The sequence below is a fragment of the Vigna angularis genome, chromosome 1 (genome assembly GCF_016808095.1).
Source record: "Vigna angularis cultivar LongXiaoDou No.4 chromosome 1, ASM1680809v1, whole genome shotgun sequence".
Classification (NCBI taxonomy): Eukaryota; Viridiplantae; Streptophyta; class Magnoliopsida; order Fabales; family Fabaceae; genus Vigna; species Vigna angularis.
In genome coordinates this window covers 51580085-51651685 of record NC_068970.1, presented here as the reverse complement: position 1 = coordinate 51651685, position 71601 = coordinate 51580085, and the positions used below count along the sequence as shown (strand labels likewise).

General features: G+C 34.9%; 5 protein-coding genes across 10 annotated transcripts; 1 reads left to right on the top strand and 4 right to left on the bottom strand.

Annotated features, from left to right (window-relative positions):
• Window positions 1-6731: 6731 nt before the first annotated feature.
• LOC108338349 ((3S,6E)-nerolidol synthase 1) lies at window positions 6732-10671 on the bottom strand. The gene is made up of 7 exons (XM_017575166.2): window positions 10456-10671; window positions 10039-10309; window positions 9325-9697; window positions 9024-9242; window positions 8804-8942; window positions 8309-8557; window positions 6732-7108 (listed from the first exon to the last, which is right to left on the bottom strand). Exons 1-7 carry the CDS (start codon window positions 10621-10623, stop codon window positions 6821-6823), a joined length of 1707 nt encoding a protein of 568 aa, XP_017430655.1. The 5' UTR covers window positions 10624-10671; the 3' UTR covers window positions 6732-6820.
• An 18561-nt stretch (window positions 10672-29232) lies between these two features.
• Window positions 29233-32391, bottom strand: LOC108338184 ((3S,6E)-nerolidol synthase 1). The gene is made up of 7 exons (XM_017574934.2): window positions 32168-32391; window positions 31729-31999; window positions 30836-31208; window positions 30535-30753; window positions 30315-30453; window positions 29820-30068; window positions 29233-29723 (listed from the first exon to the last, which is right to left on the bottom strand). The coding sequence occupies exons 1-7, from the start codon at window positions 32333-32335 to the stop codon at window positions 29436-29438; spliced, it is 1707 nt and encodes a 568-aa protein (XP_017430423.1). The 5' UTR covers window positions 32336-32391; the 3' UTR covers window positions 29233-29435.
• A 10620-nt stretch (window positions 32392-43011) lies between these two features.
• Window positions 43012-48598, bottom strand: LOC108346491 (uncharacterized). 2 transcript variants are annotated; one of them, XM_052876845.1, is made up of 4 exons: window positions 48277-48598; window positions 47348-47510; window positions 44467-46893; window positions 43012-44355 (listed from the first exon to the last, which is right to left on the bottom strand). In XM_052876845.1, the coding sequence occupies exons 1-4, from the start codon at window positions 48388-48390 to the stop codon at window positions 43310-43312; spliced, it is 3750 nt and encodes a 1249-aa protein (XP_052732805.1). In that variant the 5' UTR covers window positions 48391-48598; the 3' UTR covers window positions 43012-43309. The 2 variants fall into 2 exon arrangements, with proteins under 2 accessions (XP_052732805.1, XP_017441061.2); XM_017585572.2 differs by having other exon boundaries at window positions 43012-46893; window positions 48277-48584.
• A 3903-nt stretch (window positions 48599-52501) lies between these two features.
• On the bottom strand, window positions 52502-57608 carry LOC108346596 (uncharacterized). Of its 3 annotated transcripts, none has more exons than XM_052876838.1 (6): window positions 57236-57608; window positions 55938-56943; window positions 55612-55799; window positions 53742-53778; window positions 53447-53529; window positions 52502-53337 (listed from the first exon to the last, which is right to left on the bottom strand). In XM_052876838.1, exons 1-6 carry the CDS (start codon window positions 57331-57333, stop codon window positions 52854-52856), a joined length of 1896 nt encoding a protein of 631 aa, XP_052732798.1. In that variant the 5' UTR covers window positions 57334-57608; the 3' UTR covers window positions 52502-52853. The 3 variants fall into 3 exon arrangements, with proteins under 3 accessions (XP_052732798.1, XP_017441155.1, XP_052732800.1); XM_017585666.2 differs by having other exon boundaries at window positions 53447-53514; XM_052876840.1 differs by having other exon boundaries at window positions 55612-55724.
• A 6987-nt stretch (window positions 57609-64595) lies between these two features.
• Window positions 64596-71326, top strand: LOC108321862 (iron-sulfur cluster co-chaperone protein HscB homolog). 3 transcript variants are annotated; one of them, XR_008248523.1, is made up of 8 exons: window positions 64596-65338; window positions 66152-66248; window positions 66408-66497; window positions 66689-66754; window positions 67389-67457; window positions 67584-70028; window positions 70163-70307; window positions 71056-71326. XR_008248523.1 is itself a non-coding variant. In XM_017553756.2 (7 exons), the coding sequence occupies exons 1-6, from the start codon at window positions 64998-65000 to the stop codon at window positions 67719-67721; spliced, it is 801 nt and encodes a 266-aa protein (XP_017409245.1). In that variant the 5' UTR covers window positions 64596-64997; the 3' UTR covers window positions 67722-67726; window positions 71056-71326. The 3 variants fall into 3 exon arrangements, 1 of the variants encoding a protein (XP_017409245.1); XR_008248522.1 differs by having other exon boundaries at window positions 70115-70307; XM_017553756.2 differs by lacking the exon at window positions 70163-70307 and having other exon boundaries at window positions 67584-67726.
• The last annotated feature ends 275 nt before the right edge of the window (window positions 71327-71601 follow it).

Genomic DNA, 71601 nt, shown 5'->3' with positions numbered 1-71601 from the left:
TTATTGATAGTAAGAAATTAGATCAATTAGAAAATGAGGTTGTGGTTATATTGTGTCAGTTAAAGTGTACTTTCCTCCATCATTCTTTGATATTATGGTCTACTTGGTTATTCATTTAGTTGAAGAAGTTAAAATTTGTGGTCTAGTATTTTTAAGATGAACTACCCTATTGAACGATAAATGAAGATATTAAAAAGGTATGTGAACCAATATCGTCTTGAAACATCAATTGTTGAAAGATATATTACAGAGGGAGGTATTGAGTTATGTACAAACTACTTATCATAAGTTGAAGCTATAGGGGAACTTAAGTCTTGTTACCATGGAAAAGGTGTTGGTAACGATATTCGAAGTGCAAAAGTTATGATTTTACATAGAGATGAAATTCTCCAAGCACATTTATATATTGAATGACACTGAAGAAGTCATCCTCTCTTGAGTGCTTGTAAATATATTATAAAGAGAAATAAAATAATCCATAAAAGGTCTCAAGAATGGGTCATTGATGAGCACAACATAACTTCTTGAAGTGGTTCAAACAACAAGTTCAAAATGACAATACAACTCTGATACATTAAACTAGCTACCAAGTGAGCTAAACTTTAATGTCATATGTTGGAATGAGTATAATATAAACAATTATATATTTCATACAAAAGTCAAATTTAAAAAGAACCATGCAAAATAATGGAGTAATAATGATGACCGAATCAATTCATTTCTCGAGTTCAAAGGATAAATATCTGATTATGGACTCATTGTGCTACTTTGGTGTGATTGAAGATATTTGGGTGATAGATTACATAAGTTTCAAAGTATCTATTTTTATATGTAAATGGGTTGACAATAATATTGGTAATACTAGCGTCAAGACTGATGATCTAGGTTTTTACCTAGAAAAAATAGGTTATACTGAAGAGCCATTCATCACGACATCTCAGGCAAATCATGTGTTTTATGTCAATGATCTCGTTAACAAGAGATGGTCAATGGTTCTCCAGCACAAAACCATGCATGGTACTGATGGGAATGATGAATTGATACTTTATATTAGTAAAACTCCATCTTTCTCATTAAATATGCCAATCTTAAATGGAATTAAGGAAGTAAATGACATTCATGTCATACATGATGACCACCACGAAGGATTGTGAGAGACCGCTCCAACTTGATAATGTATAAATTCAAATCTTATGTTTATATTATCTATTAATTTTTACTAACAATTAATTATTTGAACATGGATATGTTTGGTGACACACCATTTGGTGACTTCCCACCTTACAAGGTGGGGATGAGATTTAGAAGTCTACCTAAAAAAAATTTGTGGGACTAGGTTGAGAAAGTTGATAGTCAACTACAATGCTAGTAAGAGATTTCTCATCCAGTTTCATATGCATACTAATAAAGCTTTGGGAGATAACTTCATCAAATTTCCTAATTATGTGGCTTTGCTAATACAACTTTGGGAGATAAAGTCATCCATTCTTATACATTTGATATTTAATATATATAATTAATTCTTGTACAAGTTACATATGTCGTCCCAAATAGTAATTTGTTGAGGACAAAATGAATTTCATATGTTGGAGAACGATGGAAGGGTTTAAAGACGAACCATACAAGTCATTATATTTATGGTTCATTAAGTAATAAAAATCCCTGTGAGAAGTATCAATTCCTTGATGAACACACATGGCAAACTTTCAAAGAGACGGGGTTAGAACTTTATAGGTAAATTCATATAATATGTAGATTCTCTCTCATCTTAGACTTGTAATCCCCCTCAAGAGGCTTCTCCTATTTGTATAAGCACAAAAAGGAATTGTGATGTTCCCCTTTAAGAGGCTTCTTCAACTGTTGATGTAGACTAAGAACTATTCATTGATGATCTCTTCGAGTGCTTGGTGACGTTAGGTAATATGTCCAATTATATTGTTTTGCATGTACTTGTTTTAACTTAATTATATTGTTTGATTTATTTTAAAAATATTATTTGGTTACTTTAGGTAAAATGTATACATTGAGGGAACCCATATACCATGAAACCATTACAAATAATATGTAGACATTTGACATGCTACTACTCAAGTCCCTATAGAGCAGACCCTTGGACATTTTATCTTTAGGCCAATTAGATTAGCAAAAAACAATAGTAAACGAGGTAATTGTCCTTATTTGTTTCAATTATGCATTTTCCTTTTTATATTGGTGTATACTAATGTTATTTAATTCTTTAAATTTGTATAGTAGGTTGGACTACAAGAAAATAATATGTGAATGAATCATCCTCAGAATCAATAATTCTAGAATGACTTGGTGAAATGATAGTGACTATCACAGTGCAACCTATAGTGCTATAAATGCCTCCCGAAGTCACAAACATCCCTTTTTTTATATGTCAAATGAATGTTTTTAAAGTTTTCTGTATGTTATGCATATGAATAATATAAATTTAGTTTATATAAGTGAATTTTAATTATTTTTTTAATATATTCAACACATTATTCTAACATTATTTATTCTCAATATTTAAGGTATTTTCATCATGCATGCACTAGTGTTCATATACAAGGATTTATTGATCTTGTTACCACTCAAAGAGGAGGTGAAATGCATACATATTTATTAAAGACATTTTAAAAGGGACACAAAGAAATGTCTTAAGCAGTTTACTTGCATCATTAAGTATGCATTTTATAAATTAAAGCATATATATGTAAAACTTAATTTATCTAATATCATTTGAATCAACAAGGATCAGTAGAAGATGCTAATAATTATTCCTCAAAAGTCTCTTACGGTTCTCTTATGTTCACTACAAGAATAATTGATATTACCGACGATCGTAGTTCATCGGTAATGTATCAAATTCATCGGTAATTGTCGTTTACCGACGGCTTACCGACGATCAAAATACCGCCGGTAACCTTTACCGACGGATATTTCAGCCGTCGGTAAGTACCGAAGGCTTTTGTCCTTCGGTAAAGTCATCGGTAATTACCGAAGGCTTATGGCCTTCAGTAAATATGTCGGTAATTATCGCAAACTGGTTCATCATCTTCTTCTTCCTTCCTCCCTCTGTGTCATTTTTTTTTTCGTTTTCATGAACTCTGCCACCAAAAAAGCATCACGCCAGTAACAAACTAATTTTCAAAGAATCAAACAACCAATTTATTTTCAATAGTTAAATTCATAGGGAATCATGGAGAGTTTCTCTGCAATTCTCAGATTTGTAAGAGAAATGTTCCTAATCGCAAAAATGTGATGGAGAGAAGCGATGGTGGAGAGCAGCTGTGGTGGAGGGCAGCAGTGGTGGAGGGCAGCGGCGGTGGAGAGCGGCGGTGGAGAGCGACGGTGGTGGAGAGCGGCGATGGAGAGCAGCGGTGGTAGAGAGCAGCGGTGGTGGAGAGCAGTGGCGGTGGAGAGCAGCGATAGGAAGAAGTATTACACTGAGATGGAGAGAAATGAGAGGAGAAATGAGTGTTTGCCACATATATTGGCACTAGATGCGAAGCTAGCGCCGAAAAATTTTCGTTCTTTTACCGACGGTCACAAGCTTTCGGTAAATCTGTCGGTAATGTCGTCAAGCGAAATAATGGGTGGGAAAATTCCTGCTCTTTTTACCGACGGCCAAAAGCTTTCGGTAAATCCGTTGGTAATGTGCGTGTCACTTATCGACGGTCGAAAGCCTTTGGTAAATCCGTCGGTAATGTGCATGTCACTTACCGACGGCCAAAAGCCTTCGGTAAATCCGTCGGTAATGTGCATGTCACTTACCGACGGCCTTACCGAAGACTTTTGACCGTCGGTAAAAAAGATTAAAAACGCTGTCGGTAATTCCGTCGGAAATTAAAATATATCGACGAATATTTATCCGTCGGTAAACGTCCGTCGGTAATATTAATATTTTTTGTAGTGGTTCAATATAAAAAAACCAAACACTTTACTAAGTACATTAGTTGCTAATAATTATTCATTTGTTTTTTGTGTTATTTAATTTATTTTTAATAAGTTTCATACTTAATACAATTTCAATATACATTCTTTTACAGAGCGATTGAGTCTCATTTAAGGTTATGGGTCATTAAATTGGTTTTGAAAAAAAGTTGCAATACAATAGACCAATTTTAAGTAATTAGTTGGGAGAATATTAAAATAAAATTATCAAATATATGATGTTCTATGAATTTATCACGTAGTTTTCACGTTAAATAGGGAGTTATAAGTGTGGATATTGACTGATGAGACACATGGATAGAATCATATCCGCAAACATTATTGGCTCATGGGATCTAGTAGTATGTAGAATTTATAACTCACATCTTAAGTATTATTTACTAAAAGATTGTTAACTCAAACTATAAATTATGTAAATTTTTTATGACGTGTCTCCAATGGAGCAAGGAGTCTTATACGAAATTTGTTAGCACTACGCTTCATTTCTTGTGAATGTTTATAGAAAATGATGTTTAAGTATTTTATGAGTTTACATGTAAATATTATATGTATAGCCATTAGGTTAAGATTGTATTATATTATTAGTACTTTGAATGGAAATTTGTATTGGTTGGCTATTTTGGGTCATTATATTCAGGGATTTAATACGGTAGGGAGCATAAACGAATTTCTAATAAAAACATCACTTTTTGTACTGGTTAAGGCCACAACTAGTATAAAAAAATCACTTTTGTTACATAATTTTTCTTTTCAAGTAGACTTTGTGACACCCGGGCACGGAGACGAGGGCGGGGAGTGACGCCGGTGCAAGAGGCATGGTGCAGGGGGCACAGACAAGGAGCGGCTCCTGGCAGCTTCGGGTGGAAGGGGTACATGGACGAATCGAACATACACCAGAATGAGAGGGATCTGGAGACTGTGTAGGTATGGGACTATACAGTTGAAGGATAGCTTAAAGGAATTGATTTGACTACTCATATCACCAAAATGCATTTGCTTTTCGGTAGCCTGACTCATAAGAACTCCATAGTTAAGCGTGCTTAGCTTGGAGTAATTCTGGGATGGGTGACCTTCTGGGAAGTTTTCCCAGAAAGTGTGTGAGTGAGGACAAAGCACATTGGAAAGCCTGGTGGTGGTCTGTGGGGGCAGTCGATGGTCCCTGTGAGTTGCCGGGGCGTTACAGACTTTCTATAGTGGGTCTAAAACAGACATAAAATATGGTCTTTTTGTGCTGGAATAAACATATAAGTCTTTTTTAATTGGTGTAAAATGATTTTCATGTAGTAGTGTAGAAAAAGAATAGGAGAAAGAAGACCATATCGTGGTATATACTAATGAATTTTGATTGTCAATAATTATCGAGAATCACGATGATAATAACTAATGGATTGAAAAATCCGTTAATAAAATTTATCGACTAGCATCTTTCTAACAATTTTTTTGTTATTGGTAAGTTGTCAATAATTTTGATTTACTAACAAATTCTTATGTTTATCGACGAATTTTATTCATCGATAAACTTTTTCTTCTTGTATTGGGTGAAAACATACAAAACATTGACATATAAAAAAAGAAATATTATTATTAACTATGACTTTAAGAGACATATCATGAAGTATAGGTACGCTATAAAAAGAGATATTGAGTAAAGTACGAAACATTTTTACTAAAGCACATAATGATCTAATAGAAGTCCTCTAAAGAGCAAGAATGACATAATAGAGACCATCTAATGCCCAAGAATGACAGAGAGTTTATAATTCACCCTTAACTCTCATTATACATCATTTTATTCTTCAAACAATTATTAAAAAGTTAGTTACAATCTGATTATACAAGTCATTCTTGGCTATTACAAATACACAAGATTATTCCATTCTTTACAAGTCAATCTTTTCATGATTTTTGTTATAATTATGAAGATATAATTTTTTAATCCTGCTAAACAACTTTATTGATTTAGCTTCGGCACATTGGACTTAATATAAAAGGAAAATAATGAGGAATATTGTTTTCCTTTTTAGCTAGGTAAGTGTTATTAGTAATTCATACAAATTATGTCCATATATCAGACAAATAGTCATTGTGCAAAATAATACCAATATTATTGGTATATTAATATGCACATGGAATCTTTGAATCGATTGATTAGAATGATTAATACAATTATCATTAATGATTGATTTTATAAATACAAAATCAGTTAATTATTTTACTTATGAATTATTTTATTATAATGTTATAAACTAGATGTTCTAGTATTTTATTATTGAATGAATTACTTACAAAAGTGTTGTTCTGTGATTAACAAATATAAATGTATAATCACATAAACACGTGTAGAAAAATATTATAGTGGAACATAATTAGTTCAATGTTATATTATTATATATCATCAACACTTCTAATACAGGTACTCAGATTTAGGAATATGTTATTAAATGGGTACTACATTATTTTGACAACCAAGAAACTTAAATGCATTTTACATTTATTATTTTAGCTTTTAATTTTTTTCTTCTTATACAAATACAAAGATTATTTTTTTTAATGACCAAAATATCTTTCAATTGGTGTAAGTAGTGTAAAAAAAATTCTATTTGAATCGTAGTATATCTAATTCTATTGGTTTTCTCGAAAGATTTTGTCATTGCACTAAGCTGTTGAAGAATTGGTTACGGTTATGAAAAAATGCAACTTCGTTTTTGTTTATACAAGTATTACATGCATTTATAAAAATTTAAATAGCATTAGTTTAATTAATTATAACATGTAAAAAAGACCAATATATAATTAAAGTTAAAAACATTATCCACACAGCAATCACTTATACAGAGATATGGACTGGGAGTGCTATAAATTAAAGAAAAGTATCATAAAGCAAAGAACTGAATTGGTCCTCTAGTCCTGGAAGGGACTGTTTGTCGTCGTAACTATACATCAATGGTACAATCCTTGCGAGATTGAGTGAAGCCTTAGTGAATGTTGGATGGAAATGTTTATGAAACAAGCACTCTTGGTTGAGGTTCTTCCATGCATCACTCATCTTACTCATCACTCTTTCTCTTGCTACTTCTCTCGTGTATTCTGGGTTTTCATTCATCAGATAGTTCACGTACGATCCATCATTGCCTTTTTGATTCTCATCCTTTACAACAATATCAGTGCTATCACTAATTTATAATATTAGACTCCTACGTAATCTAGAGTCAACTTAATTCATTTCACTTCTAATCCATCTTTTGAAAAAACTCTATTTTTAGTAGGTCTTTTTAAGTGAGGTAAAAAAAAGCATCGGTTTCCAAAACTCCATTTTAAATAATTTAATATGAGTTTGATCTTATTAAAATATTTTAATTAATTCTTAAAAATATATATTATGTTATTAAATAAAATATATAACATATAAATTAATAGAGTTATTGACTCTATTTACTAATTTTATTAATATTTAAGAGAATAAATTTATAACATTTAATAAATATTGTGATAAAGTCTCAAGTATGATAGAAGAAATATAAAGTCTAACAAAAATGTGAAAATATTAGATTATAATTTTAATAAAATTCACACTAAATATTTTTATAATTATTATATATTGATTATTAAAGAAAAATAAATAATTGGTAGAATTTAAGTATAAATTTCAGTCATATAAGAAAAAAATTAATATAATAAAAAAACTAATAAATTTATTATTCAAAACTTGATTATTTTAAACTTTCAAATTTAGATGTCTTACTTAATTTTGATTCAAATCTAAATGAATTATTGCATAACAAAATTAAATAACTATTTTATATACTTTAAAACTACGTTTAATCAATAAAAAAAATTTAAACATATTTAATCAGTTAAAAGTTTCAACTTCTTATATTATTATGTAATTTTTTTATATATACAAATAACTAAATTTATCAAAATCATACAAAATTTATGTTAAACTGAATAAAATATTTATATTCTAAACAAATATTAAAAAAAAAATTATGAGCTTGTTCTGGTCTACAAGACTTTTATGATATTTTAACATGTGAATTTTTTTTATAAAATGTTTTTGACTCTCTAACCCACGAGTTAAAGTAAAAGTCATATGCGAGGAGTCAAAAAGATCTTGATAGAGGAACCAAATTTACACGGATAACAATACCAAAATAATAAGATCGGTAATAACTTCTTTTAATAATTTTTTCATAATAAATTAGGTGTTATTATTTTATTTATTTAAAATAAACTATCACAAAGATATTATAAAAGAATTGTAAAATTTATTTTCAAAAAGAGACATTTTCCAGATAATAATTTACAACCTTTATGTTAACTCTATGATCACATAAAATCTGTTTACCTGTGCATTTCCCAAGTCATCCCAGAGTCGAAGAATTGTTCCCGGGGAGGAAATGATATCAGGGTTTCTGTCTATGATCTCAACATTTTCCTCAGTTAATCCCTCACCCAAAAGAAAGAAAGTGTTAACCAACATAATTTGCACTCCAGAGCTTACTGTCCCATTCTTTAAGTATTCTCTTGCACTTGCCAACTTCCCAGACCCAAACCATTTTGCTTCAACTAGGAAGGCTTTGCACAAACTCTTCCACTGCACAAAAATCACCATCTCTTTTACATTCTATATGATCATCAACATGTAAAGGTTCAATTCTCATCAAATTCTCAATATATAGATATAAACCAAATTTCTTGCATATGCGTGACCAAAAATCTCCATCTTCTATTTTCTGTGTAAATGCTTATAAGTTCGAGGAAAAAAAGCTCACATAAATCTTTTTCAACTAAGTCTTTACTGTTGAATATAAAAATAATGCATATGTGGGTATTCTTTTACCGCATTTTGTAGTGAGTGTATGGGGTTCCAGCCGTGCTTCTGATAGACCTTGGAGCTGATTTCATTTGTGAGATTATAGAGGACACTGAAACATGTCTTCATGTAATCTGGAAGTTGTTCAACGGCTGTAATATCCCATCTGCATTGGTTTTTAATGATCTCTGTCTGTAATTTGATCTATGAAACCTTTTATAGTGAATAAGTGGTTTCATTTACCCACCTGCAAACAGCTTCTGTGAACAGAGTTAACTCATCCAGAGTCCCATAAACATCGAAAATGTCATCTATTATGTATATCAAAGATATTGGTTTTGTGAGCTCAATCCTTTCCTCTGAGAAATTACGATCTGCGAAGCATGCCAACGACCAAATGTACCATTTAAGGGGTTGGTTTCTCGCATACACTAACTCGTTGGCTAAACCAAGCTCGGTCCACCATCTGCAAAAATGATTGAACTGTAAGGACTGATCATCATAACAAGATAGCTTAGTTCATCAATTGAATTAAACATCCATCATACTTCGTAATTTGACCAATCTCTCGATGGTATGAGCACTGTAGCAAACTGAAATCCATTTTTGCAATCTCTCGAAAGGAACTTAGCCATAGATTCTTGCCATGAAAATCGCCCAAGAACTTTCTAGAGGTAAACAAGGGCAAGCATTTGTGAAAAGGGTATTCTAAGGTTCTCTTTACAAACTGATCTCCATGACTGTCGATGCAATCTACCTTTTCCTTTAGGACCTTGCCACTAAATATTTCTGCTTCAGCAAGTATATCTTCCCCTGCTACGGCTAACTGTGAAGCTTCATATATGTCTACCATTCCCTTTATATTTTCACTAAGTTCTGGCCTGATTTTTCTCTCTTTGTTAGTCAACTTTTCAAACACGTCTGTGATGTTTCCAATGAACAAACATTTTAGCCTTCAAATAATACCAAAAGGGAAAGAAACCATGTTTGTTTCAGTAGCATGGAAGAGAAAGAAGCAAAAAATAAATAAATAAATACTGTGCCCTTGGTTTTGCAGGATTAGAAAATTTCTCATTAATTAGTCGAGTGTTACTATTTTCAAAATCTTTTGGACTAAAATAAAATTTTCATTAAATATCGATACATATAATAATTTCTTGCCGCACATTTATGTGGGTTTTAGCATATAAGTGTCAGTGTAGTATAGGAGTGAGTGGATGAACATGTAGACACGTGGAAGTATAAATTTTGGTAGAACCAACCTGCCGGCGCAAAGTAACCATGTTGTCTGAATAGCCTGAATCGAAGTGCAATCTCATGAATATGATTACCATAACCACTCCCAACACTACTGTAATTCGCATATTGCTTCTCTAGGAATGTTTCGATTTCGTCTTGGAAGTGGTAATCAATATTTAAGCGCTGCATTACATCAATCATGTACAAACCTTCGAATGAGCGTTCATCCACAGTTTTCCAAACTTCATTCTTCACCACCTCCACTTTCTCTGAGAGATTCGTGCTCAGATCTCCCTGCCATGGAAACGACATAATCACTTCAACCCTTCATGCATGGAATATATATGATTGTGTTTTTTTTTTTTGTGTGTGTGATCGATCTGGTTATCATTTTCAGGTTCCAAACAAGAAGGTTAGCAAAACATGAAATTTTGACCTACCGTTTTATATACTTCTAAGCTAGACCTTTCCTCTGGAACAAAGATCCATTTGTTGGCAATGTGAAGAGCATCAAGTTTGGAAGGGTTGAAATATTCAGAATGTTGAGCCTTTGCTGCAACAGTTGGAGGTCTGGAAGCAAAAATGCAGGACACGAAATGCAGTGCCATGGCCAAAACAAAACAAATATGGTTAAGCAGATAGATAGAGAGACACTAGTGAGATACATCACCATAATTAGGTACATTTATAGGGTGAGGAATGAAGATGCTAAATAGTACATTTCGATATCATTTTAAGGTGATATGATATCATGCACAGTGTTTTGTTTGGCAATTCACTGTATAGTCGGTGTTCAAGTGGCCAAGTGGCCAAAGCTGAGCCATTTTTTCCAACTTCCATTGTAGGATGGGACAATTCCACCACTCTAACTAACGACAATTCCAGATGGAGTAACATGTATTCAAAATAATGACATTATCGCTTACGGTTGAAGAGGTAATTAATTTGGACCTGAAAGATAACTTATATTGTCCGAAATTATTAATTAATCAATAATACGCATATGCTCTTTTTTCAGTTGCTACATTTTAGTATTATGTCCAGGATTTTAGTAAACAAAATACCCTCATATATTATAAATTCTAAGTTTTAACGTCAAGAGTATTTGAATAATTTTCATTCTCAAAACTTAAAAAAAAACAAGAAATCTCCAAACCATTATCCACCTCCCTGATTCCTCTCAACCCTTTCTCTTTCATCTCTCGCACTCCAACATTTTTTCTGTCATCGCTATAGTAGCCCCAACTGAAAAAATCAGAAACATTTGTTGTTAAACAATTTCTTACAAAAAATGATTTTATAATGAGTTTTCATTTCATAATTTTTGTCTTATCTAATTTTCACAAGCATAATGACATCCGAAGGAATTGGTAATTGGCCTGGGGCTTTTTTTAGAGATGATGATTCAACATCTGCAGATGATGAAATTAGAGAGGTTAGTAAAGATGATGAAATTGAACAGATCTTGAATGAACCTTTGCCTGAAGGCGAATATGTCAATGACTCAATTCTTTACAAAGACAAATTGTTTAACTGCGAGTGTTTATGATTTTTTCAGTTATGACTACAGTAAGGATAACGGAGAAAATGTAAGGGTGAGAGAGATGAAAGAGAAAGGCTTGAGAGGAATGAAGGAGGTGAACAAGGGTTTGGGGGTTTCTTGTTTTTTTTTTTAGTTTTGAGAATAAAAATTATTGACCTTAAAACTTAGAATCTATAATTATGAAGATATTTTCGTCTACTAAAACTTGATACACATTACTAAAATGAACCAACTGAAAAAAGACTGTACACAAGTAAACCTACATTGAGAGAGAGATAAACGGAATAACTAATATATTCAGTTTACTCTATTATATTAATAATGTGTATTTAAATATTACAGTATTTAAATAATAGAGTCTATTTTTAAAAGATATTCTAAAAATAAAAAAAAAATTTATAGCACAAGACTTGATTAACTCAATTTAATTCAGTCTCGATCAGTTAATCTAATTTGAGATTTTCTTATTGACTTTAGGTGATAGTTTTCTCAAACCCAATATCTATTATTGTCTTCAAATCCCTTACGTGCACGTTATGAAGTATTTTTTTAATTAAAGTACTTTTAAAAGGTGAAATATAAGCTCATGCATTATGCGTCCTAAGACTTGATGATTATTCATTGTTATCAATTTAACATGAAAAGAAAGTTCAAGCCAATGTTTCACAACAACCAAACACTTGTACACGTAAATACTGCATAATTAATTCAGTCCATAAAAGTTCTAGTTTTCTATTAAAATACTATTGCGTGTGTGTTCGGAACCTAACGACCATGCATCCTTGCAAACCCATGCATGACATTCAACATTACGCAAAGGTGATAATAAAATTGTCAATGTTCTTAATACGATTATCCATGGTGATTGGTGAACCAACGACAGAAAATATATATACAATCATCTTGATGTCAACACTAGTAAAAAATAAGCTTTTTAACGCGCTCTATATGCCTCGGTTTTACTAAAACCGAAGCGTATAAAAGCGCGGTGACATTTTTGTAGTTTTAGACAACTTATATGCCTCGGGTATCAGTAGAACCGAAGCCAAAAAGATTTTCAACATCTGTTACACGCCAACCGAGGCATATAACCCGTACATATTTTTAAATTTTAATTATTTTTCGAAACTTTAGGCACCGGGTATGTTGAAACCGAGTCAGTATGCCTCTCTTACCTCAGGTAAATATTAACCGAGGCAGTATACTCGTACATATCACCCTCACTCTTCCTCTTCTTCTTTCTCGCTCACGCTCAGATCTCCTTCAGTCTTCCTCTTCTCTCTCGCTCACGCGATCTCCTTCACTCTTCCTCTTCTTCTCTCTTGCTCACGCTCAAATCTCAAAGCCACCACTCTGCCGCTCCGCCGCTCAAATCTCCTTTCACGGTACCCTTCTCACTCTTCCTCTTCTTCTCTCTCGCTCAAATCTCCTTCTCACAGTTCCTCTTCTTCTTCTCTCTGTTGCTTTGCCACCACTCCGCCGCTCCGCCTCTCCGTCGCCACCACTCCATTGCTCCGCCGTCGCCACATCTCCTTCAACGCCTCCGAAAGCCATGGCTGCCTCCCACCCCGCAACCCCAACCCCACCACCAATCGCCACCCAACCGGACGCGATCTCACTCCACCAGCGGACGCGATCTCAAATCTAGTGTTGTTCGTGGACCGCCTGGTGCCACAAAGCGGTGGATCAGAGTGACGCTTCCGCGATTCAGGCGACGGAGGTGAGGGCAACGGGAAACAATGTCACACCGCCTGGTGGGTTGGCGGCTATGGCTCAATCTATGAAAATGAGTTTCTGCAGAGGATGAAAGTTGCTAGTTTGAAGAGTAGGGGGGTTCTTTCTAACACAGAGTTGAAGATGTAAATGAGTTTCTGCAGAGGATGAGTGATTTGAAGAGTATGAATAATTTATTCACGATGATTTTTGGTTTTATCTGCTCTGTGATGTATCTTATTCTGAATTTTGGAGTTGGTTTGTGTTTTGGACTCTGTGATGTATCTTATTCTGAATTTTGGAGTTAGTTTGTGTTTTGGAATTATAACTGAAAATGCTTGAGTTTGAGTTCGAATTCTACGTTGAGACATGGCTGTTGTGTTAAAGGATTGAGGAAAAGACCCAGATGCATTGGCAGTTTTCTGAAAAAAAAATTTTATTGAATTTTCTATGATACTGACTCGCTTCAAAAGATAACCGATGCCAAAATCGATCCTTTTTTGACCCGGTTTAAAATCGAGGCATTAAACGTATCCTTTTTACCTCGCCTCCATATGCATCGATTGTAAAATCGGTGCGTATAAACGAAACTAACTGATGTCATTTCCGTTCATTGTACTAGTGCAAAAAGATATATAGTGATAGAAAATAATATGTAAATAATATGAAACTATGTTTAACAAACTACCGTATTAAAAAAAACGTGTGATGAAAAAAAATGTAATTTTTGAGAATTTTTTAACCTTTGTTGACATGTTAACTGTTGTCAAAAATAAAAATGACACGGTTATATAGATAATTGTAACTAAAAGTGAAACAGATGAGAATAACAACATAAGAATTATCGTTGCAAATTTTTCATGATGGACAAACAATCCACGAGAAACTTATGTGTCTTTTTTAACTCTTAAATGAAGATGTTTTTCTGCTCAACTTTAATAGAGTTGCCTTTGTAAATCCTGTCATGATATGAACAATGTTATGTTCTTTTTTTTATGAATTTTAGCGATGGTTCAAAAACAACTATCGATGTTTTTGTCGAATTTTTAACCACGACAACATTTATGATGGTTCGAAAATTGTCATTGGAGAATTGTTTTAAGTGTCATGGAAAGCTTATTCAACCATATTTGAGAAGCAAATTCAAGACCATTATCTTGATGAACATTGGTGTAAATAAGGAGCTAGTTCATAATTAAGAAACTTAAAAATGGTATTATTGACGACAATGTCTTTAGGGGTGTGAAACTTAGGAGGTGTTACTAAATCTTCTAAAAGACACGTAAGCTTAAGCCCACAAAGAGTGGTTATAACTTGTTGCCATATGAAATAATTTTCATTGCTAAGTTTAAGATTAATGGTAGTGTTGAAGGTACGACGAATGAAGGAAGGAAGAATAAAGAACAATTCTTGATCTATGGTAATAAAGAATGAGGAAGACATGGCTAAGAAAGAAGACAAAAAGAAAACTCTTGATACCATATAACGATATTATAGAAGATGATATTATAAAGGAGAAAATGATTAAACATACAAAAAACATATATTGCAAAACAACAAGAAGACAGGCAGAAGGAACTCAAGATCCTAATAACCATTCATACATGCAAACCCATGCATAATATTCAACATCTCACAATGTTGACACAATGGCAAAATGTTTAATAGACAATGCTTCTTTTTTAATAGTGTTAGAAATGATGAGCTCTGTTTCTCAACACCAAGAGGGGGGACGTGAATTGGTGTTTTATAAAAATAATCGCTTTTCAAATCTTTTTCGCAAATAGGATGAATCTTTAAACCTTTCTTGAACAGCAAACAATGTGTATGTAATGTAACAGTATGCGTATTCGAATTATGACAGTATGTAATTGATTAATGCAGAGAGATAGGGAGAAGAAAAATCAAACTCTGAGTTTTATACTGGTTCGGGCTCAATATCCAGTGTCCTTTCAATCAACCTGAGATTGAAAGCCAATTTGCACTTTAGAGATATGAGTTTTTACAACAAGGGCTTTACAATGACCACACTGTCAAAATGTAAATCATCTCTCTAACTCACTAATCTAATATAGCCAAATACAAAAACCCTACAACAAGAACAATCCTCTCCTGCAGTCACTCCTTTGAGAACCCTCTTAAAGTACAAGAACTCCTCGTTCTTCTTCCTGGCAACACGCACAAGGAACATCAACACACAGATTGCAAAACTTCTCCTGATCACACAGCAAGCACCAGAAAGATCAGATTCTTCAAATCAGTCAAGCTTGTCTCTCAAGAAATCTTCAAGAATAGTCCACCATTTCAATTTCTTGTTTCTTGGAGCGTTTGTTCACCTCTATAAAACTTTTTAGCACAATCTAAATCAGATATGAAAATATTAATCTCAATTGTCTTACAGAAATCCAATCAATGCGTCTATATATAGTTTTAGTCAATTCAAACGCAATTTAATCGATTACTCTTTTAATCTAATCGGTTACATTAAATACTTGTAACATATTTATAATCAATTAAGCTCCTTAACTGAATACGCAATTAATGCAATTGATTTTCATTTAATGCTTATTCAACACATTTAAAAATATGACCATTGAAACAATTATGACAAGCATGAAACAATTTTCAAATCAATAACAGACTTAATTGAATACATAATCCATGTAATCGATTAAGCTTCAACACTTAGCACATTTTTGAAAACTTTTTCTTTCTAATTCACAACAGAGCACATTTGAAAAAGATATGTGCAAACACACATGTTTTAATCGATTCACCCATTAATGTAATCGATTCAAAACAAGTTATTTTGCCTCAGTTTAAAAACACAAGTTGTCTAATGTCCTGAATTGATTATCACACCTCTGTAATCGATTTAGTCATTCAGATATGCTTTTGTGCATATGATTTCCTTATCACTAAAACTTACAGTATTCATACACATATATGATCACTTTACTAACATAGTATGCAATAATCAACATATTATATGTTCAACACATGTGACAATCACAATATGTGCATATTTCACAATAATCATAAACACATACAACATATGACATATACCATAGTACATATTCATGTGTTTTTATTATCAATGTGTTGTCATCATCAAAAACCACTATCATAGGGATTGGGTTCAGCTATCACAGTGTTTGTTGATGGATTGGCAAGTGTACCAAATCGCACAAGTAATATAAAATGGTAAGACCAAGTATCGTATCCTAGAGGACTCTCGACACTAGACAGTCGTGTGATAACTCGATTAATTAAGACTTAAAAGAAACGAGATCATTGGTTTAAGATGCAAAGATAGAAAATTAAATATGAATGCAATTTGATCAATGGTAGAATAGCACAGTGATGATCAGATGTTGTTTGTAATATGAGATGAGTATGTTGTTGGGGTTAAATTTCACCAAGTTCCCTCTCATGTATATGTAAGAATTCTTCTTTATGCATTAATGTTAACGTCACTCACTAAACCAGTTAAACCCGATCCCTCGATGAAGAAGCTTGTCATTAATCACCAGTTCATGCAATTCCTAGCATTCCTAGTAATTAAATGTGAAGATCAAGAGCTTTAAGACGACCAAGACTCATACCCTCATTCTTGAGCAATATTACTCTTGGGAGAATTCAATAAGAAGATGAATTGTAAGGAACCACCCGGCACTCATGCAATTCATACATCATGCTATGAATAAGTTAAACAAAGCATGTAATAAGCACAGATGAATTACTCTAACAATTAATGAAAAAGCATGTGTTATTGAGAATCAATTCAAATACATGAGAGTTCACAAGGTTACATCATCCCCCAACAACAAATAGAGTTTAGTTCACCATAGACATGGTGAAACTAGATGAATAATGGAAAAGCATGGGATAACAAAACCCTAAAAGTAGAGGATGAAAGCTTCTGCCTCCAAATCCGCCTTCGAAGAGTGGAAAAGTGTGGTGTTGTGCTACTCCAACCAGAGATGCAAAACCTAGGACGCATGGGTCCTTTAAATAGAGCGAAGACGGAACATATACAAGCCCAAGCTCGTGTCGTCGGCGCTCAAGCGCCCCACTTAGGGCACCCGGGCAGTGAGCAATGGTCTTCCACGCTTAAGCCTCTCAGATGACGCCCAAGCTTCGTGCTGCTGGCGCTCAAGCGCCCCAAAAGGGGTGCCCGAGCGGTGAGCGGCTCTCTACTGCGCTGAGCCTCCAAAAAGGGCCCCCAAGCTTCGAGCAATCCTCCCTTCTAGTGCTTTTCTAGGCCTTTCTGAGCTCGATCTTCATGGCAATTCATCCCTGCTTTCCATATTATCTCATTTCCTGCCAAAACAAGGGAAATTAGTCTTAAAATCATCAAATTCAACCTCAACTCTCTTATTCACACAACTTAACCGAAAAACATGATTTCAAACAAGTTTCTAAGTAGAAAAGGGTGCATTTAATATCAAAATTACATCACAAATAACAGTATTTTCAACAGTTATCAGTGCTCCCCTATCAACAAATAGATAACGCTTTTTAGGTGTTGTCTATTAGAGCAATGTCTATTAATAGATAGAGCTTGTAAAAAAGCACTATTTAATGACATTCAATAGACATCGGTTGTGAACACAAGCAATATCTAATGAAATTTTGGGAGACAATGCTTCTTAAAATAAATATCTATATAGTATGGATTGTACTTCAATAGACAACACTTTTTCAAATAAGTGTTGTCTATTGGTTCCAATATTTTTTTTAATTTATTTAAATTTTCATTCAACACACTCTAATTTAGTAAATGAGAATTGTTTACAAAAAAACATAAAATATTAAGAAGAATAAGAAAAGGACAAAGGTCACAAAAAGTCTTGCTCATTACTTTTGTGTATCACATTAGAACAATATTTTGAAATACATAAATATAAATAAAACATAGGGAAACAAAAAACAATAAATGGTGATGCTAACAAGTATAGCGTTCTAACATGTTGCATATAAGTCTCTATTTTTAATATGTTGGTAGTCAGACATAGGTTTGTAGGTTGTCCAATTCCATTAAAAATGTAGTATAAACCGTTCAGAGTCTAGTGCATATCATGACTTTATTACTTAACTCACTCCTGCCCACAATCCAGTGTAGTTTTATAAGACAATATGCAAGTATTAAAATGAAATGTTTAGATTCAAATTAGCATGAGGAATGGCATAGTTTTATAAGGCAATATACAAGCATAACATACTAACCTATAATAAGCATTTATAATGAGATAAAAACACAAATCATCCCTACTTCAATGATTTGATTTGTTGACATCTGCAATTAGAAAAATACTACAACAAAGAAAAATAATATAAAATTAGTTAATTAAAATTCTATTACAAATTAATTATATATACAAACAAGATAACTTATATATATTGGAATTGTTCCTCCTTTACAATATGTGATAATTTCCTTCATATAATGACAAATGTAATATCCACAATCATTGTCGTTGGCTTCTTTTGGACACTAAGAAACCAAAAGTAGAAAACATCAATATAATTGGTATGAACAACATCAAATGATATTGAAATAAACAATTGTAATCTACCTTAATTGATGTCCACTTGATATTGTTTAACTTAGACTTAGAAACCATATATTCTCTTTGAGCTCGATAGTTCTGTATAACCCTAGTTAATATGATCATACATAGGGCAAGAATGTAGAGTTTAAATTTAAAGAGTGACAAGAAGCATAAAACAAATAACATAGATTTTTCTTAGGCTTGTATTTTGCCTATTCTAGTTTCTAATTTCTTTCTCTTAGTTTGGTTGGACACAAGCTTATATATTCTTGTTTTTTTTAAGGTGCAAGTAAAGTGAGAATTCACATAGCTTGGACTTAAAAGAAAGAAGAATAAATAAGGCTCTTATCTTTTTAGTGCTTGTATTGCAAGTTATCTCATTTATAGTTTTAGTTTTAATCTTTATACTAGTTAGGTAACTTATATACCCTTAGGAGGTTGTAGAATTAAGAGATCTAGAACTTAAAACAGCCTTGAGAGCTATTGTCCAACTTGTAGGTCTCCAAGTCCCACATCCTTTAGTTTTCACCACCTACTTCATCTCCTAGTGCTATGATAACGGTTTAAAATATTGTTATCTGTAAGGTAATTTTGATGCTAAATGCACCCTTTTTGACTTAGAAACTTGCTTTGACTCATTTTTTGCTTTAGTTTTGTGAATAAGAGATTTAAGATTATACTTGATAATTTTATCACCAAATTTCCTTGATTTTGTAGGCTATTAGAATGATTTGAAGGAAGAGTTAAAGTACCAAAAAGTTGAAATGCAGAAAAGTCAATCAGAGTGTAGAAAAGTCAACCAAAAAAGTCAACTGCGAAGCTTGAGCGCTCAGGAGGCTTGAGCGGCCAGAAATTGATGTCCACCGCCTAGGCGCCCAAAAAGGGGCGCCCGAGAGGCGTGTGTCGTGGATTAGGCCCAATTTTTGCTCTGTTTTGACTCTTTTGGACCGAGTGTTGTTTCTACTCTTTTTCGACTCTATTTAAAGGATCCAGGCACTTTAGGTTTAGTATCTTTTGATGGCTTGAGCACAGAAACACACTTTTCACCCCTTAGGGGTAGATTTGGGAATGGTGACAACTCTCCTATACCTGGAGGGTGGATTTGGGGATGGTGACAGCTCTCCTCTTCTCTTTCTAGGGTTTTTCTATCTCTTCCATTCTTTCATTCCATTGTAATTCTATTTGTTGATTGAGGGATGATGTAACCTTGTGAACTCTCATGTATTTTATTTGATTCTTAATCATATATGCTTTATTCATTAATTGTTAGAAAATTCATCTATTTTAATGCTTGCTCTATTTAACTCATTTAGTTGCATGATTTATGAATTGCATAAGTGGTGGGAGGTTCTTTACAATTCAGGTTCTTGTTGAATTCTCCCAAGGGTAATATTTCTCAGGGATGAGGGTATGAGTACTTGGTTGTCTTATGCTCTTGATCTTCAGACTTAATTCTCCAGGAACGCTAGGAATTGCACGAACTAGGAATTAAGACAGGCTAATTCCGCCAAGGGATTGGGTTCTAAGTACTTTAGTGAGTGACATTAACATTAATGCATAAAAAAGAATTCTTATATACATGAGAGTAAACTTGGTGAAATCAAACCTCAACAACATATTCATCTCATATTATCAACTTCATCCATTCATTCTTGTATTTATCCTCAATTGATCAAATTGCATTCATGTTTATTTTATTGTATTTGCATTCAAAAACCCCAAAATATGTTCTTTAGAGTCTTAATTAGTTGAATAATCATATATTTGTTTAGTGCCATGAGTCCTCTGGGATACAATACTTGGTCTTACCAATTTATATTACTTGTGCGATTTGATACACTTGCCAATCCATCAACAAGTTTTTGGCATCATTGTCGGGGACTCGTGGTATAACTATTCTATTTGTGTGATTCTTAACCGATTAGATTTTTTATCTTTTTATCTTTTTTTTTATCTTTTCATCTTTTTATCTTTTTAATTTTTTTTATCTTTTTATTTTTTTCTTTTCATCTTTTCATCTTTTTATCTTTTTATCTTTTTATCTTTTTATCTTTTTTTTCTTTTTATCTTTTTATCTTTTTATTTTTATTTTTTTACCTTTTTACCTTTTTATCTTTTTATTTTTATTTTTTTATCTTTTTATTTTTATTTTTTTATCTTTTTATCTTTTCATCTTTTATCTTTTTATTTTTTTGCTTTCTTTTTATCTTTTTATCTCTTTGTCTCTTCATCTTTTTTCTTTTTATCTCTTTATCTTTTTTTCTTTTTATTGTTTTATCTTTTTATCTTTTTATCTTTGTATTTTTTTTATCTTTTTATTTTTTTTTATCTTTCTATCTTTTTCTCTTTTTATCTTTTTCTCTTTTTCTCTTTTTTTCATTTTTTTATTTTTTATCTTTTTAATTTTTTATCTTTTCATCTTTTTATCTTTTTATTCTTTTTTTCTTTTTTTTCTTTTTATCTTTTTATCTCCATATCTTTTCATCTTTTTATCTTTTTTTTCTTTTTATCTTTTTATCTCTTTATCTTTTTATCTTTTTATCGTTTTATCTTTTTATCTTTGTATTTTTTTATTTTTTTCATCTTTTTATCTTTCTATCTCTTTATCTTTTTATATTTTTATCTTTTTATCTTTTTATCTCTTTATCTTTTTATTTTTTTTATTTCATAAATTGATTAAGCATATTGTTTCATTGCATGCGCATTGGTTATTGTTCAAGAAAGATTTAAAGAATCATATCATTTGCGAAAAAAATTTAAAAAGCATTTATTTTTATAAAACACCAATTCACCCCCACCCCCTCTTCATGTGTGATCGAGGTCGCACCGGATACAAATTTAATGTGCAATAAGAATGCAGTATAGACTAGGAAAGGACTCCTAGGTCGTCTATCAATGACCAAATGTGGTTCAGGTAATAGGTCAAATACTTTGTGGGCGGTTTTGAAGAGTTTTTGTGATAAGAAATGAGCTAAATTAAAATGGAAATTAAACACAACCAAACATAATTGAAAGCATTAAAGTGAATGAAAACAATAAATTGAACAGTCCTACAGCAAGATGTGTGAACTAATTAGAATGAAGCAAATAATAAAAAAACACTTGATATGTTATTCAAATGCAACACCTAGGCTTTGTTCACTTGAATGGATTTGGGGAAAAGTGATTGAATGAATTTGAGAGGATTTGAAGGTAAATTTTTTGTTGTTTATTTGAGTTGATTTTGAAGGTAAGTGAGAGTGGATTTGGAAGTAAAGTTTGTGAGAATTAGTGTAGAATTTACTTCCAAATCCAGTCTCACTTATCTCCAAAATCAACTCAAATAAACAATAAAAAATTTACCTTCAAATCCTCTAAAATCCATTCAATCACTTTCTCTCAAATACATTCAAGTGAACAAGGGTTAAGCTAAAACATTAAATGCAGATGGTAGTTAGAATAAAACTTGAAATGCACAGTAGTTGGAAAGGAAAAGCAAAGCTTAGCTAATAAAACTTGAATTTCACATTGCAACAGCTTTCAATGCACATCATCACCGCAAAGCAACATTCTAATATATATATATATATATATATATATATATATATATATATATATATATATATATATATATATATATATATATATATATATAACCGTGCAGCGGGGACAAATCTCAATGGCAAATGTGCTAGAGTAAAATAAAAATGCAACAAGTAAACTAATCATTTAAATGCAATTCATCACGGAAATGGCACTAAAATTAACAGTAAAAGGAACAAAATGAGTAAGTTGCTTCCATTAATGCATTCCAATGTATAGAATAATAAAATGATTCTTGGTTCAAGCATTAAAACAAGACAAGCAAAACCTATTGGAGCTAAGCTCCATTCCCCTCTGGACGTAACACTTGTTGGACACTGTGCTCACAAAATCTTAATCACCATGCTGCACCAAAACTCAATCATTCTCGGTTCAAGTGTGAAGATAATAAAAATAAAAGCTATTGGATTTTATCTCTTCTGGACGAAACCATGCGCACATTCCAATTAAAAAATAAATCTCAATCACCAGCCGAAATGAAAATGATTCACCGAGTGCACCTCACAGCTCCTGGAATCAGCGCCTCTTCTTCCAAGAAATCGAATACACCGTGTCTCTCTTAAAGTTCTTTAACCGTGCAATGCTGGACATCAAAATTAATCAACGCTTCTTCCTTGCTCCATGTTCCCGTACACTCCGTCTCTGCCTCCTCTGAACGTACCCGTGCACCTCTCCTAAACTATTAATCACCACTTGTGCGCACTCCAAAGCCCATCTTCGTGCACCCAAAAATGAAATTTGCACCTCCTCTCTCACTATAGCTTAAAATATAATTGATATGAAATTTCTCTTTAAGTTCTAAAATATTATCCAACAATTTTCCTACAATTAATAATGCAAATAATAAGTTCAAATAATTCAAATTAATTAAAATAAGAATTTCTGGTCAAATTAAGCACAATTAGCAAAAATAGGGAAATATTAGACATTCAAGCACAATTTCCTGATTAAATTTAGCACAATAAGCTACGTGAAGTGAAGAAAATATTGACTCATCAAAATAGACCACACTTAGTCTTTTGCACTCCTAGGCAAAATCAAGTCGCAAATCAAGGAATAGTTCAAAGGACATCAGAGAAGTGACACAACCTCAACACACAAAAAACAAAGACTCACAAGGACAGAAACAGAATTACACAGTCCTCAATGAATCTGGACAAAGAAAAGAATTAGACAATATCCAACACATAATCAAGGAAAGCAGATACTCGTGAAATTATCCAAGCACTTCCAAGCATGACAAAATAATCAATCAGCTCAAGAGGTGAATCAAAAGTAACAAAACCTCATAGATGCACTATCATTGTTTCTCTCAAGTGTCTAGGGTAACAAATTTCAACTCAATGCACTCAAGAAAGCAAACAACGGACTTGGCAAGTCTCTAATATCAACACTCAAAACATATGCATGTTCAAATCAAAAGGTCTTTTATGGATGTAATGGGGCCAAGGACAAGGGAGGATATAATATGGATGAGAAGCTATAAACCAAAAGAAATAAAGGAGCAATGGGAAACAAGATTAAACATTGTCAAATCACACCCAAAACCTCTAATTCAATCCTCTTCTTGACTCCATTATTCACAAAAAAAATTCTCTATTTTTTTTCTTTCTTTTCTCATCTTGTCTCTTTTTCTTTTCTCTCTCTTTAGGACACAACTGTAAGAGACAAGATACACATCATATTTACAAAAACAAAACAAGAAGAGGAACCAACTAGTCAATTCATCAGAATCCCTAGGAAGACCAGACTTATTTCCAAAACAATTCCAAAGCTCCAAAATTCCCTAAGGTTAAGGTAATCATGGTTTTTCACTTAGGGCTAGTGTATGAGCTTCAAAACAAAGAAATGGGGAAAGTATAGGCTCAAAAGGAGTTATCAAAAGATTAAAACAAGGTAGGCTTATTTGGATAGAGAGGCTCAAGAACAAAATTGCCTTTATCACTTCCAAACATGCACATCAATCAAGAATCATCAAAAAGAATCAAGTCAAGGCATATGTGCAAGCAATCAAGAGACATATCACACACAAGAAAGACATTCAGTGGCTCAAGTTCTCACACAGGGCATTTGTCACAATCAATCACCCTCTCAAACATCATGATCATCTTTGAATCAAAGAAAAGAAAGGATTTCAAGCCAATCAGAGTATCAATGAAGTGAAGGAAAAACTTGCAACCTAAACAAAGTCCAGAAAGCAAGAGAAAGATGCAAAAATGTACACAGGACACAACAAAAACAACCTAGAAAAGAAAAATTTTAACAAAGAAAACTAAAACGAAAGAAGAAAAATAAGAATCTCCCCCAATAAACTACACTTAAACTACACAATGTCCTCAGTGTGTCACAGATAATAAGATCAGAAATCAGAACAGTGAACAAATCATGGACAAGTGCAATAAAAGTGGGGAAAGGAGGAGAAGAGAAAAGAAAACTCCCCTGGTCATGGTGGCAGTTGCCAATGGACTATCAGGGAGATGTTTTCCACCACAAGATTCAGCAAGGAAGTTTTGAAGAGGAACTGCTTCATCCTCCAAATCTGAACAAGCAGGGAAATGTCTTCCACAGCTGGATCTAAGAAGAAGTGATTGTTGATGAGTAGGTTCAGCCGGTGCCTATTGATATTCAAGCTTTTGTGTATGCGAGCACATTTGTTCTCCACTGTGGGTGTTTGTTGATAAAATTCATGTGTACCTCCTGCAACCTAGTTAGTACATGGTGGCTCAAAAGAATCTACATGCAGAGGTACAACACCCAATCCCAATGTAATAGGTTGAACATTTGATATACTCTCAAAACATGAATCAAGTTCAAATTTAAAATCAATATCAAGCACAGGCTCAGATTCATGTTCAGTGCATGGAGAATAAACATTCAAATGTGATAGTAAAAATTGTTTCTCGTCATGCAAAGAGTGGAAATGAAAAGCATGTTCATCAACAATATAATCATCAACATACCCCTCAATAGCATAATCATCAACAACATAATCAAATTGAGGTATGCTTACCTCCACTTCCCTGAAGATTGGTAAAGTTGTGGAAGATGAAAATTGTCTACCTGGCTCAAAGGTGTTGCTTATACCTGCCTGGTCCTCAAAATCTTTATCAGGATCTATCTCCTCAAGTGTAAGAGTAGGGACATTTGAAGGTGGGAAAGTAGGTGGCACAATGAGCACAAGACTTCGGTTCCCATCTCCTAGGTCAATGGCACTAACATCATCTGGAATCTGAATAGTCTGAAATGGAAACTCTGAAGCTTGAGACTATTCCTCAGTGAGTTGAGTCTGAAATGGTAACTCTGAAGCTATTGTTTCTTGCTGAAACTAAATGTTCTGCATGGTCATCTACTCCAACAACTCCTTCAATGTAAGCTCAGAAGTAAAAGACTGAGGAGCTAATTAAGCATGCTCATGAAGCTGCAGCTGCTGTTGTTCCTGGACTAGTGAAGGCATACAAGAATTCTAAAAAGGTGGTGGTTCTTGATATTGATGTTGTGGAGTACCATACCATCTCAGGTTAGGTGTTGATGGATTGGCAAATGTACCAAATCGCACCAGTAATATAAAATGGTAAGACCAAGTATCGTATCCCTAAAGACTCTCGGCACTAAACAGTTGTGTGATAAGTCAATTAATTAAGACTTAATAAAACGAGATTGTTGGTCTCAAATGCAAAGACATAAAATTAAATATGAATGCAAATTGATCAATAGTAGAGTAACACAAAGATGAACGGAGGTTGTTTATAAAGTGAGATGATTATGTTGTTAGAGTTTGATTTCACCAAGTTTACTCTCATGCATATAAGAATTCTTTTTTTTCTACATTAATATTAACGTCACTCACTAAATTACTTAGAACTCAATCCCTTGGCACAGTAAGCCTGCCTTAATTCCTAGTTCGTGCAATTCTTAGCGTTCCTAGAAAATTAAGTCTGAAGATCAAGAGCTTAAGACGACCAAGTACTCATACCCTCATCTCTGAGAAATATTACCCTTGGGAGAATTCAACAAGAACCTGAATTGTAAGGAACCTCCCGGCACTCATGCAATTCATAAATCATGGTATTAAATGAGTTAAATAGAGCAAGCATTGAAACAGATGAATTCCCTAATAATTAATGAAAAAGCATATAAATTAAGAATCAATTCAAATACATGAGAGTTCACAAGGTTACATCATTCCCCAACAACAAATAGAGTTTAGTTCCCCATAGACATGGAGAAACTATATGAATAATGGAAAAGCATGAAATAGTGAAACCCTAAGAGTAGAAGAGGAAGCTCTCGCCTCTAGATCCGCCTTTAGAGAGTAGGACAGTGTGTTGTTGTGTTGCTCTAGCCAAAGATGCAAAACCTGGAGTGCCTGGGTCCTTTAAATAAAGTTGAAAAAGAGTATAAACAGGGCCCAGTCCAAAAGAGTCGAAACAGAGAAAAAACTAGGTCAGATCTGCGACGCGCGATGCTCGGGCACCCCATTTAGGATGCCCAGACGGTGGAATGTCCTCATGCAGGGATTGAGCCTTCAATTGATCACCCAGGTTTCGTGGGCCGCCGCCCGAGCGGCCTAGGAGGGCACCCGGGCGGTGGACGTCGATTTTTCGAGGCTCAAGCCTCGAATAGGGCGCCCAAGCTTCGTGCGGTTCCTCCTTTAGGTTCTTTTCCATGCCTTTCTGAGCTCTATCCCCTTAGCACTTCATCTTTGCTTTCCGCATTCTCTTATTACCTATCAAAACAAGGGTAATTAGTCATAAAATCATCAAATTCAACATCAACTCTCTTATTTACATAACTTAATGAAAAAGCATGAGTCCAAGCAAGTTTCTAAGTGAAAAAGGGTGTATTTAATATCAAAATTACATCACAAATAACAGTATTTTCAACCGTTAACACAACCCCAAACTTAGAAATTTACTTGTCCTCAAGCAAAACAAAATGTATCTCAGCTATAACAAATTTTCCATAACATAACATTGTATCGTAGAACATGCATGCATTTATGAATAATAACTCTTTGCAAAAATAGAGAAAAAAAAGATTATCAAATGTGTTCTATTAGCTATGACAGACAAGATAAGCAAAGAAGGGATTCAACCATGAGAAAACAGAAAATGAATTTCAAACCAACGTAAAAATTTTGCCTTTTGTGAGGTCAATTTAATCTAAAGATCCAATATCATGTTGTGTTCCTTTTCTATTTTGTGAAAGTTCAATATCATAACTTGTCTTTAATTCTATAGTAAAAGTTTATAACACAATAAAGTACTCATTTACACATCCCAATCTTGGACAACAACAAAAAAGAACATGCATTCCTTCTATAGTTTGGTAAAATTGCAATGACAAACCTCATGATGGTTAAGTCATTTTCTTAATACATCAATATTGGCCTAACTACACATAACTATATTGGCTATAAAAGATCTTTAATATCCTAAAATAAAAAACCAACAAAAAATAATTAATAGATTTTGCATAATACTATATTGACAAATATATAGGCATTTATTAATGAAAAAATTAAAGAAAGAGAGAATCATTAGAAAAAAAAATGAATTATAAACTAAACAACATGAAAATTTTACATGTGTTATATTTGATAAATTTCCAAACTACTTCATCCTAAAGTATTCACTTCATTTGATTTTGAACACTACAACTATTTTATCCTCCTACAAATGAGAAAATGACCAAAGAAGAGAGTCATTAATGAGACCATAAAAAATGAAATCCAAACCAAACAACATGAAAAGTTTACATCTATTGGATCAATTTAATCTAAAGATCAAATTACCAAGGGGGAAAATATGCTAATAAATGTTTGTCGATAATTATGAACACATTTTTTCTATCAGTAAAATTCGTTAGTAAACATCACGATATGGATCAATTTAATCTAAAGGTCACAACCATGGTAATTACCAATGGAAAAAATACGCCAATAAATGTTTGTCAGTAATTATGAACACATTTTTCTATCGATAAAATTCGTTAGTAAATATCATCATTTGGTTCTTTTTTTTTCTTCTTCTTCATCCTCCTCCTCTTTCATTGCCACCACCGCCACCATTGCCGGTATTTTTTCATTGTCCTCATTGCATTGCCTTTGCCTCCTCTCCTTCTTCCTTTTTTTTTTACACATCTCTAATTAATTTATAAACATATTTCTTCGTATTTGACATAAAATTTTATGCTTATTTTACGGACAAAACAAAACTATCGTTAATCAAAATTCTACATTAGTGACAAATTTTAAAATTTTCACTTAGTAAAAAATTTACCAACATATTTTATCATAAAATGGTCAAAGATCAAAGCAAGAAATTTAACGTCATCTTACTAAAAAAAATCATCAATAATAATAATTCAATATTATTGATGAATTTTATTAACATATTTTATCCACAGATATTGTATCACAACTATTTTTGTGCACATCTCAATTCTACGTGGTGAAACTATCAAAGCAAAATAATTATTCCTTCATCAATTTAATAAAATTAATATTTTAGTGACAAAATTAAGATAGTTTAATAATTTTATTTCAATGTGTGACTCTTAATTAATTAGTGACGATAGAAAGTAGATAGGTAAAGATAATAGTTATAGGCAAGAAAAGAAGGTGTGGTTGGCACGAAAAGGTAACGATCGAAAAGAAGTGATTGGACAATTATTATTAACTCTTGTGGCTATGTCGTGATAGGTCTATTTCGGAAGAAATTGATATGCTCAAGTCTGATTGAAACGAGTATTATGGTAAAGGATTTAATTGAGAGAATAGAGAATTTAAAGGGACACAAAGAGATAAGGTAGAAAGCAACATCTAATGATCATACAAAATACATTTAATGAAATATTGAATTACATAAGTTTTAATTCCAATCAAATAACACCTGAACGTGTATTTATTTTCCATATAAACTCGTTCTCAATAGAACTAAGGTAAAGTAGTAAACCATTAAGGAGGTGTTCCTTGAAGACTGAAACCTTCTTAAACCAACATACTGATTTATTGGATTACTATAAATTAAAGAAAATTATCATAAAGCAAGGACTTGACTTGCTCCTCCAGTCCTGGAAGAGACTGTCTGTCATCGTAACTATACATCAATGGCACCATCCTTGCCAGATTCAGTGAAGCCTTAGTGAATGTTGAATGGAAATGTTTATGAAACAAGCACTCTTGGTTCAGGCTCTTCCATGCATCACTCATCTTACTCATCACTCTTTCTCTTGCTACTTCTCTCGTGTACTCTGGCTTTTCCATCATCAGACAATTCACGTACGATCCATCATTGCCTTTTTGATTCTCATCCTTTACAACAATACCAGTGGTATCACTAATTCATAATATGATATAATACCACAATAACCTCTATGTTAACTCTATCAACACATAAAATCTGTTTACCTGTGCATTTCCCAAGTCATCCCAGAGTCGGAGAATTGTTGCCGGGGAAGAAATGATGTCAGGGTTTCCGTCTATGATCTCAACATTTTCCTCGGTTAATCCCTCACCCAAAAGAAAGAAAGTGTGAACCATCACAATGTGCACTCCAGAGCTTACTATCCCATTCTCTAAGTATTCTTCAGCACTGGGCAACTTCCCAGACCCAAACCATTTTGCTTCAACTAGGAAGGCTTTGCACAATCTCTTCCACTGCACAAAAATCACCATCTCTTTTACATTCCATATGAATATCAAGATGTAAAGGTTCAATTCTCATAAAATTCTCAATATATAGATATAAACCAAATTTCTTGCACATGCGTGACCAAAAATCTCCATCGTCTATTTTCTGTGTAAATGCTTATAAGTTCGAGGAAAAAAAGCTCACATAAATCTTTTTCAACTAAGTCTTTACTGTTGAATATAAAAATAATCCATATGTGGGTATTCTTTTACCGCATTTTGTAGTGAGTGTATGGGATTCCAGCCGTGCTTCTGATAGACCTTGGAGCTGATTTCGTTTGTGAGATTATAGAGGACACTGAAACACGTCTTCATGTAATCTGGAAGTTGTTCAACGGCTGTAATATCCCATCTGCATTGTTTTTTATTAATCTTTGTCTGTAATTTGATCTGTGAAAACTTTTATAGTGAATAAGTTGTTTCATTTACCCACCTGCAAACAGCTTCTGTGAACAGAGTTAACTCATCCAGAGTCCCATAAACATCGAAAATGTCATCTATTATGTATATCAAAGATATTGGTTTTGTGAGCTCAATCCTTTCCTCGGAGAAACTACGATCCGAGAAGCATGCCAAAGACCAAATGTACCATTTAAGGGGTTGGTTTCTCGCATACACTAACTCGTTGGCTAAACCAAGCTCGGTCCACCATCTGCAAAAATGATTGAACTGTAAGGACTGATCATCATAACAAGATAGCTTAGTTCAATAATTGAATTAAACATCCATCATACTTCGTAATTTGACCAATCTCACGATGGTACGAGAACTGTAGCAAACTGAAATCCATTTTTGCAATCTCTCGAAAGGAACTTAGCCATAGATTCTTGTCATGGAAATCACCCAAGAACTTTCTAGCGGTAAACAAGGGCAAGCTTTTGTGAAAAGGGTGTTCTAAGGTTCTCTTTACAAACTGATCTCCGTGACTGTCGATGCAATCTACCTTTTCCTTTAGGACCTTGCCACTAAATATTTCTGCTTCAGCAAGTATATCTTCCCCTGCTACGGCTAACTGTGAAGCTTCATATATGTCTACCATCCCCTTTATATTTTCACTAAGTTCTGGCCTGATTTCTCTCTCCTTGTTGGTCAACTTTTCAAACACCTCTGTGAAGTTTCCAATAAACAAACATTTTAGCCTTCAAATAATACCAAAAGGGAAGCAACCATGTTTGCTTCAGCAGCATGGAAGAGAAAGAAGAAAATAAATAAATGAATGAATAAAAACTGTGCCCTTGGTTTTGCAGGATTAGAAAATTTTCTCATTTATTAGTCTGAGTGTGTTAGTTTCAAAATCTTTAGGACTCAGAAAAATTTTGTTTAAAGGTATAATAAAATGACATATTTTTACATTTATTTAGCATATAATATAAAAATAAAATAGTTATAAAGAAATATTTTTTTTTATTTTTTTAGAAAGAAGAAACTAAAAAAATAAAAAAATAAATGTAAGTGTAGTTAGGAATGTTTATCAAACTATGATGATTGTTTCTTTAAATATCAGTACATAGGTAATAATTTCTTGGCGGACGTGTATGTGGGTTTTAGCATATAAGTGTAAGTGGAGTATAGGAATGAGTGGATGAACATGCAGACAGGTGGAAATATAAAGGTAAGTGGAACCAACCTGCGGGCTCAAAGTAACCATGTTGTCTGAATAGCCTGAATCGAAGTGCAATCTCATGAATATGGTTACCATAACCACTCCCAACACTACTGTACTTCGCATATTGCTTCTCTAGGAATGTTTCAATTTCGTCTTGGAAGTGGTAATCAATATTTAAGCGCTGCATTACATCAATCATGCACAAACCTTCGAATGAGCTTTCATCCACAGTTTTCCAAACTTCATTCTTCACCACCTCCACTTTCTCCGAGAGATTCGTGCTCAGATTTCCCTGCCATGGAAACGACATAATCACTTCAACCCTTCATGCATGGAATATATATGATTGTGTTTTTTTTTTTTGTGTGTGTGTGTGATCGATCTGGTTATCATTTTCAGGTTCGACGAAGAAGATTAAAAATAATCTAATTAAAAATAATCTAAAGTTTGATCTACGTACCGTTTTATATAGTTGTGTGTTAGAGCTTTCCTCTTGAACAAAGTTCCATTTGTTGGCTAAGTGAAGAGCATCAGGTTTGGCAGGGTTGTGATATCCAGAAAGTTGAGAGTTTGGTGCAACAATTTGAGGTTTGGAAGAAAAAATGCAGGACTCGAAATGCAGTGCCATGACCAAAAAACATAGATAGATAGAGAGACACTTGTGAGATGTATCACTATAATTTGGTACATTTATAGTGTGAGGAGTGAAGATGTTAATCAGTGCGTTTCCATACTTTACGGTAATATGATATAATGTACAGTGTGTTATTTGGAAATTCACTGTAGAGTTTATGTGAAGGGGCCATGGCTATAGAGAGATACAAACAACAGAACTAATGAAGCTGGGCCATATTTTCCGACTTTTATTGGAGGATGGGACCACTCAAATTCAAAACGTGTTTGAAGGTGCACGTTATTAAGCTTTTTTAAAACGATAACTATAATATAACCTATTCAAGCATTCCTGAATAATCAATATCATTTTTAATCATAATGAAACAAAAGATTCTCTTTCTATCCCAAGATGGAAAAGCTAATTTGTTTATTTTTTGCATGATAACCGTGATAAACAGGGAAAAACCCTCTATAAGACAAAAGTGTACATGTTCTATACTGTTTGAGAATGTTTGTAACAGCCCTATTTTCATTTTATTAGCAAATTGGACATTTATATATATATATATATATATATATATATATATATATAAAGATTATTATATTTTATTAGCTAATAACTAATTGTGGTTAAAGACATATATAACGATTATAAATAATATTTTAAATTATTGAGAGACTAAATTAAAATATTGAAATTTAAGAAAATGTAATTAAAATTATTCATGTTTTCTTTCTTTTATTTCCATAAGAAGAGAAACCTAAGATGATTTATAGGTAGAATATCAAATACAAGTTTATGTTATTCTCAATTATCAATTCAGATACACTTTCCTTTTTCTGTTTCAAAAAAAATTTAAAAATTACTCAATTAAAAAAATTTTATTAGTCATTAATTATTTATCAATGCATAATTTATCACACCTAAAACTTCCACTACTCACGCACGTCACGCATTATGTCCCACGCCCCACTCATCATCACTCTCAGCTAAAGTAGCACACATTACTATCTTCAACTTAAGATTTCAGCCTACTATGTTCACATTATAATTAAAAATGAAACACATGGGATGAATGGTTCATAATTTTTTTGGAATGAATCACTTTACCGTATGTTATTTTCGACATTCCACGTCCAATCTAGATACGACGTCTTATTGAGAGACGTCAATTTTGACGTTGGATCCCCTTCTCCGAACATCAATTTGATGTCGGACTCCTCCTAATCGACATCCATTTCTTTTTCTTAAGAAATTACAATATTACCACACCTGAAATACAGAAAAACGATTCCAGCACATCAACAAATTGCATATACTATGAGCTTCAAACAATGCAAAATGATCACTCAACCGTCAAGATCTGTGAACTCGTGCACAAAATTGTATCATAAGCCAAAATTAATTGATGCAAATAAAATTTAATCGGTGCAAACTAAAGTTAATCAGTGCACACTAAAGTTAATCGGTGCAAAATAAATTAACTCGAAGAAAATCAATCAAACATACCTTGTAGCAGCAATTCTGAACACGAACGAAACAAAAACCCAAACAAAAACACGAAAGAAAGTGAGGCTCGCATTCTGAGTTTTTGGAGTTTAAAAGGGCATTTAAGGTCAGCCCCCTCCATCACCGATGTCTAATTGCTAAAAAATCCATTTTGACATTACTTTGGGGTATTTTTGCAGCTTATTGACGTTCGGGGAAGGAAATCCGACGTTTATTGTGTATTGACGTTATGTGCGACATTTAATGTTTGAAAAAGTGACCTTTCAAATCTGATTTTGCAGAGAATTTGACGTCTAAAGGTAATAAAATAGTGATTTTTCGATTCTGTATACAGACCATTTGACGTTTGACCCTTGGAAGAGCCGACATCTAATATTATAGTCTTTGTATAAAATAATAGATTTCATTATAACCTAGAGATAGAAAGAAAGGAACATTTAAAATATTTTTAAACTTAAATATTTGATTTTCTTTTAGGCTTAAATGCTTACTTCGTCTCCATGTTAAGGGGTGAATTTCTGTTTAGTACCAGGTTTTAAAAATGCTTCTATTTTATCCCAAAGTAGTATAAATTGTATCAATTAGATCCCTTCCGTTAAATTCACATAAACGGAGTTAACTCCAGCTGACGAATCTGCATTTTTTCTTCTCTCTCCTCTGCATTCCTGCAATGTTCCACCTTTTTCTGTTCTTCTTCCTCACTTTTTCTGTTCTCCTCTCCACTCACAAACCCATCTCCTACCCTCTGATTCACGCCAACAGCCACCTTCATCTCTCCCACCATCACCTCCCTGTTCACGTGCTACTCTGCGTACAGTGGCCATGCAACCATCGGCACCCCCGCCACCACCCATTCCAACACAAAGTTCCACCCGTAGCGACTCACAAACCCCCCCCTACCGATTCACGACTCAGCACGTCCACTTGCGGTATGGTATGCACTGTTCCTTAGTTTCTGTAGCTTTGGCGCTCAAACCCTCCTTCTGTCTCCTAACCCCACACTCACACGCGCACTCTCTCTCTCTTTCTTCTAATCTTGATCGGGGTTTATGAAAATCCTCACTTCTGCTTTTGATGACCTTGTTTTAAAGATTTTTATTTGGATTTGAGTATGCCTCATTTTCTGTTTGAGATAATCCAATTGATGAATCTGAATCTCTTGTATATTTTGACTTTTTTTATTGGGATTATTTTATCAATCCATACTTTATACTTCAGATTAGCATTTCATTTTTGCATTAGTGTGAAGTTATTTGATCTTTGCAATAAGGATTGATCATTGATCATTGACTGTTATTTACTATTTTCTAACTAATGACTGAATCTATCTGTTTCACAGGTTCGAGAGCACTTTGGTTTTGGACCTCTCTGTGCGTATTTATCTATAAATTACTTGGACTGTTTCCTCTCTGTTTATGAGTTACCAGTATGTCAATTATTTTATACAAAGAAAAGAAAATGTTCTTTTTATTTGATTTAGTCTTGAATGGCTTTTGATCGGATCTTTTTATTGAGAAGCAATGAGTTTGGACAATGAAATTGTTGGCTGTAGGTTTCATATCTTTGGCAGCCAAAATGGAAGAGACTGATGTTCCTACATCTCTTGATTTGTAGGTAAATGATTTCAATCTGATGATTTGGTTTATGAACTTATTAATTGCATTTTGATTCAGTTTATTTTGTAGATCCACTTGCTGATTTTCTGGGAGAGTTGAGTCCAAGAAATAATTGTTTTTCCAATCATGCACTAAGATAAATGTTTTTAATTCTACATGCATTGATCTTGTAATTTCTAATTAGGTGGGTGAATCTAAGTATATATTTAAAGCCAAAACAATTCAGAGAATGAAGCTTCTTCATCTGAACACATTGAAGTGGAGAATGCAGGCAATTACCCCATTTTCCTTCATTGACTATTTCCTTCAGAAGATCAATGATGATGAAGCTTCAATTGGAGCTTCAATTTTGCAATCCTCCGAGCTTATACTGAGTACTGTGAGAGGTACTTGTCTGTACTCCATCCTAACTCTCTGCAGCAATAATAAATAAATGCTAGTGAGGAAGTAGAGATGATAATTTGAGGAATGGGAATCCAATGCAGGAATTGACTTTATAGAGTTCAGACCTCAGAGATTGCAGCAGCAGTGGCAATATCTGTGGTGGGGGACGACTTGCGGCCCAGAGAATGAGAGAGAGAAAGGAGAAGAGAAGGAGGAAGGCGAAGATGAATGTCGAGAAATAGCAGCGACGAGGGAAGCCGTGTTGGGCATTATCGTGGGCGTCAAGGAGACCCTCTTCCTCGATGGCGTGGAAGTGGTCCTTCTAGGGCCTGCATGGGCCCTTGCGGTTGGTGGAGCTGCTCTTGCGGGAGCCGGAAAAGCGGGTGGAGGCAAACTCACGGGAAGGGCTTTGGACGTAGTATACGAGCCGGTGGGGAGAGCGGACGGTGAGGACTGGGAGAGACTGCTAACCTCAGAGTCTGTCTTGGTCAGTATTGGCACGTTGTTGTTAGGTTTCATGTTTCTCTCTCTCTTGTTTGTGTTGAATTTGATGTGAGGAAGAAGAGAGAGAGAGAGAGAAAAAGCTGGAACATTGCAGAAAATGCAGAGGAGAGAGAAGAAAAAGTGCAGATTCGTCAGTTGGAGTTAACTCCGTTTATGTGAATTTAACGGAAGGGATCTAATTGATACAATTTATACTACTTTGGGATAAAATATAAGCATTTTTAAAATCGGATACTAAACAGAAATCCACCCTTTAACATGGGGACGAAGTAAGCATTTAAGCCTTTCTTTTATAAGGTTTTAAAAATATTTTTTAATTTCATAAGCTTTGTTTTATTGTTGTTTTCAAAATTAACTATTGTTTTAGTTGTTATGAAATTTTATTTATATGTAATTTCATAATATTTTACATAATCATTTTACTATTATCTAACTGTTATTTATATTTCTAAATATTTGACAACGAATACATTCTTTCAATATTGATAAATTGATAATATTAAGTTCTTATTTTTATTTTTTATAAAATTTAATTATTTAATATTGAAACACTAGTGTGAGTGTTATTCAGTGAGATGTGGATAAGACGTATATCTTTTATATTTTAGATAAGATTTTAGATATGAGATGATGATAAGTATAAATTTTTACTTCATTTATGAATATAGATATTGATTTTTATTTTAGGAGTGATAATATGATAATAATGTTCCCACTTCATCCTAATTGCCATTTTCGATTAAGGTAAATTGAAACCTTTTTTCTGTTTTCAGATTGAGTGAAAATATATTATTGGTGTGTACTGACGAGACTTATCTTTTGTTTGCTTAAATGTGTTTTTTAATTTAGCTTTTATTAATTATTTAACATTAAAAAAATTATTCACAAGCAAGAGCTTGAATGGTGGATGGTGTGTTCCACAGTATTAGGTCACATCGAGTATTGATATTATTGAGTGAAGGACAATTGGAGATTTGACATGTGAGCTACGTTCTTCACGTTTAGATAAAATCAAGAAGCACATGTGTCAATTTGACTAAGCTAGCTCACATAACTTAGTGAAAAATCTATAAGAAGTCCATGTAAAAAAGAGTGACACCCATGCTCTGTTGTTCGTTGAATGAAGTGAAGAAGAAGATGGATGTGAGGAAGAGAGAAGAAGATGAGAGTAAATTTGACTTTTCATTTTAATTATGGAGGTGCAGGAAGAAAGTACTGAAATACATTGACAAATAACAGTAATACATAACAACAACAAAAATAATAGTAACAATTTAGATAAAGAAAATATCTTAGATCAACAACTCGAGTTAATATAATCCGAAAAGTAATAATCAAAAATAGACATGTCCCAGTCAAAATCAAGTTGAAGAACTAAATATAAAGAGAAGATACATAATTTGATAATACAAAAAAATTAAATTTTTACTTTTTTAAAGTAAAACTTGAAATTCTCAAATATTTTCTTTTTAAAAAAAATGAAACCGGAGATTTTCTAACTTTTAGTAATTCAATTATTCTCGTAAAATTATAAAGTTTCAATTTTGTTACCCCAACAACATATAAATAAACATTTTAGTTTTTTATAAAAAATTAATTATCCTTGTAAGTTACCTGTTTAGTCACACTATTAGGGTCATCTTTTGTATGGTTGATCAGAATTCGGGTACCTTTCCTTTTATTTTTCTTTCCCTTAATGCTAATTTAAACGCCCATGGTTAAAACCTTAATCGAGGTAATTAGTAATATATAAAGGCCAGTCAAAAACTTCAATGGTGCTAAAAATGAAACTGTACCAGCAGGACCGGGCGATGTACGGACAACCACAGGCCGCCCGCCCCCCAGGTCACGAACAAGACCGAGCGTTCGTTCAAAGCCACCTGCCCCCCAAGTCACAAACAAGACCGAGCGTTCGTCCAAGGTCGCACCCCTTCCCTAGTCACAATGAAGACCGTACGTCCACTGCCGAGCGCCAAGAACGAGCGTCAAAGTTATCGCTGCCCGGTCGCTCAATAGACCGGGCGACCCTCCAAGGTACGCAAAAGGACCGAGCGTCCAGTGTGACCGGTCAGCAAAGTCAGATGGCCGCACGCACAAGTTGACATCCCTGGCCGATCATCCTTCCAACCGTTCGTACTTGGGTCGTTATCAGACCCACTAAAGGTAAACGGGGCCTTCATCAGGCCCATTAATGGCAAAAGCCCATTACGATCATTATAAATAAAGGTCTCAGGTATGAGTTCTAGAGAACTTTTCCTTACGATGCATCCATGCATCACAAACTGCTCTGTCATATTACTGACTTGAGCGTCGGAGTGCCTTTAGCAGGTACCCGGCCCTCCGGCTTGGAGCATGGAGCAGCGCCTGGAGTAGGAGGACGTCCGCCCGGCTTGGAGAATGGAGCAGCGTCTGGAGTAGGAGGGCGTCCGTCCATCGTTGTACCGTGTGGAGCAGCGTTCTTCCATCTTTGTACCGTCCGCCAGTTCAGCTTGCTTCGGTTCGTGGGATTCAGCAGTGTCCGCCCGGTCCATGCATCTTCGTCGTCCGCCCGCCTGTCTTCGAAAAGTAAGTTTGTATGTTTTAACAGGGTCCTCACCGACTCAGTCGAAACATTTGGCGCCCACCGTGGGGCCGAGTGGGTATTACCCATTGTAAACACAAGGAACCAGTGAGGGGCACCTCAGAAGAACGTCAACTCCCGGCCCTTCAGCCCTTTGCACTCGGCTTCATAAACATTATGCAAATCTCGGTCGCCCGGCCTGATTTCCTGGCCGTTCGTCCTCAAAACGGTCGTCCAGTCCCGAGCGGTTGGCCATCCGGCCTCGTACTCTCGGCCATTCGGCCTTGGTAAGTTTTCGGTCGTCCGGTTACAGTTCTCTGTCGTCCGGTTACAGTTTATATGTTTTAACAGGGTCCTCACCGACTCAGTCGAAACATTTGGCGCCCACCGTGGGGCCGAGTGGGTATTACCCATTGTAAACACAAGGAACCAGTGAGGGGCACCTCAGAAGAACGTCAACTCCCGACCCTTCAGCCCTTTGCACTCGGCTTCATAAACATTATGCAAATCTCGGTCGCCCGACCTGATTTCCTGGCTGTTCGTCCTCAGAACGGTCGTCCAGTCCCGAGCGGTTGGCCATCCGGCCTCGTACTCTCGGCCATTCGGCCTTGGTAAGTTTTCGGCCGTCCGGTTACAGTTCTCTGTCGTCCGGTTACAGTTCTCTGTCGTCCGGCCTCAGCTCTCGGCCGTCTGGCATCACCTTAACCAAATTTGGGATCACCCGGCCATTTGGCCTCCAAGGTACATTATTTCTACCACTCGGCCATTCGGCCTTAGGTACTTAGCCAAATTTGGCATCCAGAATGTGGTCATCCGGCCTCAACTCCCGGCCGTTCCAACTCCACTCCCGGAGGTCAAGACTGAAAGTCTCGTCCATCATGGATCAAAGAGCGCTCGTCCATCCGCCCTCAGCGAGCGCTCGTCCGTCCTGCTTCAAAGATCGCTCGTCAATTAGGCTTCAAAGAGCGCTCGTCCATTCGGCCTCATCGACCGACCGTTTGGGCCAGCTTCCAATAGCGCTCGTCCTTACGGCTCAAAGAGCGCTCGTCCATCCGGCCTCACATAGCGTTTGGCCATCAGGCCTTAACTCTCGGCCGTCCGGCTACAGCATGCGCTCGTCCATTCGGCCTCCCATTAATTTGGACATTCGACCTCACAAGTGCTCTCTGGGAACAACCATTCTCATCCGAGCATGTTGAACCCACCAGTCCACCTTACAAGGTATGAACACATACTTTCTTTAAAACTGGAAATACGATCATGTTTGCCTCGTAATACAGGTGACCTGCCATAATTACACAACTGCACAAAGCAAAAAGGAGCCAAGCATTGTCGTCCGCCCCATAAAGACCAAGTTGGTGAAAAAGAGTGTTCCACCGAGAGCAACTCTCAACTTGGTTGGGCTACGAACGAAGAGGCGTCCGCCCCATAAAGACCAAGTTGATGAAAAGAGTGTTCCGCCAAGAGCAACTCTCAACTTGGTTGGGCTACGAACGAAGAGGCGTCCGCCCCATAAAGACCAAGTTGGCGAAAAAGAGTGTTCCACCGAGAGCAACTCTCAACTTGGTCGGGCTACGAACGAAGAGGCGTCCGCCCCATAAAGATCAAGTTGGCGAAAAGGAGTGTTCCACCGAGAGCAATTCTCAACTTGGCCGGGCTGTATACGTAGAGTTCCACCGAGAACCAATGCCTTCCGCGCAAAGAAACCCAAACTGCCCGGACGTCCGAATAATCATCCGGCCGTTCGGCCTCCAAGGTACGCATTCGACCTTTACCGTTCGACCATTAGGCCTCAGATACTTAGCCAAATTGGCATGCAGCACCGGCCAATCCCGGCCATTCGACCTCAACTCACGGTCGTTCAGCATCCTGCACTTGGCCATCAGGCCTGAAGCTCTCGGCCGTTTGGCCTCGGCTGTCGGCTATCAAGCCTCCAGTCTCGGCCATCCGGCCTCAACCTTAGCCAGATTTGGCATTCGACCCTCGGTCGTCTGGCATCAACCGTCCGGCCATCCGGCCTCCAGGTACTTGTTCGACCCTTACCGCCCGGCCATTCGGTCTTAGGTACTTCGCCAAAATCTGGCATTCAACATTCAACCGTCCGACAAGTTGGCCTCCAAGGCCGTCCGGCATCAACCTTGATCGTTCAGGTACTTAGCCAAATCTGGCATTCAACATTCAACCGTCCGGCAAGTTGGCCTCCAAGGCCGTCCGGCATCAACCTTGATCGTTCAGGTACTTAGCCAAATCTGGCATTCAACATTCAACCGTCCGGCAAATTGGCCTCCAAGGCCGAACGTCCATCCTTTTAACCAAACAGGACTGACCGTCCAATGTGGGCATCCAAGCAAACGTCCAATAATAACCCCCTCGCATAATAAAATTACGCTCGGGCTCGGGGGACTTATGTACCAATAGGACCGGATGCCGTACGAAAAGACAACCAGAGCGTCCATCCAAGACCGTTCGCCCAGGTCAGAATCAAGGATCACGCGTTCGTCCATGCCGAGCGCCAAGACCGAGCGTTCAGCATGAGGGGCCATCTACAATACCCCTACGCATAATAAAATTATGCTCGGGCTCGGGGGACTTATGTACCAGCAGGATCGGGCGATGTACGGACAACCACAGGCCGCCCGCCCCCCAGGTCACGAACAAGACCGAGCGTTCGTTCAAAGCCACCCGCCCCCCAAGTCACAAACAAGACCGAGCGTTCGTCCAAGGTCGCACCCCTTCCCTAGTCACAATGAAGACCGTACGTCCACTGCCGAGCAACAAAGTTATCGCTGCCCGGTCGCTCAATAGACCGGGCGACCCTCCAAGGTACGCAAAAGGACCGAGCGTCCAGTGTGACCGGTCAGCAAAGTCAGATGGCCGCACGCACAAGTTGACATCCTTGGCCGATCATCCTTCCAACCATTCGTACTTGGGTTGTTATCAGACCCACTAAAGGTAAAAGGGGCCTTCATCAGGCCTATTAATGGTAAAAGCCCATTACGATCATTATAAATAAAGGTCTCAAGTATGAGTTCTAGAGAACTTTTCCTTACGATGCATCCATGCATCACAAACTGCTCTGTCATATTACTGACTTGAGCGTCGGAGTGCCTTTAGCAGGTACCCGGCCCCCCCGGCTTGGAGCACGGAGCAGCGCCTGGAGTAGGAGGACGTCCGCCCGGCTTGGAGCATGGAGCAGCGCCTGGAGTAGGAGGACGTTCGCCCGGCTTGGAGAATGGAGCAGCGTCTGGAGTAGGAGGGCGTCTGTCCATCGTTGTACCGTGTGGAGCAGTGTCCGTCCATCTTTGTACCGTCCGCCAGTTCAGCTTGCTTCGGTTCGTGGGATTCAACAGTGTCCGCCCGGTCCATGCATCTTCGCCGTCCGCCCGCCCGTCTTCGAAAAGTAAGTTTATATGTTTTGACAGGGTCCTCACCAACTCAGTCGAAACAGAAACTATACTGTGAAAAACATAGTTTACCCTTATTTTTTACTCTCTTTTTTTTTTCTTGAACTCCGTTATTTTTCCAACTATGGCATTTTCTCAGGTACACCATTAAAATATTTCCGGGTTTCATACTAGAGTTTATTTTAAGCAGAATACTTAAGTCGCTTCGCGTGCATTAAGCACTGCCCCCAAAGACGATCAGCGTACCATTCATAGATTGGAGTGAGGACCACCACTTTACCACAATGCATTCCCCTATCTAATTCTGTCTCTTGTTCCCAACACAACACATTTTGTCATTTTTATAAATGTAAAATCAAGACGTTTTTGGCTTGTAAAAAAAGTAACAATAAAAGTAGTATCACGCTTTTTATCATTTTCATAAATGTAAACTCAAAACAGCAAACATTTTCATTAAGAAATAGAGTTGGATACGGAACACAAATCCTCATTCCCAGATTGGATATATTCTTTCTGGATTACCAAGCTGTATCCAAAAATCACTACAGTTTGAATTGGTATACACAGTCATAGATCCCCACTAGTGCAACAGCGATGAAGCTATTTTAAAAGGAAAATGGATAAGAAAGATCTAGCCTATTGCCGAAAAACAGGGTCCATACAAATGGGAATAATGAGAGCAGCTCTTAGGTGAAAATGAAGGCAACGTTCCTGCAATATGTCGTGGGAATGGCCATTTATATAAACTTAAATGTAAACATATTATACAACACTGATTCATGTTTAGAAGCACAACTGAAAACTGTAACTAGCAAATGATCATGTATGCATTCTCCAATATTTATGAGCATAATAAAGCAAACATGCATGTGTAATTAGGGAAGGAGCAACCTCCTGGGCACCCTCTAGTCCTCCTTTAATGAAAGTTCACAAATTCAACTAACCTCAAAGTAACTACCAATTTGAACAAGGGAAGACTTCCCACCCTGAAGTTGCAGTATTTACTTCATTAACCAGAGGTTAATGAATTTAGCTTCTTTTCATACAATTTGGCACGTCGAAGAGCATCTAACGCTTCGGCTTGTTTTCCAGAACGTTTCAAATTAAGTGCCTTAACTTTTTCTTCTTTGATTCTTTCTTCTAGCTGAATTCTCTCTTGGTTAGAGTTTTCAACTTTAGCATTGGATTTCACAGTCTCTTGTCTTTCTGGGGCTTTTGATACAACGCCTACATCATCAAGTCCAACAGCTTTCAGAGCAGATAAGAGTTGAGGATCGAGAAAATCCTCAACCATGACATCATCTACGCCATCTAACTTAGAATCTTGAGCTGTCAACTCCTCCAACTGGGTTTCAATTGCCTTTGCCCGTTCAAACAAAGCTTCTGCTTCCTCTGTCCGGCCTTCCCTCCGTAGCTTTAGGGCCTGTCGTTTATGCCCCAGAGATTCCTGCTGCAATTTGAATCGTTCGCGACTACTCAATGGTTTTGAACTAACATTTGACGATTCCTGTTTCTTTTCTACAACATTTGACGATTCCTGTTTCTTTTCTACAACATTTGACGCCTGGGAAACATTGCTCACAGAGGCAGTATCTTGCTGCATACTTCCATCTTCCAATCGCTTCTCTAGCAGCTTGGCTTGCCAGAGTTCCTCCTTAGCTTCTGATAGTTTCCCCTCCCTTTTCAAAGAAACTGCCTTCCTTTTATGAGCCAAAACTTCCTGACGCAAGGTAAGGTGGTGCTGAGAAGCATAATCCATTACAGAATTTGACTTGTTTATGTTTGGCTTTTCAATTACATCAGTATGCTGGCTAAAATTCTTTGAAGAGTCCAAGTGAATAGCGGACCCAGCTTGAGATGAATTAGCTGAAGCAAGTTCTTTATGTTTTTGAGTCAATATTTCAGAACTGTTACTACCGTCACCAGTACCTAATTCTAGCACATCCATAGAGTGGCCAGCTGAGGAGCTATGACCTTGGTTTTTTTCTGCTTTCATCTTTTTTGAAAGATTTTCACTTGAAGTACTCTCCTCGGCAGGCAATGGATGCTTACCATCTGCAAAGTGAGAAGTTGCAGGAAGTAAATTATCAGACTTCCTTAAGATGGGAACATTTGACTCATTGTTGATTCTTTCTAAACCAAATGTTGATTCAGAACTATTCTTACTTGACCAAACCACAGATGAGGCTGAAGCATTATCAACTTCTGTAGCAACTCCCAAATTTCCATGCTTTTCCTGAAAATCAGGCAATTCAGAAGGAAGAGACTGTTTATCCTTAGAAACATTAAGTGACAAGTCCTTGTTCTGGTTCCCAAAATCTTCTAGTTGGGCTTCCAAAGTTTTGGCCTGCCTTAAAATTTCATCAGCCTCTTCTATCTCTCCCTTGCGCCTAAATGCAAGTGCCTTCCTTTTCAATACTAAAAGTTCTCTTTGAATCTCTCCCTTATTTCTTGAAGCTGTAGCAGGAATGCTTGAAGACAAATCAGGCACAGATAGATCCATAGTATGAGTAGACCTACCAGTAGCTTCCTTAACTGGCTCTGCTTTTACGGTCACAGGTTCAGATTCATCATCCTTCCACCCTAGATTAGTAAGAATTGAATTCAATGTCGGATCATGCATATCCTCTTCTGAAACAACCACATCACTTTCTTCATCAACTGGAGGATTGAAAAGTTTATCTTCCATCACAGTGGCCACAACCTGTGCTTTATTCTTTGCAGCTTCCATCTCAACCATCTGTGCTTCTAATGATTTGGCCGTTTTAAGAACTTCTTCTGCATCCTCAACTTTCCCTTCACGCCTAAGAGCAAGGGCCTTTCTCTTTAAACCCAAGAGTTCCCTCTGAATTTCAACTTTACCTCTTGGAGCTTGAACTGAGATATTTGTAGAATGCTTATTTAGAGAAGTATCATTTACAGGAACAAAATGATTATCATCTTTCTTCGAAGGCTTGCTTGGAGAGTTAGAAAGTTCCTTATTGTCGTCATTCCAACCCATGTCCCTAAGGAGTGAAAGATATGTGGGATCAGACATATCTTGATCTGTCACATCATCTTCACCGCCTTCCTCATGTGGAAGATTTACACTAAAATCATCATGCTTATGTACTGTAACCGGAACATTATTAGCAGTATTTGTATGTGATGTTTTGAGGCTTGATGCCTTATCCATCTCCATCAGCTGACGTTCAAGTGCAGCACCCTTCTGCATTTCTTCTTCTGCTTCATTCATTTTCCCTTCCCTTCTTAGTGTAAGAGCCTTCTTTTTCAAACTCAAAAGCTCTCTCTGAATCATCAATCTACTTTTTGGGGCCACAGTGGAAGAAACATTATTAGTGGCACTTGTAATTCTCACATCCAGTTTAATGGAGTCTGATCCATTACCAGCAATTTCCAAATGCTCGCCTTTCCTTAAGGATGTGGATTTTTGAGACATATTATTATAGTCTTCGGGTTCATATCTGTTAAGGTCCCTTTCTAATAACTTTGCCTTTTTCAGGAATGTCATTGCTTCTTCAGCATTGCCTGCTCGCTTTTGATTAAGCGCCTCTCTTTTAAGAGACTGAATTTCATTAAGCAATGCATCTTTGTTAAAGGTTTGAGACTTGGAAGATGTATTTTGAGGTTCGGTCCAGCCTAATGATTCCAAAGCGCCAGCTATTTCAGGGTCCATCATATCCTCATCAGTCACTTCAAAATTACCGTCAAGGTCATCAGAAGTGGCCAAAAGGCGTTCAAAATCAAAACCATGTCCATGATCATGCAGATTTGGTAATTCTTTATCATCATCCATGCCTTGAATTAATGCTGATAGCTCATCATCAGAATCTTCAGCCCCAGCAAGGAGTTCCTGTTCTTCAAGTTCCTTTTCTAAAAGTTTAGCTCTTTTTAGTTCCTCTTTGGCTTCTGGAAGCTTACCCTCGCGCTTCAGCAGCAGAGCATTTTTTTTCAGAGCAACAACTTGGGACTTGTCAATCCTGCTAACCTTTTGTTCACCAGATTTTGTAAAGATTTCTCCAATTATTGATGAGAGTTCACCCTCCAAACTCAAGTTTGCTGACTTTTTGTCTTCATTACGTAGATCCATATCAGACCATCCCAGTTCTCTAAGTTCAGAAGCAAGATCATCCTTTTCTTTGCCAACATAAGAAAGTGACTTTGTTTTTCTGTCAGACTCTACAGGATTTCCTTTGTTATGTAAGTCAGACAAGTTTCCCGATGGTAAACTCTTCTTCCGAGTCTTCCTTAAATGAATTTCTAAAGCATCAGCCTGCCTCTCAAGCTCCTTCCCTCTCTTAAAAGCTTTCATCGCCTCCCCAGATTTCCCCTCTCCTTTAAGAATTCTATGCTGCTTTTTTTCTTCCAAAGCTTGCTTACGTAACTCTTCAGGAGTGGTGGATCCCAAATCAATACCCAAAAGATTAGGTTTATCATTCGAGACCATGTTTTGTATCTCTCCATCATAATTGGATGTGCTTGAAGAAGATGCAATACCAACTGATTTTTGTCTGCTAGCTACTTTGTCACTGGTTTGACCAAGAATTTGATTCAAAACTTCATCTTCATCATTAGGAACTGATTTCAAGCTCCCTGGATAAATTGAAATGAACATTCAAAAAGTATGGAACTGTGAAATAATAACAAAAGTGAAATAAAGGAGGTCTAATTTAACGTAAAATAGCCTAATCCCGTGTATCAAATATTTATTAGTGGAAATACCTATTATGAAAAAAGAAAGAAATAATAGAATTTTAGACTCAAGGAATTTGCAACAAAACAAATAGATAGAATCGAAATTCTAATCTAAAAAAGGATTGGAAATTTCTACGGGCATTTCAAGATTTTTTTTAGGAATATAAAAAAATGCATTTCATTTCTATCATTATTATGATATTACATATTTAAATTCAATTGGATAAAAAAAAATCCATTGTCAAGAAAAGAGATATTTTGAAGTGAAGTATTTTGGGGAGAATTGGGGAGAATATGATTAGAGTATGTAACACAGCTTGAAAGCCATATGAAGAAAAATAAATAAAAATACCTCTCCCAGGTCTTCGTCCATGTCGCAATTCAAACCGTGCTGCCTCTTCTAGCTTCTTACAAGGTTCACAGATACGAACAGGTGAATCACCTTGTCCACGTAAAACCATTCTTTGCTGAGTACAACTGCCGCAAAAGATCCCCCCACACCTCCTGCAGTGATGCTGAAACGTAAAAGAAAATTGCAAGCAATGTAAATAAATAAATTTTGGACAAAGAATTCAGTTTGAGTTCAAGCAGATTCATAAGCAAATATGGAACATCGTCTCGCACAAAATTATGAAATGAGGTAGAGTAGCCCATTTTTCATTTATTGTAACCAAGATTCCATGAATCTTCAAACTACAGTTTGTTAAAAGGATTCAACCGGGGACGCTTCCTACACTGTGAATTATCCTCTCTTAGACAAGTTACAGATGCAATGCACAAAGGAAAGAGAATTCAAAACCTATCACATGAATGAGTTTAGGAAGCAAAGACTAGCATATACATTACTAGGAGGAAAATGAGTAGCCCCTATGAAACATGGTTTCACAGAACAAAGAGATTTTGTACCCAATATTTCTAGTAATCACAGCAATTCAATCCAATTAACACTGATTAAGAAAATCAATCACCCTAACCAGATTATCCCAAACAGATCAACGACATACTGGACTGAGTTAATCACTTTTCATAAACGAATGTACTAACTCAACGAAATTAATTATCGGCACAATTCAAGAATAAACACACACAAATATCGACACATTGAAGCCAAAAACCAACTAGCACAACGAATAATGAAAATTTAACGACTTTAAGATTTCCTGAGATACCCAAATAAATCACGAGCTTCTCTCTAACTGCAAAAAGTTTCTGTGTTTACTAGGACGTCCCCCTCCCCGAAAAAAAAATTAATCGAAATGAAAAATGATAATCGAAATCAACCTTGCGATTGATGAAGGTGAACTGAGAGGAACATCCCTGGCAGTGTGAAGCGTCAACCACCCAAGTATTCCCTCGGAGAGAAGGCTTTGGTGGCAACCCAATCTTCTCCAACATGTCGTTCCTCTTGAAGTCTTCTTAAGATCGAATGGCCCCGAAATGACAAAAGATAATGGAGAAACAGAAAACCGTGTTTGATCAGTGAGAGTCTTACGACGGAAAAGGAAAGAAAAACAACGATGGATCGGAGAACGAGTTCACACGGAGTTGCTCCTATTGTGAAGTACGTCGTCGCATCGCATTTGCCTTGCTTTTTCGTTTCTTTTAATTATAAAAAATTAAAACACATAATTTGTTTCATCAATCCAACGTGATCAGGGCAGTTACTTACTACACCTCCCCTTTCTTTTCCTTCACCCCCATACGCTGTAATATTCTATTTTACCCTTTATTAAAAAATATTAAAACCTTAAAACCCTAATTTCATACTCTCCTCCCTTGTAAGAAAAAAGAACTTATGGAATGAATGTTTCCAAAGATATTTTCGGATCATGAAATATTTTCCAGAACATCTATTCTAAAGTATAAATTTTTTTAATATTTCAATATCAAATCCAAAAAAACTTTCCAAGAAAGTGTGTTTTGAAAATTTCTTTTAAGTTTGGAATGGGTATGGGTGTTTCGAAATGTATTTTTGAATCTAGAATGGAAATACGGGTGTTGCTCCCTCCACCACCACACCTTTCTCCCTCCACCTCCTTTTTACTATTTTGTCCTTTAGTAAAATTTTATTTTTAGGGTTATTATTTTTTAATTTTACTCATTCACAACCAATTTCATTAATAACCTATTCTAGTCTCGTGCATGAGTAAAATATTTTTCTTTCATTTTTAATATTATATTTCTTCCTCTCTTTCTTTCGTCGTTGTGAGATACTACAAGTTGCAAAGGTTGGTGCTGGTGGAAAGAATTATCAAATAGTCTCCCTCTCGTGGTGCAGTGCGTGGAGTGTTGTAGTGCGTGGAGTGCTACAGTGCGTGGAGTGCTTCCTCGTATTCGAATAAACCTTGAAATAAAACCCTAAAATAAAAAACGTAACCTTTAAACGAAGGTGACATTCTTCAACGGATGTCAACATCCTTCAACGGATGTTAACATCCGTTTAAGGAAAAACGGATGTCGACATCCGTTTTACCTTAAACGGATGTTGACATCCGTTGAAGATGTCACCTCTCGTTTAAAGGTTACATTTTTTATTTTAGAGTTTGTTTTATTAGGTGACATCTCCGTTGATGTATACTTCCTCACGTTGGTTGATGCTCTGGACGTTCCTCGATGTACCTCCACACCACGGCGGCAATGGAAGCTTTCAAACAAAAAAAAACTGGGAAGAAAAAGGAATGGAAGTGTGGGAGGTGGGGAGGTGAAACGAAAATGGAGAAAGGGGAAGAGAGTTTCGTGGGTGGGTGCTGGGAAAGTAAAATTAGGGTTTCAAATTATTTAAAATAAGGTAAAAGTAAAAATCTTTTTAACTTAAGGATATAATTGTATTTAAAATAATGTAGGGACGTGGAGGAAGTATAGGGTGGTGGTGGAGGAAGCAACACCCTAGAAATACCTACTGAAATAACTTATTTCAAAAAATTCCAAAACCCCCTTTTCCGAAAGGTATTTTTTGATCTAGAAATGTTTTTTAGAATACTTATTTCAATTTTCTTTTATATCTTGGTTTTAAAATTGACTTCTGAAATAGTGATTCTGAAATATTAAAAAAAATTGTATTCTAAAATGGATTTTCAAATCCAAAAATATATTCCAAGCATTCATTTTGAAAGGTTTTTCCATTTTTTAATAACCAAACAACTTCTTCCCATAGATATTTCATCTTCAATCCTACAAAGGAAGAAAATAAAGAAAGAAGGAGAAAGGTGAAGGCATTTGATGGCGCAGGATCTCATGTTTTTAATATGTTCTCATGAAGGATAAAATGGAGATATTATAATTTATGGAGTGCATGAAAAAAAGGGGAGGTAGGGAAAGTAGCAGGTCCCTATCATGGATGGAAGTAACGGTCCAAAGTTGACACATGTTATTTTCACACCTCCTTTTCCTATTTACACACCACAATTTTTCTTAATTTTATAAAAATCCCTTGATGTAAATATTGTATATTATGTGTTATAAAAATCCCTTGATTTGAAATAGAAAAATGTAATAAAAATAGATTTATTTTTTATTGAAAATTTAATCTTATTAAGTAATTGGCCAATTTCAACTAAAATGTGTTATTTAATTTAGTTAATTTTGATGTTTAAAATTTATTTGATTTAAATAAGTGAAACTCTTACAAGTGGATGTAACATGGGATCCAAAATGATACTCTAGTCATGTTCATAAAGACTAACCTTGAGAAGAACACCTGGATGAAAACTTGTGTAGTCTTTCATTGTGTATAGATATGCTTATAAAAAAACCCCTAAAGTCTTGTCATGTATCCCTCAATCTAGTTCACTTGATCGAATCTTGACATGATAATTGTCATCAATACATACTTTGAACAGTATTCTAGATACAATTATTTTACCTCTTTTATGTTTTTAAAGTTTAATTGTGGTAGCTTTAAATAAGTTGTTTTTTAAATTTGAATATATTTTTTATTATCTTTTTCAGTAAATGACATTTGTTAATTTGTTTTTTTAGTTTTGGAGGTATTAGTTTAACGCTGAATTTGGACGGAACTTAGGAACTTCAATGAACATTAAAACAAAATGAAATTTGTTTGTTCAACTTGAGTTCCCTAGAATTGAGTGTTCCTTTCTGCACTCTATCAATTTGCTTCCTACACTCCATCAAAATTCAAAAAAAAAATTATTGGATGAATGTTCTTTAGAAAAGTAGGTGAATCAAGGTCTATAAAAACAAATGAAATTGGTATCAAAATTACTATTAAAATATATATTAACGAGATTTGCTTGTTAAACATATTAATTTATATAATATATATATATATATATATATATATATATATATATATATATATATATATATATATATATATATATATATATATATATATATATAAATGGATGCAAATCTTATTTTCAAGATTTTGTAGAATTGTATTACACTCGATCTTAAAAGTTTAATTTATTACAAAAAAAAGAAAATCCAAATGACGGGATACAAGAAGAAATTTGGTGAGATGAAAAAAAGTAAAAGCCTACGAGGTTTCTTACGAGCACCTTTGATATCGTCTTTAGGTTAAAAAAATGAAAAAAACAAGTTTATATAAAATTTTATATTGAAAATGTATTTTTGATTTTATATTCTGAAATCTATTAGCTTAATCACTTCTATTATAAAAGTCCAAGTACATGAAATGCCCAGTACCTATAAAAGGTAAATGGTTGTTGCTTCTACACCCCCGTCAAATTTCCCAAAAAAAAGGAGGGGGTGATTGCTTCATTCATGGTTGAATCACAAAGTGTTTCCTTTTGTTGGGTAAGTGGAGTTACTTTAATTGATTGTTTTTCTTCTTTCATTCTTAATCTTCGCATTATTTTGATTGGAAAAAATTACAAATGAGAGAAAACAACTAATTATGTTTTGTACTTAGGATAAGGTAAAAATAATTTATCACTATTAAAACATATTATTTTCTTCTAAAGCTAGTACCATAGTTACTTTAATTCATGAAATTGATAATAGAACTAGGGACCTAGGCCTTTTTGTTTGAGATCAAGACTTGAATAAGCTTATAGTGATGACATGTTAATCAATATATTATATTTGAATTGTCCAATTATCAAATAAATGTGTGAATAGGACTTTTACTTCTCACTTTACTACTTAAATGATTTCTTGTATAATTCGGTGCTTTTACCTAAATTACAAGGAAGCAACGCATCAAGACACTTGCGTAAGAAAATAAACAGTCACCATATGCATACTCCCCAAATCTATGAATATCATGGAAAATCTCAAAGTAGCTTACAACACAAAGTTTTGTTCACCCACTGCAAGTTTGCATTGTTCCATATTCATTTTGCATTTTTTGTATGCAACGGAAACTTGTTTCCTTGTGCATCAATACACAATATTACGAACTTCAACATTTGATTGATTTACTGGTAAAAATAAGTGCTTTGCTGATAAAATACACGATGATGAATTGTTTAAAAACTATAAATCCGTGATAAGGATATCCATAAAATAGCCAAGATAGCTATTGATGATGAAACTAAAACGAACGATTTTATGGTGTTAATCATGCTACAATGTCTAGATAAGGCAACAGCCCTTCGCCTTCTCCACCACAAAGACAGAAAAAATTAGTTTCTAGGCGAGAAATGATACGGGGCAATAAATAAAAACAATAAAACATGGTGATTGTAAATTGGTATTGTCATAACTAGTTCTTTGTTTTAATCTTCTCACTCACTCGTGTTTGTTGAGAATGAGGAGAAAATAGTGAAAAGTACAGCCACTCCATGAAGTGCTCGGCAATCCACTTTGCACGAATTCAATAGTCTCTCCCAGAAAGTGGTCTCCAGTGAGTCCCCCAATTATCCACCAAAGATTTAATAACCATTGATCTGAGGCCTTGATGTAGGACCAACAAGCCGTGAAAAAGGAACTTGTGTCCTGCTGCTTCCTGTGTTCAGCCCCCTTTGACCTGAAAACCTATCATTTACTTTTGGATCCGATACAGATTTTGAGAATGCTTGTGCAAGTTCAACTGCTGAAGCACCCCTACCATACCGAATGCCAGCAGCACCTGGAGATGCTTTTGGCTGCTGCTCCACAGGCTTGCGCCATGTCTCAGGCGAAGGTTGCCTTTCAGAAACCTGTGGCCTATCAGTCTCCCTCACAGTTCTCCGAGTATCACCCCGCCAATTTCTTCTCTGTGCATGAACCCTTTCACCATCTACCCTTTGTTCCTTCCTTTCAGTTTTTCTCACAATCCTTTGATCGAGATGAGCATCCTCAGTCTTTTCACCGTACCGGCTCTGGTTTGAATGTTCAGGAGGATGTTTCTCAGCCCTCAAAATGTTGTTTTCAACCCTGCAAGCAACAAGATTTATTAGTACTTGCCAAGAATTGTATCAGACTCGGATCACCATTGAGTTAAATGGTATGGTATAGCGTACAGACAGACAGAACAAGTCCTTACCTATTTGAATGCTCCACCACATCATAACTGTTGATTGACACATCATCAATCCCTCGCTCTTTCAACACCTGTGGAAAAGGTTGCTAACATTATCAGGATGAAAACAGAAGCCAAGCACGGACAACATGAAAGAAAAGTAATGTCAGTGGCAGCAGTCGGCATTATAAGACACATTAATTATAGGAAAAGAAAACATTCCACCCATACTGGGTAGGGGTGATTTTAACAGGATAAAAACACAACAACATGAATTCTAACTGGCATTTAGGATAATACATGAAGAAAAAAAACATACTAGTTCTCGCGGGCGAGCACCACCAAATAAAGCATTCCTGAAACATATGCATCGGTCATTCCATCATTATACAATAAGCCACAAATAATTAATCAAATAAACTTTCTGAAAGTAGCCCTATTTATGAAATGAGCAAAGACGCGAGATAAAATCAAGACACCACAATGTTGAGAATCCCAATCCAAGATACAATATTTTGCTAAAGTAGGCCATGATTGAGACGTGGCTGAATTCAATAATGTATAATGCTTGGTTACTCTTACACTCTTAAACTACAGGAGTTACATACAGTAATTGAAGAAAACCAAAAATGAGGCATACATTCTCTATGTTATGAGGCCCCTTAACAAACATATCTATAATGAGATGCAAACATAAAGCATTCCTTATAGGACAAGAATAAAAGCAAATATAAAACAACTATTCTCGAAGTTAAAAGCAAACATAAGAATCAATAATAGCACTACTTAGAAGTTTTTTATTCTGAGGCATTGATGCATCTTTACTACTAATTATAATTCCAAAAGGCTTGATAAACATGTAATGTGAATTTAAGGGCCAAATTCCAATTAAAAGCATGAGGCAAGCCCTAAGGCAAATCTACCTGAACTGCTCCAAAATTTTAAAATGTACTAACTAAATTTGAATGAGTAAAAAGGATACAAACACACATAGAATTATTGCCATCTATAATATAACATGTTTCCATACTATGATGTGTGAATGTAACTCCATGGCCTATCCAATTTTGCTTAATATTAAATGTATAAGGTGTCAGACAGAAATAGAAGAAGCTGGATGAGGCTCGTCAAGGAGTTAACTGATGAATAGCTAAGTTTAGAAACTGCAGGGATAAATTTCTTTCTGGTTTATACTTGGGAATACTAACTTACTTTTTTGCAGACGCTAGCATCCCCACATTTTAACAGGAAAAAATATAATTCTACCATTCCAAAAACAAAAGATATTGCAGACATTTGTTCTATGGTCAAGTGACCAATCTATTAGTCTTTTAAGAATTAAAACCACTTCTCTTCCAGTGTCTCACCTCCCTAATTCTCTACTCCATCACTTTCCGAATTTAGAGAGCACAACTCTTACTCCAAAATATGGCATTTTGAAAGTAACAAATATCGAATGAAACTTCTGATATTTTCCATAATTATAATCTAATGAACAAGAAGAATGAAGTTACCATTCGTATCAAGAACATACAAGAATCATGAAGACATGAAATGTGCAAAACAATCCCCTTTTTTGTTACTTTCATTAAAATTTTAAATTTCACGTAGAATTTAGAAGTTATAGGCATAGAATGTCTCTTGTGCTTTCTGGGTGTATGTGCATGTGTGCCTCAGTGGTAAGTCTTGGAATCACACCTGCCTTTCTTCCTGATCATGCTAAACAGAAAATATTCGAGTTGTAGACTTGTAGTAAAGGAGGATCACTTTTGTCACAGAGAACACAAGCATTCTTTACTCCAATGAAGGCAATCTAAACCGCTAAAATACGTGTAATAGGTGGATTGTATTTAGTTTTGGAGTTGACCTGACACATGAACCACCTTGGAAAACCCAATATGTATGTTCTATCAAATATCAAATTTAGTTAGGTTAAAACAAAATAACCTTCTTCTTTCATGTGCATGTTTGGAGTATTACTACTGTATTGGGTTTAAGACAAATGATGAGCATCCATTCTCATAATATACATGTTCAAGCAGCTGCAGTGGAAATAGTTTGCTATGACAATAGTTCACAATGTTTTGAACCAACTGGCAATGTGTCACTTTCACAGACAGCATAAATAACACATAATAGATACAAACAGAAGTTAAAAATTCCTAAATTGACAGCCTCACACAACTGACCTGTCTCTTTCACTGTTTCCGTCCAACTGTTCAACAGGATGAGACCGAGGCTTCAAATTCAGCTTGGGACGCTGTCCTGACTCCTTACCACTGTCAGACCCAGCTGATACAGGCTTCGCAAAATTGGCATGGCCATGTGCCAGATAAACAGTTTCAACATTACCAGAATCATTAACCTGACTATTACCCTACCATGAAGCAAATAATAGAATCCATAAAGCAACCATAAGACTAAATAAAAGTTAATCACCCAATCCCCTGCAACAGACAGATAAAAAAAAAAGATTCCTGTGAAAAGGAATCTTGTAAGCTGAACTTGTGAATACCTGCGCATATTCCATAGCAGCATGTTCTGAATTTTCCTGCGGCTTTGCCCTTGGTAGCAACTTCAATTTAGGTCGCTCAGTTGGTTCAGAAGGCATAGGGTGCTGCAAGTCAGACCCAACAATTCTGTCCTCGTTTCGAGCCAGTTGAACCCCATCAGAGTTATAGGGTGCACTTGTAGGTCGTACATCTGAATACCTGGAAACCCCAGACCTTTCATAATTTAGTAACTCATTCCTACCACCTTGCATCTGATTATCAATGCCTAAGGTCCTTTCAGCATGTCTTGCTAGCATAGCATCATAGTGCTCCTTTTCACCAACCGCATCAATCCTATTATAGGCAACACCACCATTAACACGTGGTCTATTCTCCACTTCAGGAGATTTAACAATCTCAGCATCTGACTGATAATGTACCGCCTTTGACTGCCATCTACCAGAAGACACCTTCTCAAGAGCACTCGCATGAGCCAACTTGGAGGCAGCACTAGCACTAGACCAGGCGGGTTGCTCCGGCTCAACAGCACTTGCCACTTCTTTCCTCATCGACCATGCGTTCGGATAACCACCACCACCACCAGTTCCCTGCTCCTTACTACCTCCTAAACTCTGAGGATTCATCCCTACGTGCACTGCATCGGTAAGCCTTGCAGAGTACGAGTTACCCATCCCAACAGGATTTTGAGACACTGGAGTCACTTGCCTGCCTAATGAACTCCCTCCCAGTCCATAATCCGGCCTCACCTCAACACGAGAAGGCGGACCACCACGAATGCTCTCATCACTGATTGTCCTCCGAGGCACCGAAACGCCATCGAGGGGCTTCCTCTCATCCTCATCAAAATTCCTACCAATCGGGGCAGTGTGTGACAGAAACGGGCTTTTATCATCGTAATGCCTAGTTGCTGGTGACGTGTGCGGCCGAGACCAATGATCCGACCGCCCCATCTGTGTTCCCCACGCCAAAGGCCGGTCAAAACCAGAACGATCTGAAGCCCTCACAGTCCTGCAAAAGACCAAAAATACCCAAAAAAAAAAGGTAAGACATTGCACAAACAGATCCATCACGAAGAAACCTCACCATACTAAACGGAAAAAGAAATCATGTACAATTTAAATCCACAGATCTAATTCCTCTCATACACACCCCTTTATTTTTTTATTCGCAAAACCACAAAATCAACAGGGGTTCCCATTTGCGAATAATCGAAGACACATCAAACTAACACAGAAAGATCAAGAATTAAAATACATGGATTGAGAACAAGGAAAAAAAACATTAAAGGGGTGTTACTTACACGCCAGGAGCAGAAGGTAGAGGGAGATCAGAGGGTATAGAACCGCCATGGAAGTCCTTGAGCGTCATGGTGTTACCGCTAACTTTCTTCTTCGACATTCTCCCTCAAAAAATAAAAAAATTTAAAAAAAAATTAAAAAAAAAGGAAGAGAAGAATCTCAGTCCCAAATCCTGAAATTAAGGGTGGTGGTTGCTGCTGGAAGCGAAGGAAAGAAAAGGGAAGATTAAGGAGGGCAACCCCACGAGTGGGAATGGAGAAGCAGAGAACGGAAACAAGAACGCGACTACTATTGGTATTGGGTTTGGTTTGGGGTGCGAAACAAAAGTGAAGAGTGTTGTGGGAGAATGATTGTGAATGATATTCTGTCAACAGTTTTTTTAATTTATTCTTGAAATTTATTTTCCTTTCTAAAATACACTCTTTCTTGATCTTCTTTTTAAATCTATAACTATGATTCCATATTTCCAACTAGAGACATTTAGTTTTAATATTTTAAGATTACTGATTTTTTTTGGTCTAACAGTTTAAAATAAGACATTAAAAATTAAATGATAATGATTGCTTATTTAAAATGCACGCTAATTAACATCAAATTAAGATTATTTATTTTAAGGTAATTATAATTATTTTAACATTAACTTTTTATGTATTTATATCATTTATTTATTTTATTTATACCATAATAGATAAAAGAGAATGCCTCCTCTTGTCACAAAATTTTGTACCATTTTGCATAATCAATAATCAACAATAATTAATATCTATTAACAACTAATTTTATAAAACAAAATATTATTTTTAATAATTGCTTTTTTATTTAATCACTTATAGTAATAACAAGAGATCGGGTTAGATACATACCTATTTGCTACACATAAATAATGGTCTCATTACCCGTTATATTATTTATTGAGTATCCACGAAAGAATAATGGTTGTTTTTTCATACTAGTGGGTGTTTATGAATACTCCTATAATTTTTGTGTTTTTTAATTTAAAAAGAATTTTTTTTAAAATATAAAATTAAATAAAAACTTAAATTTAAAATATAATTCAAATCAAATTACTAATTATAATATGAAGTATATATTTTATTATTAAAAAATTAAAATAGTAAATAAAATTTTATTTAAACGAGTTTCATTTTATAAAAATATTTATCTCTCTAAAACATTTTTTTTCTAAACCTTCTTTCTCATATTCTAACTTCTTCTCTAATTTAATTGAATATATGAGTACATCTTAGGACTTTTAGTGTCAAGAGCAATAAATTTGTTTGTTGACATTTGTAGAATAAATTCTTTTTTTTTTCTTTTCTTAAGTTAATTATAATCTTTGTTATGTGTGACCTTTTAAAAGAGTTGCATGTGATCTTAGTTTTAAGAGAGTTGCATGTGACCTTAGGCAGCTCTATTTGATTCTTTACTTTTTTTGGCCATGAGGATGTGTTCAAATAATTAATTAGAGTTTTTTATGTGCACTTAGAGTTATCTAAATATTTTTTATATGTGTGGAGTCTTTAGGAGTGAGGACTATTCATCTAACATTAGTTTTTCTTGCTCCTACCTTCTACCATGACTAATAGAAGAAAACTTCCCACAAGAAGAAGTTCACATCCTTCTTCTTCCACCTATCATAGAGGTCGTGGTAACAATTTGAGTGGTTAGATCTCCGACAAAGAAAAACACTGAGAGTTCACCACCTTTTAGAAGGAAAGAAAGTTGATCTCTCCCAAGTATGTTGATCTAAACTAGTTTTATATATATGGGTTCCAATTCCCTCTGCAAATCTTTCATCAAGGCATCCAGTCCATCTTGGAGATGCAAGGTAAGTATTATCTGGACTTGGTAAGGGTGTTCTATTTTAATTTGAAGGTACGTGATGGTGTGTACTCTACAAGAGTAAAAGGAGTAGACATTGTGTTAGATGACGACATGTGGACAACAGTGGCTCATATCCAGTTGCGTGAGGATATGGTTATGCTCTCTCAGGATCTAGAAGGCTTTAACAAAATTATGGACTTTCGCTCTTTTCTGAAGGATCCTAAGGCGTACATCAACAATAAGCAGTTGCTTGTGGGCGGTCTCAAGAAAGATGAGAGACTAATCCATTTCTTGATTGTCTGACTACTTTGTCCTCGAGCTTCAAATCATGTGTAGTGCTCCGAAGCTGATGTCATGATTATCTATGGGATAATCAATGACATCCTGATCCATTCGCCCAACCTCATCTTTAACACCATGATGAAGGCCAAGATGTTTCCATACTACCCTCTTTCATACGCTTTATTGGTATCAAGAATTTGTGAATATAAAGGGGTAGATGTCTCAAGAGAAGTGTTTCAGAGTACTCACAATGGAAAGTCAAATTGGGGCTTCTTCCCTCCGCCAGATGGGATTCATCTTGCAAGGTAATACCTATGCCATTGTGATGATATACGATACCCAACTTATATTAAGAAGGAGAAATAACTTAATCACGCATGGCTCTTTTTAATAATGATAAAAAAATGGAGAAATAATTTAAAGGCTTTATATATTTATCTTTTATCTATTAATCATTTTCTTTAAGTTATGTATGAGTTACAAGTTATGAGTACAGGTTATCAAAAGCTTTAAATCAAAGGAATTTTGACCATCATCAAAAAGGGGAAGATTGTTAGCAAAATCATGAAGTTTAGAAGTTTTGATGATGTCTCAAAGTCAAATCTCAAGTGCTCAAATCACGAGAATACTTTCGTGAAGACTTGGTTGTGTTAAAGCTTTTGTGTTTTAGTAGCTTTATGTATAGATATGGTGTTATTTATCCTTGATTTCATGTATTGTATGCTTTAAAATTCTTTTTGGAGTCAGAAAAACTCTATAATAATCAATTAGCACTTAAGAAATTATCACAGAGAGATTTTTAAGTTTGCTAAAAACTCATTTTGTCTCTGGAATAATCGATTACCAACCTATGATAGTCGATTATTCATAATCGATTATGACTTACAATAATCGATTATCACGACTAGCCGTTGGAGTTTTTAGGCATGTTTTTGGCCGTTGTGCATTCATTAAATGCATAATCGATTACCATAAGTGGATAATCGATTATCATAGTTAAATAGTTGACAACATATTTTTTTGAGGTATCCTTGAGTGAGATCTTTATATATTGATTTAAGACTCTCATTCTAAGATACGAAAAATCTTATCTTATTGCTTGTGTGTTGTGATAAGTGTGTTCTAGGGTTTGTGTAACCCTTGTATTGTGACTTTGAGAACTTGGTAATGACATAAAGTGAGAACTTTCATTAGGTTTATGATTGAGTGTTGTTGTTGTTGCTAGGTGAAGTTTGTCATCCTTTGTGAAGATTCAAAGGAGGTGGTCATCCTTCGTGAAACATTCGAATGAGGTGCTCATCCCTTGTGGCCTTCAGGGGAAGTGAGTTTCATCTCTTGTAACTTTTTTTTCTTTGTGATTGTAACAGTTTGTTGATTTTGTGATTGTAACACCCCTTATGGAGTGCCACTAGAAAATAACAAAATCCAAATTTTTACGCCAATTTTTTTTATTAACATCGCGGAACTAAACCATCAAAAGTTTAAGCGTCTTACAACATAAGGTTAAAACCTTACAAATATCAAATTCATTATTCAAAGACATAAAATTACTTTAAAACATGATAAGTCCCCCATAGTTATCCCCATAACTCTCGTCGTGCTACTTCATCTCTGCCTCATCTGCAACGCCATCTACTCCCGTACAAGTACGATCATCGTAGGTGGAAACCACAACCACAACATTTCAGGGTGAGTAACGAAGAACCTAACATAGCATATAATCTCAATATCAAAATATCACAACTTAGATTTTCCTAGTCACAACCTTACATTACAACGCAATATTCAACTCATAACTCAGATCATTACCACTCAGACTATCAAAGTCACAATATTAATAACTCAGATCATTACCAATCGGACTATCAAAGTCACAATATTAATACCTTAGATTATCACTACTCAGACTATCAAAGTCACAATATTACAATACATCACAGTATTAAACTCACGACTCAATCATTTACTCAAGCTTCTGTTGTTTCCTTGAATTTTGTCGTACCAAACCTGTTTCGCAAAACAGGGCGATTCGAGCCGTCTTCCATCGCAACTTCAGACCTATCTCCCCGACTCCTCAAGGAATTACAAGTAAAAACTTCGGTTAGGCGCACCCACCGAGCACTATACTCACACAAGCCGAAGTCATTGGGCGAGACATCCAACCCTCTCTAGTCCCCGCGCACGAGGAAAGGGTGACACTCGAATCTCAGTCTCCGCAAAGACTCAACACACTATTGTATCGCAATACGAACACCACCGATTCGACAAAATTCTAAGGAAATGACAGAACGCTTGCTCTCACAATTTTACCATCACAATCATCACCCAACATCTCTTTCACTCCTCTCCTTCTCATAATTCATTCTTTCCTCTTCCAACAATGGAAGAGAATTCTCAATACCCTCTTACCCATACTCTTGGCCAAAGAGTGTAGATAAGTGCTCCCAACGAGTAAAATTGAATGCTGTCCACACTGACCTTTGCTTGTTATTTTACTCATAAATCTTTGTACATAACTCCAAATGAGTTCATTTCTTTTTTATTGGAAACTAGACTCAAATATCTTTCTTTGAACACAACACTCAAAATTTTTGGACTACAGGGCTAGCTGCAGTAAAATTATTAAAAATCGAAAAATTTAATCACGCTCTGGTATGCTCAGCTTTGACCTTTGATGACGTTTTTGCTCATTGCTCTCTCTACCGAACTCCAATTGAGTTGATTCTTGCTTTGTTGGAAACTAGACTCAAATATCTTTCTTTGGACACATAACTCGAAATTTTTGGACTACAGAGCTAGCTGCAGTAAAATTATTAAAAATCGGAAACTTTAATCATGCTCTGGTATGCTCAGCTTTGACCTTTGATGTCTGTTTTGCTCATTACTCTCTCTACCGAACTCCAATTGAGTTTATTCTTGCTTTGTTGGAAACTAGACTCAATTATCTTTAATTTGACTACTCATACGACTATTTTAGACTTCGGAAAGGATCTCAAATAAATCTTGGAAAATTCGCAAAAGTTCATTTTTAGCTTCTGCCTGTTATACCCAAAATTTATACAATTATATAAAAATAATTAAATGATAATGAATTATAACATATAATTAATTATATAAAAAATAAAAGAAATATATTAAATATGTGTCTTAGAAATAATTTGATAGGCCCTTAAATAAAATCACAGAAAAGAAAAATAAATATATAATTAAATGTATTATAAAATGAAAAATAGTTTAGAGTTCTAAAAAAGTTTTGCCATATCAACTTAATCAAGTGGTTGAGAGATAAGGAAAAATATTTGAGCAAAATAAAAAAGTTATTCAAATGAAACAAAAATTGATAATAAAATAATAGAGAAAATAAGTTTTTTATATTACTAGTAAATGAAAAATTTATACTATTGAATGCTTAAATTGAGAGTTAAATATTCTCATGGAAAAAAAATACACAAAAAATAAAAATATTAAAAGAGTAGAAAAATATGTTATAGATGTAAGTGAATTTCATTACAAATCAAACAAGAAAAATAAAATAAAGAGAGTGTGTAGTATATATATATATATATATATATATATATATATATATATATATATATATATATATATATATATATATATATATATATATATATTACTTAATAGATTATGAATATTTTAATAATTTAAATAGAAATTGGGACGAAGATGAATATTATAACATATATGAGAACGAGAACGTGAGATATGTACATACTCATTCCTTTTTTAATCTAATTGAAAAAAAATCAAGTACTACTAATACATGTACCCAATCAATCAATGTGAGAATTATTCGTCAAGGATAAATTGCAAAAACAAGTTTATTTGATATCTTTCTCACTCTTTTCTCTTATACCATATTGCTCATCCACACAAATTTGCTTATTTGTGATAATTTATTATCCACTCCTCTATTTACGACTTTTTATTTTTAATACCCCTAATTAAAACATTTTGTTCAGTATTAATAATATGGTATTACTCGAATATAATCCAATTGCGGATCTTGAACTTAGTACTACTCATATATAAAAATAAAAAATTGAAGGTTTAAGATTTAGGTTCTATCAATTTAAATATATAATATAATATTTATTAATCTAGTGTTTAGTGAGACTTTTTCGAGAGAAATTAAGACTTAATGGTATACATGTAAACACATTTGTTGTTTGATAATAAGACATATTGTATTTAATATACTGTTTATTTGTTTAGCTTTGTCTAGTTGGAGACCATGGCAAGAAAACACACACTGATAATTATACTCACTTATTGTCTACATGTAGTTGTACGGTTTCTTATGATTCATTTTTTCTATCATATATATTATATTATTTATTGTTATTATAAATTAGTTAACATTAATATGATAAAAAAATCTTTTTTTAAAGTGAGACCAAATCTACAATATTTAAAATAATGAGATGAAATTGAAAAATAAAATCACCTTAGTTGTAATAAAAAGTTAATTTAACAATTTATTTTTCATCCTATTTTTTCTCCTAACATAAATAAATAAACTCTTCTTTTAGGAAGTGTTTTGATTGAAAGATAGATATGAGAGCATAAATTTGAGAGGAAAAGGAAATGAAAGTGATTTGGATAAGGAAAATTGTGATTTGGATGAATTGGAGAGGAAAAGGAACTGAAAGTGAAAGTATGATTGTTTGGATAAAGAAGATGGATGTGATTTGGATGAATTTGTGATTAAAATTTTGTATAAAATGATATGTTTTAATTAATAAAATTAAATAATTATCATTTTATTTTTTAAAATTAAATGAGATAGAAATTTAAGTGTAATATTATTATTAAACTAATATATTGTGTATATTTTTAAATATTTACAAACTATTTAAACTTTAAAAATAATAATTAAAAATAATAACTAAAATAGTAAAATTGGAAAAACAAAAAGTATTTATATAGTTATAGATAAAATTATAAATAAAATAAATTTTAATTATTAAAATAAAAATATTATAAGCAATATTATGTATAATTATTTTAATTTAAAAGAATAGTTATTAAAATGATAAAAAAAATAATTCTTTTATAAAGAGTAATTATTTAATTAATAAAGTAATTTTATAAATAAAGAAACTGAAAAATAATATTTTTATTATAAGTAATTATTTAATTTAAAAGATAGTAATGAAGAAAATATATATATAATTATTATATTATTATTAGTATTATATTGTTATTATTATTATTTTTAAGCAGTTTATTCTTCTCGTAAGTATTCTTCCTCTCCTTCGGCCCTCAACATAGGGCACCAGCAGGCAGCTCCACCACAAACGCATCATGAGGGCACCTTCACCACCAACGTCGACGCATAACAGCCCCACAGCAGAGCAGCACCAATGAAGAAACCAACTACGGCCACCACCACCTCTTCCAAACGCATCCACAATCATATCTGAACCAGCAGAATCGATTGTCATGGGGGAGAATGGTTCTCACCTCCCATTCTCGCACAGGCACAGTGTAACAAGGGCCATTTTCTAATTTTACTCTTCATCCCCTCAAATCTTCTCCATTAAGAGAGGATCATTCTCGCCTGCAATTTCCCCAAATCACTTCTCACTCCCCCAAACATTATACCTTCCTTCTGCATCTCCTCTCTGTGCTCACGCGATGTCCAAGAAGAACCTCTGCAAGCCCTTTTATTTTCTTTTGCGGCGCTCTTTAACTTCATTTCCTCAGCGCTTCACTTCCAATTTTCCTCCTCACATTAAACTCTCTCTTCTTCATCATGCATCACCTCACCATCCTCCTCCCCGCGCTCACACCTTCGATTTCAACTGTTCTCCCGGGTTTTCCTCGAAAAGTTTATGCTCTAAATCTGCCGTGGAAATCCAAAGTGGGTGCTGGAATTGCCATGCTGCCCCTCATTCCGCACCTTTCCTCGTATGCGACTCGTGTCGGTGCATTCAACCCGTCGATTGTTCCACTGACTATTTTGAGATATTTGGGGTGTAAGCTTCCGGGGCTTTGTTTTTTTCTTCTGGGTGCTGAAATTGCTTCCAAAGTTTTCTTCTTGAGTTCGGTGTTTTTAGTTCTGTTGACACCATTATCCCATCTGAGTTAGAGTTTTATTTTTTATTTTTATAATTTGTGTAGTAGAAGTTTGAATTAAGGTTAGCATAGCTCAGTGATGTGAAATTCCAATTCTGACATAAAAAATTAAGGAATTGCTTAACAATTGATTTGGTTTTCGCCTTGTTTTTTGGTGCTTTTCTGTTCTACTGATACCATTCTCCGATCGAATTGGAGTTTTATTTTGATAATTTATGTAATGAAAGTTTGCATTAAATATTAACACAGCACAGGGAGGTGAAATTTCAATTCTGTTAGAAGAATACTAAGAAAAAAAAAATCAATTGCGTATGTAAGTTTTCTTCTTATGACAACTTATTGGGTTTTCACCTTGGTTGGTCAATTGCAATGGAAAGCAACAAGTATGCCCAGGGATATGGTTGCCTCAGTCTGTTTTGAGACACTGAATTAGGAAAAGTTAAACTTTAGTATTCCAGGAAATTAATTGTCCGTGTGTGTTTTTTTAGCGTAGTTCATTGCTTAATCCATTTTCTTGCAGCATAAAATGTATATTCGTGTCTTAGTTAAGTTTTGGAGTTTCATTGCTGGATTATGAATGTGCGTGCTTTAGTTTTTGGGATGAAGGAATAAAAATATATTTATTTAATGGATGCATTATTGTCTATAAATTTATAGATGAGCTAAGAAGTTAAAAATCATTTTTACTTTTTTTTTTTTTAAATTTTAAACAGGGAGAGGAAGTATGATCAAGAAGGTGAGAATTTGGAGTTCAAGTACAAAGAGTGGCAAAAGAAGCTGCATCCTGATTTAGTTCATTCAAAATCTCAGGTTGGTATTATGGGACATCCTTTTTTCTTATTTTAAGTTCTTGTTTTTCTATTTGATTTTTCTTTCTACTCTTTTTGTTTTAAGGGGATGGGGGAAGGCAGTGAGGTTGAATGAGGTTTTGGAGAAACTAAAAGATTTTGTTTTCCTTCAATTGGTTAGAAAGAAAGAGATTTTGCTGCTGAACAATCTGCAAGGGTTATTGATGCGTACCGTACACTTAGCAAGCCTTTGTCAAGAGGAATTTACTTGGTAAGAATACTTCCATCAAAGATTCCAAATTGATGATGCTTCATTACAGTAACAAATTATCTGAATTGGGGCATATACATCAAACATGCCATCTAACTATGCTTTCCATCGATGTAGTTAGTTATATATTGTTCAATTTCAATTGTTTCTCTGTTGGTGTTACCATGTAAGGCTGTGCCATTTCTTTTCAGCTGAAGCTTAATGGAGTAGAAATCGATGAAGAGCAGACAATATCAGATCCAGAACTACTGGCAGAGGTAACAAAAGAACCTTATTGCTTTTCAATGTGAAATTTTCTTTTAAATTCCTTTCCATGATACTTAAAATATAAGTGAAGCTATTTCTTTGGAAAATGGGTGGATAGTTATCCTCTTTGAAGTTAAATCACCTCTCACACTCAAGGTTCATTTGTGACCATTATCTGTAAATGGGAAGTTTGGCAATTGTGTTGTCATTGATGGCTAGTTTAGTTATTTCTCTTCAGAATTTGGAATCCCATTTCCATTTAGGACTTGATTGTGCCGATTTTTGGAAGACTGACTTACTTTATAAAGAGAATAACATAAATTTTATGTGTAAAATGTGCAATTCAGTTAGGCATACGTTCAAGGGGATGAAATAAGCATTTTATCACTTGGAAAATGTTTTCTTCTTTTCTTGCTTGTTCTGCGCGCTATTGTTTCTTCTTTTCTTGCTTGTTCTGCGCGCTATTGTTTTTAAGTTCTTTCTGTGGAATATCTCAGCTTCTGTTTTTCCAGAACTTAAATTGAATTCTGAAATTTGTATGGTGAGATTAGTAGTATAAATTATTGAATATCTTTTATCTCATCTTTCCATCTTCTTCTAAAGGAAAATCCGGCTTCAAAATTTTATTGCTAAATTTTACTACAGATTCTTGAAATCAGGGAAGCAGTTGAAGAAGCTACAAATGGGGACGCTTTGAATGGCATTCTCTCCCAGGTATGCATGAAATCTCCAACAAGGCTGAATGCTGCTAAGAGAATGCATAATTGGTTCTAGTGTAGATTTTGAATTATTTTTACCTTCATGTTGTTTCTTGATGTCATCCTTTGATTGGTCATCCAGATGCAGGAGAAGCTGCAAAATTGCTCTAATACCTTAGGTCATGCTTTTCAAAACCAGAATTTTGAGGAAGCAAAATTGGCAATCAGGAGAATGACTTACTATAGTCGTGTAATTGATGAAGTCATAAAGAAGCTTTGATATAGGTATATCAACGTTTTCTTTTGCTTGATTCATTGGGATACACTTTGTAGAAGATGAATGATATTTGAAAGGAATAATTGTTACGTGGGATATAATGCTTGTGCCTACCAAAAGTTGGTAAATTGAAAAGAAATGATAATGGCCATCATCTCATCCATAATGTCTGTTTTAATGCAAATTGAGTGAAAAAGAGCTGAAAGTGGGAGTTAAAAGCAATTGTTATTGCTTAAGACATACTCAACACAAATTCCCCTTTACATACTAGAGTTCATAAGATGAGGCTGATCAGGAAATTTAAAGGCTACTATTTCTCACCTGTTACACTCCTATCACGCAAGAGAAAGAGTTGAATAACCCATTGCCAGTCCTTCCGCATCTGTTTTTCTGCTAAGTTTGTGGCCTTAACCCTTTGTCATTTTGTTTCTATTTCACTTCTCTTATAATATGTCTGAAAAGTCTTCCGGTGCAACTTTTGTTTGAATTTATAAAACTGGAAATCGTCTCACCATATATTCACTTTTGACAAAAGGATGTTATTATCTTCATTTTCTACCCAAAGTATGCACACTCAAGCACAGGTCTGCATGACTATTTTAGTGAAAATGATTCTATCAGCTAATTCACTTATGTTAAACTCGGTATTTACAAGGTCCAAATCAAAGAACAAGACTATAATTCTTAGATAGTCATGAACATGAATCTGTGTAAAATGCTTGGAATTTTGTGTGTGCGGTTCAAATGGAATTGATGTCATGAAGTGTTCTTTAGTTTTCTTTAGTCATTTAAGACTTGCTTTGGTAGTTTCTTTACTGGTATTCTTTCTGTTTTAGTTCAGTTCTTACTTTTAGCTTGTTTAGCCTAGTTTTAGAGTGTTTTTGTAGGTTGAGTAGTGAAATTTTGAGTTTATTGTATAATTTAATTTTGAGTTGATTTCTAGCTTTCTTTAGTCATTTTAAAGTTGCTTGAATACATTTTACCTCTGTTTTTACTAATTTTTCCAGATTTGCACATTTCTCATTTTGCTAGCTTAGCTCTTAATTTGTAGATGATAGATAGAGTGTCTAATTTGAGTGGATAATTTTTAGTCATGTTTGTACAGTTCCATACATTGAATTGAGTGATTTTTACATGATGAATCATTTGCAAAGAACAGTTTTGACAAAAGTGAACCTTGAGAGATTTGAACTTGAGTTTTTCTTGTGTGTGCATTCATGAAAATGACATTCTACGCTTTGCATTATTTTTCTTCATAACTGATCATTTGATGTGCATTCTTAATGTGATCTAGGCCCTCCTTGAATTAAGGCACTTGCCAAATATAGTCTACCTTGGAAAATTTTCCCTAGCACCTATTTTTGAGCCTGTTTTAGCCTTTTATTCAGATTTTTAAGTCCATTGTCAGCCTTGGACCTGTAAAACCAGATTATACCCTGTCCTAGAGCTGTGAGGTAAAGTAGGCTGTGTGTTATCGGACATTGTTGAGTTCAAGTGTGGGGGTATCATTGAAAAAGAGGCATGTGACTGAGTTGATGACTGAAACAGTTTGTGAATCATTGAAAAATGAGAGAAAAAGCTGGAACAAAATGAGAAAATTCTGGTGAAGAAAAATAAGATGGGTATAGTGTTTCAAAAGCATCCCCAGGTCAAACAGACACAACAGCTGTAGACAGGCAACCAGAAAAGGTTGGCCTTAAAATGGTCAGGAAAGATGAGGAGAGCATTCAAGATCTGTCTTCATCTTTTAAGAGTGTTAAATTAAGTACCTCAGAAAAAGAGAAGGAAGTATCCAAATCATATGAAGCAGTGGTCAAATCCTCTTCCAATCTAGCTATTAAAAGGAAAGATGCACATTCTGTTTCCATATCAGAAAGACCATATGATGAGGAAAACAATAATTCCACAAGGAAATAATTGCAATGTGAAGGGGAGACAAGTAGAGTTACTGCTAATGGTGGTGCTTCCACTTCCAATTTTGATCGTGACAATGTTAAAGAGAAATTCCAGGTAGAAAAAGTGGGTAGATCGTGTGAGACTAAACTCAAATCTCCCTTAAATCTGCTGGTGAAAAGAACCTAGCCGTACTGTTACTTGGGCGGATAAGAAAATCAATGGTGCTGGGAATAATGATCTTTGTGAGGTTGAAGAATTTGGAGATATTAGAAAAGAATATGAATCACGAGGTAACGTAGATATTGCTGATGATGAGGATATGCCACGTCAAGCATCAGCAGAAGCTTGTACAATTGCAATTAAGCCAAGCATCAGAAGCAGTTGCATCTGGAGACTCAGATGTCACTGATGCTGGTAATGACTGCTTCTTTTAGGAGTTCTCTATTTAAATATTAATTGGTTTCCAAAGGGTTTTTCATCTATCAATGAATCTTGTGTAGTTTCTGAAGCTGGAATTATTATATTGCCTCTGCCACATTATGCTGTAGAGGAAGGTACTATGGAGATGCTGCTATGCTACAAAATGATTCGGTTACTCTGAAATGGCCAAGAAAGCCTGGAATTTCGGACATTGATTTCTTTGAATCTGATGACCCATGGTTTGATGCCCCACCAGAGGGTTTCAGTTTGAATGTAAGTCTAGTGAAATTTTTTAGAAACATGTCAATCTGTTTTAGTTAATGTGGGATCTCCAAGAGAGAGAAATGAAAGAAAGCCAAAAACAATTACAGTTGAATTGGTTGAAATGGTCCGAATTTTACAAATATGTGTTAGTGCGTAGAAGAATGGCAAGAAAGTGAAATGAGGTGGGAAAGAGGGAAGGAATGAAAGCAAAGATAAGTGACTGTTTAGGAACATGGAAATGCAAGGACTAATTGTTGGGGCCAACGTCTGTGTCTCTTGTCTTATAAGTCAACAGTGATAGGTGTAGCTATCACAATTCCACTCCTACCTAATAAATTCTTACTATATATCATTTTATTTATTTTCTTCTTTTCTTATTCCTTTCAGATATCTTTCAAATTTCCTTAATTTTAATTTTAAATGTTTTAAATAATATGAGAAATAAAACCCAACAATAGAAAAATGAATAAGTATTAACAATTATATTTAATTTAAAAATAATATACATATTATGTAAAATAATACATTGCAATAATTAAGTTTTAATTTAATAAAATACACTGATGTTAGTATATTAAAAGTTGATCAACCAATTAGAGATGATCATTACTATAACTTTAAGATAGTCTTTTGCAGAATTTAACTAGTTCATTCACGGTGGTTAATGATTGAAAGACAGTACTTTTTACTCTACTGGCTGTGTTTTTGTATGTATCAGATATCATTTCTCAAGTGAGTGTTTTTGTATATTTTTCAGGCAAAAGCAATTGGTCAGACATGACATGGTGAGGAATATATGCTGATGGAAGTTATTGGCTTTCAGTAAGAAAATAGGATCTGAAGCAAAAGCTTTTGCTTTTAAGTAAATATATTATATGCAGGTGTTCATTGCTTTTAAGGAATAAACCAAAGGAGAAAGTGTTGTGATTTCTCCAATCTTAGGTATATTACCATATGTGTTCATAATATGTCCTTGAAATTACTTTTTGGAGTCAAGGGAAAAATAGATATCAAGATGGCAACCTGAATTCTTGGTGTTTCTGCTACTTTAAGCTAAAAGCTTTGTTTTGAAATTCACGTTGCTGAAAACTTCAAGCTATCATACTGTTATGAATTAAAAGTAAAATCTGGTGATTGCAGTTCTGAAGTTGTGGCCATTCTGGAATTTTGACAGTTTTTTTACCTTTTATTTTAAATCTTTTGATCAACAAAATGCACTGCTTATTTTGTTTAGTTTTTAAGTTTTGGTCAATATCAGGGTTTTTGTTTTTGGTCAACATTATTTTTAATTTAATTAGTTTGT

Bases quoted from the DNA above. Each gene is read 5' to 3' on its own strand.
- LOC108338184 (XM_017574934.2), bottom strand. From the start codon at position 32,335: ATGGCACTGCATTTCGAGTCCTGCATTTTTTCTTCCAAACCTCAAATT. The intron at 32,000-32,167 runs GTACGTAGATCA...TTTCCATGGCAG, and splicing joins ACACACAACTATATAAAACG to GGAAATCTGAGCACGAATCT. The intron at 30,754-30,835 runs GTATGATGGATG...TCATTTTTGCAG, and splicing joins GAGATTGGTCAAATTACGAA to ATGGTGGACCGAGCTTGGTT.
- LOC108338349 (XM_017575166.2), bottom strand. From the start codon at position 10,623: ATGGCACTGCATTTCGTGTCCTGCATTTTTGCTTCCAGACCTCCAACT. The intron at 9,698-10,038 runs GTTGGTTCTACC...GAAACATCACAG, and splicing joins TGGTTACTTTGCGCCGGCAG to ACGTGTTTGAAAAGTTGACT. The intron at 8,558-8,803 runs GTAAAAGAATAC...ATTTTTGTGCAG, and splicing joins TACACTCACTACAAAATGCG to TGGAAGAGTTTGTGCAAAGC.
- LOC108321862 (XM_017553756.2), top strand. From the start codon at position 64,998: ATGTCCAAGAAGAACCTCTGCAAGCCCTTTTATTTTCTTTTGCGGCGC. The intron at 66,755-67,388 runs GTAACAAAAGAA...ATTTTACTACAG, and splicing joins ATCCAGAACTACTGGCAGAG to ATTCTTGAAATCAGGGAAGC. The intron at 67,458-67,583 runs GTATGCATGAAA...TTGGTCATCCAG, and splicing joins TGAATGGCATTCTCTCCCAG to ATGCAGGAGAAGCTGCAAAA.
- LOC108346596 (XM_052876838.1), bottom strand. From the start codon at position 57,333: ATGTCGAAGAAGAAAGTTAGCGGTAACACCATGACGCTCAAGGACTTC. The intron at 56,944-57,235 runs GTAAGTAACACC...GGTCTTTTGCAG, and splicing joins CTACCTTCTGCTCCTGGCGT to GACTGTGAGGGCTTCAGATC. The intron at 53,338-53,446 runs GTAAGGACTTGT...TGTTGCTTGCAG, and splicing joins GTGGTGGAGCATTCAAATAG to GGTTGAAAACAACATTTTGA.
- LOC108346491 (XM_017585572.2), bottom strand. From the start codon at position 48,390: ATGTTGGAGAAGATTGGGTTGCCACCAAAGCCTTCTCTCCGAGGGAAT. The intron at 47,511-48,276 runs GTTGATTTCGAT...TTTACGTTTCAG, and splicing joins TCACCTTCATCAATCGCAAG to CATCACTGCAGGAGGTGTGG. The intron at 46,894-47,347 runs GTATTTTTATTT...CAATTTATCCAG, and splicing joins TGGACGAAGACCTGGGAGAG to GGAGCTTGAAATCAGTTCCT.